Source organism: Melanostigma gelatinosum (genome assembly GCF_949748355.1).
Source record: "Melanostigma gelatinosum genome assembly, chromosome: 16".
Classification (NCBI taxonomy): Eukaryota; Metazoa; Chordata; class Actinopteri; order Perciformes; family Zoarcidae; genus Melanostigma; species Melanostigma gelatinosum.
Genome location: NC_136649.1, coordinates 15,917,872 through 15,987,540, shown reverse-complemented (window position 1 = coordinate 15,987,540; position 69,669 = coordinate 15,917,872). Strand labels below are relative to the sequence as shown.

The window sequence follows — 69,669 nt, the reverse complement described above, 5'->3', positions numbered from 1 at the left end:
TTTATAAAAACACAAACGTTCATTGAGATAAAAGTAAATGACGGCAGCCAGCCTACTTACCTATCAAAATGAAGATGTAGAGATAAGTATTGTAGTTTTTAATATTATCCATGGCTCCACAGAGGTCCACACAGAGTCCGAGTCCCGTGTAGTTTATTGCACCTTTACGTCCTCATGAATACGTTCACAAACAGGCTCGTGAAGCACACAATAAACGCACACACACACACACGCGCGCGCTCCTCCGGACAGTGTAGTTGTTTCTCCAAGTTGCGCACCGTTACTCACGTCGGTGATGCTGCTGCAGCTCCCAGTGACGACAAAAACCCCATCCCCCCCTCCCCGTTTCTCTCTCTCTCTCTCTCTCTCTCTCTCTCTCTCTCTCTCTCTCTCTCTCTCTCTCTCTCTCTCTCTCTCCCCCTCTCTCAATATTCCTGGTCCTAAAGACATTCATCTTCTCTCTCACTTTTTTCATCAGTTTCTGCTTCCAAAAAGAGTTTTATCTCTCTGTGCTCCGGCTGCCTATGTCATCCTTAAAGATAAAATCACGTTTTAACCATTACAGCAAAAAGCAGAGATCACAGAGAATTGCTTCAGTGGAAGTATTATCAACATAATTTAACCCAATCAAGTAAAAGTAGCATAGTCAGGATTATATATATATATATATATCGTTTCATGATGTCTATGATGTTTAAATCTAGATGTTGATGCAGATATATTTAATTATACCATGCCCTATAGCTCCTAATTATGTTGAATCATGTAATAAACGGCAGTGTTTGTACAATGCTGCCTTCTTGTTGTTTTACAAGCAAATGTGTGAATCAACATCAAGCAGAATTTCAGATGCTTTTTCATGCCTTTTTTAATTTTGTTTTTAAGAGCAAATACATTCAGTACTGAATCTTGACATGGTGTACATTCTGAATTTTTTTTAACTCAGACAAAATTGTCTATTCACAAAGGATATCAATTTGCCTCTTTGTCTCTTGTCGTTCTAAAGTAGAAAGGCAAATGTAAAGTATTAAAAAAGTAACCAGTGTGCAAAAACAAGTGGTAATTGTTCCACATCGCTCTAAACATCATATTTGAATATATTCTCTTTACTGCTGTACTACAATTAATGCCGATAGAACTTTCCAAGTGTTTGTCTTGTTTTTCTCTTAATACAATGCTGCTTTAAATAAACCTTTGTAACATCAATCATTCACGGCTTGAAGAGCCTCTGTGTCCATCCGTGAACCTGTCAATCAGTGACAGTTTGAGAAACATGTTTGTCACTCATCATTCAGATCGCTTCTCACTGCAGATTTGCAGAGCGACAGTAAAAGTGAGGGTGGCTGTGAAGGAGACTTAAGTGCTCCAACCAAGCTACTGCTTAATTTAACATGCAAACAAATAACAAAAATGCTGAGTTACAAGCAGAGCAACTGTCTGTTGTGGTGTGCACACGAACCACCAGCTTCCTGCTGCTGTCTTGAATTAACTCTGACATTTCTGTGAAGACATTTTCTTTATGAAATCCTCTTCTGTGATATTGTGAAGGGGAGACTCCTTTTTAAATTTTTGAAAGGCTGAGGTGAACCCAGGGGTGTTACACAATGCAACCCCCTTTTGCCTTCAGAATTGTCTTAATCTTTGGTGGCATTGATTCAGAAAAGGTGCTTTTTTTGTATATATTGACATGACAGCATCACTCAGTTGCTGCAGATTTATGGGTTGAACATAATGCATATCTCCCATTCCACAAACATCCCAAAGTTGCTCTAATGAATTGAGATCTGGTGACTGTGGAAGCCATGCGAGTACAGTGAACTCATTGACATGTTCAAGAAACCAGTTTGAGATGATCTAGGCATTATGACATGGCGCGGTATCCTGTCGGAAGTAGTTAAATGGGTACATTGTAGTCATAATGGGATGGGCATGGTCAGCTATAATACTCATAGAGCTCCATAAGAGCAAACCAATGATTGAGACGTCTGTCTGAAGTTCACCAGAGCAGAGCAGAGCTCTAAAGACAGGCTGCCAACACCTCAGCCAAATCTGACCAGTGAATCACCTCAAATTACCCCGCTGCTACATCTGAAGTTGTGAAGAAGGATTACCCAAGTTCGAATTACAAGACAACCTGTGTGCTTTCCTTTCAGCATGCAGTGTCTCCACATCATCATGTCAAGAATGTGAAAACTGTCCAAAACGATCAAACACGCAGCCATCTCTGCTCATCAATGTTTTACTGTCAGAATCACTTCACAAATCAATCACAAGATTTCTGAGGAGAATACAAGCAAATGGTGTCAGAAGAGGGCAAATGATGTTTGTACCTGTAGTTCTTTTCTCCACTTATGCCAAATAATGATAATTATTTTTGGAGAAGACGAAGACAAACTGCTGCCAGTGAAGTTGCAACCATTCGAAAGTTACACATGACGTGAATGAAAACGTTTTCAAGGAGAAAAAGAAAAGACAAAATAGATTTCAAATGATATCCACCACACGTTTTTCATGGCTCAATAGACCAGAAGGCAATGCAGCCACAAAGCGTCACACCTGTATGCTTCATGAGTTCCTCTGACACGGGAAATCACAAGCTGATATAGAAGTAATGCAAAGAGGGCATGAGGCAGACACCAAAAACAACACAGCTTCTGAATTCATTGGGGTTACTTATACGCCACCAAGTGACAGAGAGCAGCCGTTCATGATTTTCATCTTGGGCTCAAACATTTAAAGCAGCTATATGATCAATATTTTTTCATCATAATAATGGATCTGTAACTGTGGCTGCCACGGGACAGAAATCAGACAAAACCCCAAAGAGACAACAAATAAGGAGCAAATCCAAAATATTGAACCTTGAAATGAAGGGAAATGGGAAGCAGCTGAGCGGAGCAGGTCAGGTGGAGTTATTAGAGGGAAGGTGAGCCTGGCTGGAATACGATGGAAGACCAGATGGGAGTGAGGGAGTGAGGAGTGAGTGAGGAGGGATTCCTGACAGGATTGTTTCGAGTTATAAACTGGTGACAAATGATCTCCAACTGCAAGCTTTTCAGCATCTTTCAGCACATTGTTTTTGGTTTTATGGCGCACATCAGTGATGTTTTCCAATTTTCAGCCTCAGAGGGCAGATGTTACCAGCAAAAGAGCTTTGAAAACCCACTGTACCCTGAAGCATCTTACCAGACAAAGTTAGCAAAAAGCTGGTGATCAGAGGGTGCTTTTCCTTCTGCAAACCTGTCTCCTCGATTCCCTTCCTCGCCTCCTGTCCTTGAAGCAAGGAGAGACGAGTTGAGGCAACAGGCATTAAACCAATGAGACAGCCTCGTCTGGAAGACGTCATTTTAAAGCCAAGCCAGTTCAATACGGCGTGTGCACAGCTGCATCAGTTGTCCATTATTTTGTTATACCGCTGTATTCTATGATCTCGGTCATGTGACCATAAGTCCATGGCAACTTATATACATACTGACGTTGCGTCTAGCTGCTGACACGTTCACCATATCAACTTAAAGGTGGCGATATGTCAATGCTGTGATTCCGCTGCCCTTCAAGGGCCAGGGAAATGTGTTTTTAGAGCCTAACTTCAACATCCCAGAGGTTCTTTAAGGTTTCCTAAACTCCGTTGCCTTATGAACTAGACTCTTAATGAGTGCCTGGAACTTTTTACGCTTTTGGGTCTTCCACCTCCAGCATCCTCTAAGACACAGCTGTAAACTGTGAGGCCCATCTCGAGGTCTTCCGCTCAGGTCGCTGGATTTTGTTATTTTATGCTTCCATTGAGGGCGTTTCATCATTTCCTTCCTTGAACGTCATGCAGGCTGTCCAGGGTTTCTGTAGACAGTCGCCCAGCTGGAGTCGCCCAGAATGACGGTACTAGCTGTCGTCTCTCTCTCACCACGTTCCCCTGACCTTTGTTTGACTACGTCTAGGCTACCATCTCTCAGGATGATCTCAAATCTAATCATGTAATTAAATTATAAGAACCTCATTACTTTGAATCGCCTGCAGAAGTAAAGCTTTGTCTCAGGTCTCATTACATGACATTTCTTCTTCCGTCTGGTTTGTTGGATGATGGAGGACGAGAGCGAGGGGAAAGTAGAAAAGAGGGGGCGGTCTTCATTTTGAGAAATTAAGCCCCATAAATCCTTCTTCCATTAGAGGAGGATGGTCCATCCGACAGCTGCCGTTTCATAAAATAAAGAATTTCTAAAGTTAGAAATTCTTTATTAGCAAACAGACAGATGCAATGACAGTTGTCGTCATGCAGCGGCGAACATTATCTCCACAATCGGCAGGAAAAGACTTGCTCTTGGTGTGTAATCTAATAAATGTGAAACACGAAGCTGCATGGGAGTGTCGGGACGTGGTTGCTCCATCTTCAGTGTTCAGTTTTTTTCATTAATTGTGTTCCAGCGACAGTAAACAAGTCTCCCCATACATCACAGCGGCTATGGCGAAGTGCCAAATGAGATCAGGGACCAGGATCATTTCTTAGTTCTCTCTTCTCCACTTGTTTTCCTTCTCTCTTGATGTCTCATTCGTCAAAACTTTGGGACGACAGAATAGTTAATATGAGCAGATCAGGTTCCTTGTCTCTGTGGGTTTGCACAGGAACCACATCTAAGGCAGTAAAGATCACATTTCCCTGTTGATTTTGTGCATTTTATCTCAAGGCAACTTTATTTAAACTCCTCTGCACCATTGCCTCGGATGTCATGGGAGAAACTAAACTGCTGGATTCAGGATTCCACCTGATGGGCAAGCTTCCTGCAGCTGCTGTGGTCCAGGTGTCACAGAAATACAGTGCCCGTTTTAAAAGGATCGCTCGTAAATGAGGCCGCAAAATCTGTTGCAGACTTTTGGAATGTGTGAAAACAGATGTGTCAGATTCTTTTGACAAAGGATTGGAAATAAAGTGAGAGCTGTTTGGCACGTGTTTTTCTGCTGCAAAACCAGAATCAACATTTGCTAATAATGGTCAACAGTGGTGCTCCTGTCATGAGGCAGAAAAAGGGGACATGTTGGTTCGTGCTAAAAAGTATTACCAAACGACTACATAAAAATATTTCCTAAATAGTGGATATGTCCCAGCTGCAGAAAAGTAATAAATTCAAAAATAAAAACTTAGCAGTGGTGAGAGGTTTTGAAAGGAAATGAATGGCCCTGTTGTTAAGCCTTCACATAGCAAACAGATATTTTAAGCCCAATAAAACACACATGTTTTCCTTCAAATGAATTTCTCAAAAGCATCTTTTATTATTCAAATTTTTAACCTTTAGGTTGATGTCCGATCAGTGTTGTGAAGTCAATTGAAGCAATAAATAGAGGCAACGTTGGACAGAAGCTTGCACGCAATGCTTCCTGGTATACTTAGACTATGAATTCATTGAGCAGGGAAGGAGCATCGAGTACATAAACTTCAGGTTAAAATAACTTTTTTTTTTTTGTCCAGCCATTTTTTTTGTCTGGTTATATGGGTTTTTATATTCGATTGATTTGAGCTTTACAATCAAATCTAAATACGATCTGTGTGAGAATATCAAGGCATGCATGTGAAGCCTGCTGCGTACCCCGCCCAGATCCAGCAGCAAACGCTCAGCCGTCTTTGAGCAGGAAGGAGAAATAGCAACGTAGGCGTGTCCAAAAAAAGTTGATCCTTGATTTCAGCGAACAGTATGCCGACTGGATCTTCAACATAGCATCAGGCGTTACAGCCAGGTGTTGTGCTCAGTCTCGCATCATTGCAGGTGGACACCACGTATATCAACAAAGATAGGCCAAAGAGGCGATAAGTACACATTTTACCGCCTGTGTGTTTGCGTTCACTGTATGGTTTTGGATCAAACTTTTATCTAATAAAGATATTGGATCAGTTACAGTTTGGAGTTGAGTGGAGCTTGCCAAACAGCTCACTTCTCCTGGCACCATCTTGGAGTACGTGACTGAGTGACTTCTATATATAACGCTACATCCTATAGACTGTAAATAAGAAGTGAACCTTGACGTCAACCATTAATTTGTGGACTGCCGTTCTCAAGCCATGGGTTCGGCATTTTGGCCGTGGATATTAAGATTTCATACTGTCGCCATCTTGACATTTTGCAACCAGACGTGATACGGGAGCTGTGAAGTACTAATGCTAAAGAAGACATTGTTAGACGACCAAAGCAGCAGCAATTACTTCTGTATTGGCTTCACTTTTCAGACAAGGTGGTTGTCGCATGCAACATTCAGAGAAATACGTTTTCATTTAAAATCGTTTTTATCTCAACATTTCGATCCCTGCTGGAGTCAGGTGTGAAATGATGGCCTCACACTCTTCAGTTACAGGTGTCATAAAAGACAGAAAGTGACCTTTCCTTTCCTGACACTCACCAACAGCAGGAAGGAAAAACAAGGCTCAGAGTCAACAACCAATTGCTCAGACAGAGTTGGCAGGGGCCGAATAGACCGCAGCAACAGTCCAAACCAGGCTTCACTTCAAGCTCAATGTGGCCTACTTAACACCGTGTGCCTCAGATCAAGTGCACTGCAGGGGGATAATGAAGAAGCCGAAGAATAATGAGAGACAGAAACAGAGGGGACGCAGCCCGGATGACGAGTGCTCTGCTACTTGTGTTTTGTTAACACTCAACAACTCCTCTGTGATTTTTCTTCGATCATGCCCTGTAAAACACAAAAATAGAAATAGAGGTGTGAGACTGTGATTTACTGTTGTGTAAAACTGCAGTTACATCCTAACAGATTCAAATTGTAGTGATTTGCAGGTTAAGATGTCTCGACATTTGGCTGCAAAGTGCTCACCATATTTACCCTGATCGTATACAGCTTCTGTAAAATTATTTTAAAAAGCTTTAGTCAGCAGGCTTAGTTTAAACATTTTTGTTAAACAAATTTGTTTCCACGGCCAGCACACAGAAACATACAGATATGATGCAGTAGCAATATACTGTATATATACACGATATAAACAGCATACAAAATCTTCATATAAGACTGCATGTGCAGTGACATCATTATATATATTGTGTTGGCATTTTAATACCACAACTATCAAATGACCAGGTAAACAAACACGTGTTGTTGACGGTTCTGGTCATGGCTTGGATTTGTTTTGATCTTTAGCTGCTGCTTTAGCCTCTCCACAGACCTATTATCTCCTATGTACCAGACTCACAAACCGACAAAGACTGCTTCATGGTCAATAGGAAACTCCCTGTTTTTCCCAGCCAGCCTTTGACATAATGGTCTAAAAACAGGTCAAATAAGCTTACTGAACTATCATTAGAGCCTCTGCAATTTGCAACAAACAGCTCCATTAAAACATCAATGGAGCACCATGCAGGCACTTCACTGCTCCACTTAAGGTTATTCTAACCACACTAGTGCTTTGGCTGTGCAATTAAAGCCAAATTATTTTATTAAATGTTTTCTTTATATGGTGTTATGAAGCCAGGATTTGAATTTAAAATTAGTTAAATGTATCAGCGGCCACATTGCTCCGATTAATGCTTTTAGCATGCTAGCGGCACCATTTCCGCACTGAAATATCTCATCAAATATAGCCATGAATTTTGATACACCCTTGTTCCCCCCCCAGGAACTGAAGTACAGAACTGGAGTAACTTTGGTGATCCTCTAACTTTTTATCCAGCACCATCATCAGGTCAAGTTTTTATTTTCATCTGTGCAATACTTTGCTTTACAACTAAAAACTGGTCAAACTAATGACATTCCCATCACCCTCAGATGCACTTCTTATTTAGACAGCGTGGTTGTAGACTTGTTTCCTTGTGTAATTGTAAAAACTATAGAAGTAATGAAAATATTTCAGTGGCAATTACTCAACAACCCAAAAGGGAGAAATGTAAAGTGTGATTTAGGGTCTGACCGATCTGCTATAGTTGAAAGGACGTCCAATAAAGGTATCTTTTTTTACAGACTGTAGGAGGGCCGAAATAAAAATACAAAATAAATATGGATAGAGACAAGCTGCTGTATTTCATTTTGCAGACATACTCAAAATACTTTCACCCTTTCAAGAGAAACTATATAGGCCACCCCACCAATATCCCAACCAGTGCATCATAAAAACATCAGGAGTAAAGCTGTGCTGGGCATAAAGTTTCCTAACACGGGACACAGATGATTCATTGGAAGTAATAAAATGGTAGTCACTCAATGTGTTTAAACAGTAGATGAACTGCTGATAGAAAAAAGATGTTAACTATTAGGCTGCTATTGTTCAAACCAACACAGGGTTTAAAAAACATGTAGAGTCAAGCTGTAGAACGTTAGTGCAGGCTGTAATTCTGAAGTGACATGTTGACGGGTAACGAAACCCCAGAGATTTGGCTGACGTTCCTCTAACCTGGAAATTGAAAAATGACTATGGAATGTGAAAAAACCCACTGAAAAAGGCAGATTCTCTCTTTTCTGTATGTCTATATGGGTCCGATGGCATTTGTTTTGGGGCTGGGAAGTTGAAACTTCTACGGTTTGGCCAGTATGTCAAATTGGCTTCAAAGCCTGCAGCTCTTCAGGGAGGTTTTGGTAAAGACCCAACTGAAGGCAGTGCGACAGGAAGTTGAACCAAAACCACAATGGTTTCATTCCAAGCTCACCCAGCTATGATGTTTTCCTAAACCTAACCAATAACAAACAACTTTGCGTAACATGTCATATGAACTGTTGTTTGAGGATATATTGAGTTGCTTGCGTTGACACGTCCCCCAACAGCAGATTCGTTGGAAAAACATTGGAAGCAGGTGTTATTAAACATGTCATATCTTGCTGTTTCATACAAGTCAAGAAAGCAAATAAGCGTATTTCTCAACATGTCAAACTTGGTATATATATATATATATGTATATAATCTAAGAAAGCAGAATTTAAGTATCTACTTTCAGCAACAGGGAAGCCAAAAGACTGCATTGAAACTACTTCAGGAATGCTGACTGTCTGTTTTTGATCCATTAAAGGACGTGATGAGGTAATGGGAATGATAATGACAGCTCTGAATAAAGGCTGAGAGAGGGACCCGTTTGTCCTTCATCTCGCTGACCTCTCACTAGTCTCCAGGATTTGGCTTTTGAACGGAGCAGAAGCAGCAAAAATCTGATTTAAGTGATCAAAGATGCAGCTGGTGATTCTCCTGAGTCAACACAAACTTTACTGTGTGTGTGTGTGTGTGTGTGTGTGTGTGTGTGTGTGTGTGTGTGTGTGTGTGTGTGTGTGTGTGTGTGTGTGTGTGTGTGTGTGTGTGTGTGTGTGCCGCAGATAACAATGTTGTATACGATCGCATGAATTGTACTGGATCAATTAATCCATCCAAAACCAAACTAGTGACATGTTCTGTGACCTATAAACCACTTCATACTGGACGGCTGTGCTTTAATTGTTGGTTCAAACCCGGAAGGGGTTATTATAACTCTTGGTGGATATGTTTAGTCCTCTTTGGGGAATTGGCCTACCAAAGCATTTTGAGCCCAACCCACTGGGGGAACCACACATGACATCACAAACACGTACCTCAAAACACGTTGAACAGACTTTCACCCTTACTGGTGCACTTGGGGCAATTATTAAGCAACATCTGAAGAGTCATATTGACACATTGTGGCATGGCCTATTTAGCATTATATGCTACAGTATGTTATGCCTTTGCTCAATTTGCTTATGCTTCCCATGAGATATGATCCCAATCAGCATGAAGATGGTGCTGTCAATTGAAAACATTGAAAGGCCGAGAGATTGACTTAAAAATTTTAAAACATTGGCATCTCAGTTTGCTCTCCATTAAACCTCTTGGACAAGAAAGAACACATCTTTAACATAAGTGTGAAAAGATTGGTCTAAAAAACATGGCCGCCATCTATTAAAAAACTTTCCAAGGGGCGGGGCTTTGCAGGATGTTTTCCATAACTCAGGTTGACTTTGAGCAATCCAACTCAGTGAAGAAATCCTGCAATTAGTCCTGAACGTACATACCAAGTTCACATCTGGTAAAAGGGAGCAAAAGTTGGGAGTTTGAGTGTGTAGTTACTGAAATGCTGCATACGTTGTAATGATAAACGAATGAAGCGTTTGATTGGCCTCACTCCTAAAGACTAAACCCAGCTGAGGTGGCTTTGCTCGGCTTTGTGAAGCACTAAACCCTTTCACTGCTGCGTGCAGCCTTGATTCTGGCAAAGACAATGGGGACAGGCTTTCTGTTGGCACGACAACGGGTTAGAATACGTTTCGTTTTGGGTCAAGCTGTCAGCCAGGATACCAGGAATCTAACGTCAAAACTGGTTTAAATATTGTTTTTTATATTTTGTTGTACATTTTTGTGATTAATAAGCCAAAGTTCTAAGTTATATGACTTGCGGACGTGAGTAACTGTCACCTTGTAGCAAACTATCTAATGGTCAATCAGCTATTTAGTGAGTGCTGTCTTATTTTAAAACGATTGATATTTACAGGCTTTTTGCTCCAGTGCAAAGGTTGCTCCTCCATTGTTGATTTTCAGACTACCCACTCTCTTATTATCCATCAATTTCATCCGACAGCATCAAGAGACCTGAATACACTTGGTTTAATTTAATACCCACATGTCTGAGCATTTTTAAAGTCCAAATCAGTATTTACCCCAAACTGCAACTGTGTTATACAACTAACAAAGAACGTTTGATTAGAAATTGACAAAGCTGAAGAAATAACTGAGGAGAATAAATTGTTTTCCCATTTTTCTTTTGTGTACCCCCAGAGCCCTCTAAACAGCTTCGACTTGTTCCACGTGTTAATTTGAATTGATTTTAAACTGGTTGTTATTTAACAAGATGAATTAATTCTACAACAAATAAAGTCTCTGAGCCAGAGCCGAGAGGTGACTAGATCTCAGGGCTTCCTCTATATGTGCTGTATACATGCAGCAGATTTTAGGACTAACTTGAACAAGTTTTCACCGGCCTGAACTCCATTCCTTACAGATGTCTCCTCCCATGGACTCCACATTTTACAGTATTTACATCACCAAACAGAGGAGAGGAAAGAAATCCCTGGAAATGTATGTGTCTGCTGCTGCTGGTTAATCTGACAGGTCAAGCTATATCAGCATCCAGCATGGAGAAGCCATGCCTTGCTGTGTCAGCTTCACGTCAGGAGGTAGGTGGAGGAAAAAGAGGATTATAATCCAAAAGGGAACAAAGAATCCACCCAGCTCCTCTGGCATGCCGCTGCAATTGGAGGGATTCATTAAAATGATTTCTTTGACTGCATTATTTACGTGGGCCAGACAGTAATACAGCTGGTGTTATTAATGACTATGTAACTCTCTTTTATCAACATATCATTGTCCAACGTGTATTGGAGGATGATGGATGTATGGGGCTTAATAAGACCAGTGCTGTTCTTCGTCGGGTCCATCGCTCCACTCAGGATAGCGATCTCTTGCGCTGCGATAAATTATGATCGCTTTCTTTCTGGCAAAATGATCAGCAAAGACATTCCTGTTGAGAAGAACTCAAGCCAAACATTTTTGGAGTTGCATCTATCAGTATCTCAGGTGTTTTAATGTGCTTCAAGTGAAGTCAACTTTAGTTTTATAGCGCCAATTTTAAATCCGTGTGAGCTGTGGAGGCCAACATCAAGGCACCAGAGCTCTTTAATAAAAAGATGAGATGAAATGTCAAAATGTTCTGGTTTGTGGCTCTGTGAGGCTGTTTGTTTGTTTGAGCAGATAACGTGATCCTGCTAACATGCTAACAATCTCAAAGCTAATGTGCGTCAAAAACAAAAGAATCTGGAAAATGTTAATGTCAATCCAGCCAAAGTTATTGAGACGGTCACGGTTGGTTTAAGCAGGGCCCAAATGCAGAGAATGATACATTTTAGGGCTTTACTGAAAAAAACGGAAGAGGAAAAGAGCTTACAGAATCATAAATACGAGAAGGCAGTCCAAACAGGCAACCCAACCTGACGAGGGGAAGGCAGCGGAATGAACATCCAAAGGCAGAAGTTCAAACTGGGAATGCAGTCCATAAACAAATCCAAAAAGTGTGAGAGAAAGCCAAAGCGCACGACAAGAAAACTGGCAAGGAGCAGCCGCAGAGCTGACGAGGGAAAGTGGGACTGGGTGTGGGTGGCAGTCAGGTGATGGGGAAAGGAGGGATAGTCCGACGTCAGCTGGTGGACGGATGGAAAATAGCAATGGCTTGATTTGGGGAACTAGAAATGTGGCTGGAGAGACAAAGTGTGATCGAGATACTACAGTGGGACAAAACGACATTCAACAGGAAGACAGGAAGTTGTGACAGTTCAAGGAAATTGAAAATATGACAGAAATACTTCAATCAGGAGAAACAAGTTAATGAAGTAAAGACAGTTTTGTATTACAGCAATAAAGTCTTGACAAAAAACGTTTAGACTCAACAAGGAGATTTGTATTCGAGGAGCGTCTGCTTCATTATAATCAATCCAAGGCACATGTGCGACAGATTACACCTGAATCTGATCAAATAATTGTTTATTCTGACTGATGTGAAGAGCATTTCACTGAGAAAACATGTGGAGATTATGTGGAGAATGGAAATGACACGGACCTCACACAGCTAGGAACGTCATGGACGTCTACACATGTGGAATGACAACAAAGCTGCACACACACGTCACACACACACACCAGAGCTAATGTGGCTCGAGCTTCCAGCTAGATGTGAACGTTTGACGGAGAGAAAGCCAAAGCAGATCGCCTGTCCAAAAGATTTACATGTCTGGAATAGTTAATATCAATCTGAGCCTGAATGGTTTGAGAGCTTCCAAATTGACACCAAATTAAATTCTCATAAGGAATCACATCATATCCATGTGAGAGTTAAACAGCTGGATCAGGGGGGGAAGGAAGTTCCATTCCAGATTTCCCCGCAGCATGAGCTGCCTGCACCAGCTGAGCTGGTGAGCTGTGCACAGTAAAACGTGGACGTGATGTCTCTTTGTGTGTCTTGTCAAATGTCCATATGTGAACCAAATGTGCTCAAAAAGTCAGATGAAGAAAAACTCTCAGAGTGAGGAGGTGTTGGTTGGTATGCACGTTCGTACGGGGGCAATTTTAGATTAGGACTTTGTTTGAGAGTCAAATAAGGATTATTTAAAGGAATACCAATAAAATGACCATATGTCAATCACTCACCGCGTGTTACCTTGAATTCTTGAATAAAACTTTGAAAGGCGCACAGAAGGTCTTCACAAGTATCGTAACTTTTTAAAGGAGCACTCCGCTCACACATGGAATTCAGTTTGGTTGTGGCAAGGATCACTTCTCTGCCTGTGAAAACATCTGTAAAAAGCTTCTGTGGCTTTGCAAAGATTCAAAACAGATCCATAATGATGTCATCGGGGTTATCTCGACCTCCACGTTTTTAACAGAAAGCCTTCGTTACAAACTGGAGGTGTGGAGTTTGAATGAAGGATTGATTGGATAATAAACGAGTTTGCATTACAGATTCAGTGTTTTTGGAGCTTAACCGGTATATAAAGGTCTGGATAGCTCGGCCTACAGAGACAACTCTGTTCCAGTAATTATTGTAAAGCAATGGAACAAATACTTTTGTTGTTAGTTACATTGGGTTTGGGAGGTGAAAGAGAAAATAAAGCCACAGAAAACACAATCAGCAGGTGATTATTTTCTCTCACTCGTGTTTTGTTCTTGAAGACTTTTTAAAACATTTTAAAACTTTCCAATGCTGTGACTACCAAAAGACATTCCCGCCCATTGTTTCTTTTGTTTCATTTTGGGTGAACCAACCCGTTAAACATGCTTCATGTAGCAGGTCGGCTGCATACGTTGATAAAATGAACAAGCAAGAACCAAGTCCTCACTCAGTCAACTGTGTCCTCTGGATGTTTCCAAAAGTCTGCCTCCATGACCACACACACACACACACACACACACACACACACACACACACACACACACACACACACACACACACACGCACACACACACACACACACGCACACACACACACACACACACACACACACACACACACACACACACACACGCACACACACACACACACACACACACACACACGCACGCTCACACGCTAGGGCTTGGCTGGGTCGTTAACTGGGTCGACTTAATCCTAAAGTATGATCGTCCCGCACTTCCTGCTCACACACACACACACACACACACACACACACACACACACACACAATCAATATCTCTCTTTGTTTGAAAGTGCATGTGTGTGTGTGTATGTGTGTCACATCACACTGAGTGTTTAAGAGAAAATGATTAACACAAAGCTCCTGTTTAAAGTGATCTCTTCAACATTGACGGTTTTAATGGGTTTATAAGCACATACACACACACACACACAACGCTCTAATTAATTAGTTTGCACTGACTCTGAACTCCTGTTTTGTCGCAGCATTGCTGTCCTCGTTGTAGGTTAATGGCTGTAATGGAAAAGCTTCATTCCATTTACGTGGATGTTAATGTGTTTTTAATGCTCTCATGTAAACAGGGATTAGTTGTCTGTGGTGCCATCATTACAGGGTGAGGGGTCAGGATGTTTGACACATCACTTCGGCCTTGTTAACATGAGAAAAAGGATCTTTGATGACACGTTTTTTTCCACCTCAGAGGAAGAAACTGTATCAACTTGTTGTGGGCATTTTGTGTGTGTTGTTTGATCGTATGATCGCAATCTGTTTTATTCCCCTTTTTTAAATACATCAAAGTGTAGTGGCTTGCAACATCGCGCAACAAAAAAAACTAAACCACCCAAATGAAATAAAACAATGATTTGTTGAAAGGATGTTTTTGTTTGCTTTGGATATTGTTTGGATTTCATGATAAGAGTAAATATTTGAGATAAAACTGCATAAGGATGTAGTAAAACATTTTAAATATAAAAACCTCAGTAAAGGACCAATAACAGAATGTATATTTTTAAACTTTCAACATTAAGTATTCAGTTACATGGCTCCTTCAGCTTCACACATCTCAGGCCCTGATCGAGGGGCACGTATTCTGTGATTTGCAAAAAAAAGCATGGCCCCTCGTTAGCAAGGCATCAAATATTTAACATTCCCCCCAACTACAGCGAAAGATAAGAGACCAGAAAGAGAGAGAAGCGAGCAGCAAACGTGACATAAACACATAGCGACAGCGAGTCAGGGCTGCGCTTTGAACATGCAACCAGAAGTTTAAGGGTATAACACACTCACACTGTTGAACCAGCTCCTTAAAATTAAGATAAATGAATTCAGTGTGTTCTTTTTCTTTGACGCGTGATGATATTAAAAATGTTGTGGAATGTACTTTAACAAATGCAGTTAATTTACATACTACACATACATAGCCCCGCATTAGCACAGTCAAATGAATGCATGCTGAGCTTTTCATCGACACACATGATCCCATTCAAAAAAGTTTCACACCAGCTGCTCGGTGTTAAAGTGTGTGTGTTTGCTGGGGTCGGCCCCTGGAGGCAGCACCCTCTCTCTCTCTCTCTCTCTCTCTCTCTCTCTCTCTCTCTCTCTCTCTCTCTCTCTCTCTCCTTGTTTTTCAATCTGCCATCTGAGTCGTGGCCTGAAGGCAGGCTTTGTTAGCGGGACATCGTGAGAGCATCATGCCCCCCCCCCCCCCCCCCCTCTAATATAATCAATCTCAGTGAATTAAAAGAGCGCCCTAATGGCATTAGGACCTGGTGACACTCATTTAGTCCACTTAAGTCCCCGCATGTCTCCAACTTTGGAAAGTTGGAACTGAGAGAGTGCCAGCTGTCTAAACAGCATCTCTTCCTGGAGAGACAGCAGAATTACAGTGAGGATATTTCATGCTGAATGACGTCTAAAATCTCACTCCAAAGCTGTCAAATTCTTCAAAGAGGATCTCTTATCGCCACTCGAGGCACTATCTTAAAATACGATAATCTGTCTGAAGGGGACGTTCAAGGAGTTGAGCTCGATTTTGTCATATTAAATATAATCACCTCCTGTCATTTATTCATACCTGCGTTGAGCCTTTGCTGATAACGTACAGTGCTTGCTCTTAGCATGTTAAGCGCACTGTTCTTGGCCCCTCATGCCTTTGAAGATGCTCTGCATGTGATTCTGTGACTGATGAGAGTGAGCTACACCCAACATCAGTCATTAATCATCTTCAAAGCTCACTTCTTTTGCTGTCAAAAGCAAAAAGAATACAGTGGAGGCTTATTATTAACACACACACACACACACACAGACATATTATTCTACTCGTACAGCTGAGGCATTTAGTAACACAGTGGTCGTAATTAATAATTCACACCATCCCAACCTCTTCGATCAGAATAATATATTGTTTATAACCTTCTGCGGCTCAACAGTTCAAAGTGTGTGTGTGTTTTTTTATTATCAGAGACCTCGTTAGCCACTTCCTTGGACATGGTCCCCTGTTTTTTTCTAAAGGAATGAACTTCTGATGGGGTTTTTTATTGCAGTCACTTCAAACCATGTCTAACACTTTTAGATCTGGGTGGAATATTTGATGAACATGTCAAAAGAAGAGTGGGCAGTTTTCTTTGAATCAGCATGCTCATGGTCAAACTCATGTGGGAGCAGCTCTGGTGTATCCATTTAGTGTGACTTGACTTCTCTCATACTTTACAACTCACATTAAAGGACTTGATGAAAGACTGAGGCAATTAAAGACGATCATTTATGAACTGTTTTCTATTCTTCTGTCATTTTGAAAATATAATGACTGTATCATCTTTGTATTAATCTCATATTTGTACATAAAAGTGTTGAATTCCAAATTCAGAGCATATTTATGATTGAGAGATTGCTCACATGCACATACACAAACATGCACTAAAAGGCACGTCATATTAAATTCTACCTGCCACAAGAGATCCTTGAGCATGCAGTCATAACTGGTCACCCAACATATTATGCTGTCTGCTGCAGCAGAATGTGAGATGAACCATGTACAGACAGGGAGGCGCTCGGTCAGTCAGCTGATGTTCAGCACAACAGCCTTTCATTGTTACAGGAAATCTTCATACGTAGGAGTGCAACAAACAACTTATAAAACAATAACACAACATCAACTACGTCTACAGCATCAGATATAGGACCAGCAGCAGGCTCCTCGTGTGGTGCACCTCCTGGATGCTTGTATCTGGATTCTGTCAACATGTTTTCAGAAATTGACTGGATTAGTGGAAAAACAAACTTCTAAATGTCCGGTCCACTTATTGGCTCTGATTTACCCTGAAAATAATTGAAAGATACTTTTATTCTAGGAATAATTGCAGTGGGTGTTGGAACTGATATAAAAAATAAGCACCCACTTATTTGCCAATTATTCAACATCGTTATGTGAAGGTTTACTCTCAGAGGTATGGATCTAATTGCCTCCAGATTCCTGTGGCTGAATAAAAGAGAGTAGATCTGCGTCTCTCAATAATTGAAAGCAACATGTGCACAATCTGCCACATCGTGTTCCACATGTCAGAAAACAAAAACAATAAAACAAGCCAGGCTTCACACCATATTATTAAGCCTATTTACAAGAATGTTTACAGAAATGACGTGCGATTCATAAAAGCGTTGGCCTTGCAGCTTTCATAAGTCATTCTAAATAGTGTAATCATGTGCACTGTGCACTTACATGTGGAACATAATGTGACCGATTGAACACATGTTGCTGTCCATTATTGAGGCACTCCAGGAGAAGTGCACAGAGCGGGCGGAGCATTATGTATTGAAGATCAACTGTAGCCCCCAGTTCATTGAGGCTTGAAAAGCACAGACTGTTCAGTCAAACCTTTTTTCTATTTGTATCCAAATGAAGATGTTTGTTGAGAAATATCATGTGATCATCTTGGAAAAATGTCTGTTCATCTTTTAATAATAAATACATGACATACATATTTTGTCTTGTGGAAAGAAGAGGAATAGCAGACGCAGTATTGACAAAAGTACATTGGAGATTCTATGATCAAGCCTAATAGTAGTTTCCCTGTAAATTATTGACTTTAGAATCACATTGGGCAATTTTACGACTAAGTTAGGACTGTTTGCAGATTCTTCTCTCGTAGCGGAATGATTCTGCACATTTTCCCATGAATGGGAGCACATACAGAGCAGAGGTGGAGGGAACCATGTGACCAGTAGTTCCCTCAGATACACCATTGTCTTTCACCAGCGAATTACACGCAAAGGGATTTTACTGGGAAACAATCTAGCCAATAAATCAATTTAAACACATGGAGAAGAACTGTGGAGAAGGAGATGCAGAGCCTAAACCACTCATGGGGCACCATCCAGCGACTCGCCCAGGACAGACAGGAGTGGAAGACTTTTGTTGCTGCCCTACATGCCAAAATGCATGAAGGGAAATGATGATGATGAATAAATCAATCGACTTTTCGTCTAAAAAATAAAAACAAAATCAGGTCGGGGCAGTTTATCAGAGGCAGCCAAACAAAGGTATAAGCCAAACAAAGGAGGCAATAAATAACACCCGTTTTCCAGCTGTCTGTTTGTGTCCATGCTCCGACATGTTATGTGCATAGTGTGAACTCGTTAAATCCCTTTAACAAGCAGGAGTTTGGAGGCGAACCACAAAGCCTGCTGCTCATTTTGACAAAGATGGACTCCATTGTACCAGCACAATCTGTTTTGAAATGTCTGTGAGCCGTTTCTCTCTGAAATAGAGTGATCTCACTCCAAAAACATTTCTCAATTTGAAACCAGAAGAGTGGACAGAGTGGAGGAGATTTTTACAGCTGCAATACAATCATAGTGAGAAGATTAGGCATTCAACGGGCATTTGAACAGATGACGGTAATTGCCCAGAATCTATTTTAGTATTTATTGTTATCTTAGAAGCCGTGGTATAACTTTTAATGGGTGAAACAACTGAACTTTTGCCAGCAGCAACACAATTTGATTCTGCAATTTCTGCATTCTCCGGGTGGTTTTTAAGTGCATCCGGTCCCTCTGAGATGTGCTGCGAGCCATCATGAACATGAAAAGGATAGAAGAGAAAGGTTAGGTTGATGGAAATACTGCAAATCAAGTTTGTGGATTTTTGTTTGGAGCTTGTAAACAGAATGTTTATGCTTGTAAATTATTAAAATCACCAAAACCCTGATTTACAAGGTTTTCTGGTAAACACGTGTATTTTATTAATCAGATTATATATAATTTGTAAAAGTAAAACCGTATATATATCTCCTCAAGTTATATCTAAAAAATATCCAAATCCAAGTGGGATATCATATATATACTGTGTTACATAATTAGTTTTACTTCATCACCAGTATGTGAAGTTGCAGAACTTGTGAACTAACAAACTGATTCAACGCTGCGGCAACAGTTAGACGAGCTTTAATGGAAATCAAATAGCTTCTTTGTGTGTGTGAAGTACTTCAGAGTGTGATCGATCCGTGACACAGAGGGAACAATGCTCATCTCGATATTCACAAGTGACCCCGGCTGGATGTGGCTTTTCACCTCAACTTTAACGAGTTTAAAGCCACTAAAAACAACAATGTCTGCTGCATTTTTACAATCAAATCATCCGTGGTGTGTGGTTGTCTATAAAGAACAGCTCCTACAAACTCAGCTATATTTTATGGGATGTAATTAGGAGCATTGTGATTAAAGGAAAGAAATTGAGGTTAAACAAACTTGAAAAACTGTTTTATTCACACAAGAGACACTTTCAGGCATTTGTAAAGAAGAACATGTCTTTACTCCGAGATGCCAACAATTATCCTGAACCGTTTCAGATACACACCTGCTTACAAAGTGCTGGTGTTACAAGGAGAGTAGATTGTATTTAACTTTTGGGTTGACTTTACCGTTTGTGTTTTCAGTTCAGACAGGTTTAAGTAACCTGAAAACATCAAAACGTTATCAGACTTTCAGATCATTTCCACTACCAGTCTGTAAAATATGGTCTTAAATTAATAACAAACGTTACCTTTATTATGCCTGAAGCAGAGCGCTGGCCAAATCTATCACAGGTTGGGTTTCCTTTAAGAAAAAGATTTCTTATGACTGTGATGAGAAACTTTTAGAATTTGAAATGAATATCTCACTTTGTGTCCTTTCGTTTTCAGCATCTTCTTCTCTCAGTCCCATATTGTCTCTCCTCCAGAACTGCTGTTTTTGGTTCACTACTTTTCTTATTTTCCTGCTGCTTTCAGTCTACTTTGTCATCGCTGCTGTCCTGCCGTCTCAGGACCCTCTCCAGACGCTTTGCCCTAATTGGAGGCAGTTTCTCATACAAATCAAAGCCAAACTCTGAGCGCTGTTGTGGCAGACGGAAGAGCAGCAAGTGGTTCCTCAACACCTGGAAATGAAAAGAGGTGGTGAGAAGAGCAGCGGAGGTTGTGGTTACCAGGACGTGTGTGGACAAATTGTGAAGTAGTTCAACTAATTTGAAAAAAATGATATGATTAAAACATGGATATCGACATGTTGATTCAGCTGTAACACCAGAACACCATGTGTTTCAATTGAGAATAAAAACTAGTTAGCAAGTTAGCAGAGAGGTCTAAACAGACATTTTAGATTGTTTCCAGATATGAGATATTAATTCAATTAAATTTAAATATATTTTGTATTTCATTCTAAAGCAGTTCAGAGTGTTTTACGTTAAAATTTTAATTAAAACAAAAACCACATGAATATTGAAGAAAACCCTCAAGTAAAAGGAATGTCTGTAGTTTGGATTTAAAAGAACAGAGTCTTGGAGCAAGTCAAAGGAAAACTGTTTCATTCTTTCAGTGATGAAAGCCTGAAAACCATCTCAGAGGACTTACAAAGTGCTCAGGACACATGCAGGAGAGTTCCACCTTGTTACCAGATCCCAGGTACTCACAGACAAGCTGTCTTTAGCTTTAGCTCCCACGACCAAAATATCAGTTTTCTGACTGTTCAGCTGGAGGAAGTTTGCTGCCATCCAGTGGTTGATTTCTTCAGAGCAGCTGACTTGGTTGGGAATTGTCAGTGGATAGATGAGAAGCTGGGTGTCATCTGCATAATTATGGGAGCTAATGTTATGTTTGATTATGATGTAGCCAAGGGGAAGCATATGTTAAATAGAGGAGGACCAAGAATGGAGCCCTGTGGGACCCCACACACTAATGTGTGACTGTTTGAGTTGAAGTCCCCAAGTGTTACAATAAAACTTTGATTATGCAGGTAAGATACAAACCACCGGAACCTGAACCTGAACCGTGCCAAGCAGACCCACTCAGCTTCTTAACCTTTCCAGCAGGATCCCTCCTGACACAGCCAGTTAGGACACAGAGCCATGGAAATAATTCGAAAAAATAGATATTTGAATAGTTTGAGTCAATGTGTTTTTTTAAGAAAGAATATTCAAAAGTCATTAAAGGCCAATTTTGACAGGCTTAATACCTTATTTACCCTAAGAGATAAAAAATAAACTGTGGAAGATTTAAAACAGGTGAAAAAACGGTCATTAAAAATGTCCAGCAGCACAACAGTGACATGGATGGTGGTCAAGATGAGAAAAAGAATTTGGAGAGACTGTCGAGAAAACACCCTCAGAAAGTTACACGGGAGGCGAGCGGAACAGTTGGTACAATCAACAAACACCTCGCAGCGTATAAAGACCAGACAGTATACAGACCAGAGTGTGAAGGATGAAAAAGGCAGTTGATTGCAAAAAGTAGAGACGTACCTCATCGGTCAGGTAGTAAATCTTCCTCAGCATACTGTGTCGAGCTGCTTCAACCTCCTGGAGAAAGGACAAGACCATTAATGTATCATTGATGTATCCTGCAAAAGACACTCACGCAAATCCAACCTTCTATTCAGTGCAGCTGTAGCAGCTTCTGCATTCGCTAAATGACGACATATGTGGCAGTTTGCGCTATGTTTTAATGTGGCTGACATTGAAAAAGGCACAAAGCACAATCTTTAATTAATACATAATCAGAGAAATTCAGAGAGGGTTAGGGCAACAGACTTCACCAACAGTTGCTCGGATGCCATACAATGCCGTACCTGTGCTGCAGCGTCCTGAGAGAAGATGAAAGCATTGACGTGAGACAAGGTAACCATATACAAGACGGGACACCAGCGAGGCTTCAGGGTCCCCGTGACCAAAGAGCGGAAGTAGAGATGGAGGAGAGGGAGGGAGTCTTCAGGGGGGGAGGTGAACCGCTCGATAGGAATGGAGAGCTTCAAATGACAGAAAATAATAAATTAATCATAGAATATTCAGGCAAACAACTGTTAAATTACTCTAAAAGTAATCTTAACACATGAAAAGGCAACTAATGAGAATAAAAGCAGGAACAGCCTCATCATCACCTGTTCCACAGTGACTCCCAGTGACCTCAGCATTCCCACATGTTCTCCAAACACAGCCAGCTTCATGACGGCGCTGTACCTCCGCTGCAAGGGTAAGAGCACCCAGCAGCCAAACAGCCGGTCTCCAAAGGACACAGCTTCGTACTGGGTCAAAAGAGCCGAGTACAGGTCCTGGAAGGAAGCTAGACCGGGAGGAGGGACGTTCAGGTCCAAAGTGTCCAGCCGGGATCGCCTGAAGATGGAAGAGATTGGTTGAACACCATTCTCTGTGCAACAATTTAGCTTTTGTGCTGCAAGAATAAGGATATCAAAACATTTTAAGACCTGGTCAGGAGTCTGAACAGACCCCATGTCAGTTTCTGAACAGGTCTCTCCAGGAACAAGTCACTGGAACACAGGAACACACAGGACAGGCGGGCGAGTTTGGCTACAGGAAGGATCACCTACAACATGACAAAATGTTCTGGAGGTTAGTTACAATAACAAATACATATATAGAAATATAATCTCGTATTGCCTGACATGTGACGCTATCACTCGTTAAGTGTTGAAGTGTTAGTGTCGTGTTTATCTTTGTTAAAATACCATAATGCAAACATTCAGTCTTCATGAAAACGGTATAAGTGGGTTTTAAGCAGAATTTATTTTTTTTAAGGACATTTGGTGATTGTTATGAAGGAAACAATAAACATATATTTTCGATCTCTGCTAAATAAAAATTGAACGAGCCTGACTTGACTTGTTTGTGTACCTTTAGTGCCTCCTCCCTCCAGACCTCCAGCAGCAGCAGCCACTGCAGACAGTGGGTCACAGCCTGCAGAGCCCCCTGTGGGAGGTCTTCCACCTCCAACCCTCCACCGTCGGCCTGCCCCGTCCGCTCATACAGGCTGACGAGTGGGAGGAAAGGCCAATCGGATGGCACGGTGGGACCAGTGAGCTCCGGGAGGAGATGGGAGCTGATCCAGGGGTTGTGGCCGAGGAGACCGTCCCGGGACGTCAGTACGGACGGCTCTAGATGGGCCAGGTGAGTGAGGAAGCAGCCTCGTATGGACGGCAGCTGGATACAGGCTTCTCTCAGGAGAGCTCCAACCGTCTGCAGGGAGGGAGAGGTGTGGGGCGTTTCCTCTTGGAGTCTCAGCTCTCCCAGCTCTACAGCCTCAGGTCCACCGCTGTGGCCCTCTCTGGAAAGCAAACAAACATAAACTGAGTAATACTGTCACAAGGAAGAAGCAAAGATTGAGAAATATCACTTTTGGTGGAAATGGATCTGCTAAGTCGATCAAATTCCAAAGAAACGTTACATTGAATAGAATAAGATCTGTTAAAGTAGATGATATTCAGTTTCAAGCATTAAACGATTACAAAGAAGGAATGTATGGAATCAACAAAAGCAACAAAAGTCTATCAATGTTGATTGTGTTGGCACCTACTGGTAATCAATTCACAATGAAAGTGAGTGAAGTGGAGTGGACTTACGATATAAAGTCCTTGTTGAAGATGATTGTGGATAACAGTTCATGTCCCAGGTATTCACTGCCCGGTAACAACCATGGCAGCAGAACCAGCGCCACCTGGTGGTACAGAGAGGCATGCTTGGCTACTTCTGGCTCAATGGAAACCTGAGAAGAAACAAAGATTAGGACGTGTTGTTATTATGCATTACTAATGAGAGGTGGCTTCGGTTCGTAACAGAAGCGATCACAACCTGAAAGAACAGCAGAAGATGGTGCTGCTGACTGAAACAAAGACTTTAACTGCACGCTTTAGGTCGACACAATCATTTACGGGACTTTGATCAAAGTCGGAAGCCTACCAGTCTGTGTGCCAGCCGGAGCAGCAGGTAGAGGAGGTGGTGTTCATGACGGACCAGCCAGGCTCTGGAGTGAGACAGGGTGGGCTTGGCCTGACTGCAACTCCTCAGGTAACCAATCACAGGTTCTGACAGGAGGAGGGCGTTGAACTAGAGAGAGATGGGGGGGGGGGGGTGGTTGAGATAAAATACATTTGATTTTGGTCAACGCGTGCAGGACTGCCAAGAGGCCGCAACCAAAGGCTGAAAATGTGCTGAGCAGTGATACAATCTAATGAAAGAAAGGTTTGTGTTGCTCGGCTCATTATTGTCTGTCGCTGTGTTTACATGATAAAAAAAAAAACCTCCCTAAAGTTCTCCCAACCTCTCCCTAAAAATGTACCTTGAGGCTGAGGCCTTTGTGAATGCCTGTGATTGTTTGCAGGAGAAGCCCCAGGGCCGTGAGGAGAGGGAAGGGGGAGCTAGGAGCAACCGGACCCGGGCGGTCCCTCCATCCTGAGCAGGCCAGGCCAGGGAGGCTGGGAGTGGTTTCTGGGCCCAGATGACTAGCCCGGACATTACACACCACTGAGGAAGACCTGGTGTCAAAACAAGTCACAATCAAAGGACAAACTGTCAACAAATTGATGGTTTTCTTGCTGATAAAGGTCAAGAACAAAACAAAGGCAACTGATCTCAGGTCAGACATACTTTAGGTTCTTAATCAGGCCTTGAACAACATGGTGGGACAGCAGGGGGAGGAGCACCTCAGACGTCAGCCGCTCCAGTTCTTGAAGGGTCTCTACTGGCTTGAAACCGCTCTGAGGAAGAGAGTTGTGTCGTTCATGCATTCATAGGTTGGTAAAGCACACAGAGCTCAACCACGTGAGCTACTTGAGCCATAACAATACACTTGTTGTAGGAAGTATAACTTGATTTGTCCTCACGCAGCAGGAAGCGGTACCTGTCTGGAGAGCTGATGGTAGTAAGCTTCCAGGTAGACCAAGTAAGCTGGTATGACAACCAGGCTGATGTCTTTCTGAACGGGATTATCAAGGTTCTTCACAAAGCCCCTCAAATGTCCCAACAAGGACACCTGCAACCCTGTGACGTGACCCCAAGATACTGGAGGGGGAGGAGGGCACTCTTCTCCCTGAGAGCTGTGGCAAGACAGAGAGGGTCATGTGTACAGGGCTGCAACCAACAAGTATCTCCATTGGTGATTATTCTACTTATTAATCGATTAGTGGTTTGGTCTGTAAAATGTCAGAAAATGGTGAAAGAGGACAGTGTTTCCCAAAGCCGAGGTTGACGTCCTCAAATGTCTGGTGTTGTCCAAAACTCAAGATCAAATTTCAAAAATAATCTTAAAAATAAGACATCAGCGTTTAATAAGAAGCTTGTATGAGAGAATTTAACCTTTTTTAAATTTATTTAAAAATTACTCAAACAAATTACCGGTAATCTATTATCAAAACAGCTGCCAATTATGTGTGATGCTTTTTTTAAACTTCTGTACCTGACCATGCCGGCCTGTAGCTCCTGGTGGCAACCAGCTGTGTGTGTGACCTGTGTGAGCAGAGAGAGCAGAGCCAGGACCCGCTGGAGCTGCAGCGGCAACAGAGGACCCGAGAGGGCCAGGACTGTGTGAACCGACTGTAAGGTCTTCGCTAAGCCCGGATACAGGTCTCTGTGGAAACATAATGACATGCACTGTGAGAGCAGAGCCGAGGGCGAGAGTGCCGAGCTAATCAGTACAGAAATGATGAAGCGGTTCTACGGATTCACCGTCTCTAATCCGGCTACTTGACGCTCCTGGAGAGGACGTTCTCTGCCCCTGGTGGTCAGATTGAAATGTGTTCACTTGCATGTATAATTTGCAGGCCTGTCCGTAGCCGGCTGCCACGGCCCACAGCCTGTAGGCCTCGGTGGAGAGCCTGAGGGCCTCGGCCGGCTCCAGCAGCAGCTCACCGGGCTCAGCACTCAGCAGACAAGGCAGACGCTCCTTCACTCCAAGAGAGTTCAACTGAGGAGACAAAGAATAACGGAAACATTTAGATCGGAAAATTGGATAATGATTATGTGGTACTTTCATACAGGATGCATCAGTATGGACACAGTTCATCCAGTTATTAAACACCTCTCTCAAACACACGGCCATTCTAATACATTACAAAGCAATTCAACGCTGTTGCTTGCACTGGCCCTAACAGATCCCACAGCGGCACTTACCAGTCTGGCACAGGCGTGTCTGCCAGAGGTGGCCAACACTCTCAACAGCTTCATGGCGCTGGCCAGCGGGAGTCCGTAAACAGACTGAGGAATGGAAGAAGATGGCGCCGTCCAGGAAGCGGGAAGGAACTCTGACAACACCGTCTCCATCAAGCGAGGACAGTCAAGCACCTGTGAGTGAAATGCAATCTCACTGAATGTGGCAAGACGAAAATATAGACAACAATAACGAATTGTACGACAATCATGGTGGACAAAATCGTTGATTACGGTAAGTGACTGTTGCAGTTGTTACCTGGGTGGCAGATGAGGACGAGTGCCTCGCGATACGAGTCAGGATCTGCAGGACGTCCTGCACCACTCGAGGAGAAGGTCGGAACACCTCGAGGATGTAACGCAGCCTGGGGAGCAGTTTCATCTTTAACAGACCCTGAAACACAGACATTAAGCATTCCACCTTTATCCACAGAGCTTCTAAATGACTGTACCTTTACATTACAAAACCAAAACGGAAGTCTGTCTGTGTGGCTTTCGATTTTCTCCACAATCGTTCATCATATCGACTTCACGCTTGGCGGGTGTATTGCTGAGCACCAAAGGAAGTTCAGTTTGGAGTGCGAGTGAGCGTATATTTCCAGGCAGCCATGGTTTGAGCCGGCACTGCAGCACCGGTTATTAAAATCTGAAAAAGCAGAGGAAAACAAGTGAAAAGTAAACATGTTTACCTTGACAACATCCTGCCTGGCCACATCATGATCACTCTTCCTCTCCTCCTTCTCCTTCGCCGTCTCCTTCATGCATTCGGGCAGCCCTTCATCCTCCTCATCTTCCTCCTCCTGAGCAGACGGCAGCAGAGGGAAGGAGGCCAGGCCGCGAAACCACGAGAAGGTGCAGTCCAAACACTCCTGGGAGGACAAACAATGGATATTTGAACATGAGGGACAAGACATTGGGACGCTCTTGTAGAAAAACAGTAACAGAAAACTAAAGTGTATTATCTCTTCTACATTTTTGCTTCTGGGTTTCTGACATATTTTGTGATAACTTGTGCAGTTGCTTGTCAAACTTTAGTAGTATTTGCAGATAAAATGACACAATCCCATGTAAAAGACGGCATGTTTGAACGGATCGTCTTACTTCATCGTCGTCACACACAAGGAGGGCTTTCAGCGCATGCACGGCTGCAGACATTACTCCCTCCACACCGTCGTCCAATGCAAAGCGGAGCAGGAAGAGCAGGCCGGCGTCGAGCAGAGTGGACACCACGCTGCCTTTCAGAACAGACAGGTACTCCCCAGCACGCGCCTACAGGGTCAGAAGATCCACCACTTCAGTGACTACAGACATGTGTCTCTGCAGCTACAATGCGCGTCTGTTTGCGTACCTTTGAGAGGATGTTGGCCAGAGTGCCGAGGGCCAGACTCCTCTGCTGGATGAGCTGACTACGAGACAGCAGGAATAGTTCCTGCAAGGAGTAACCTGCCCGCTGCAGAGGAATCCTCAATGTTAGGAGCAAAATCATCTCAAAGCAAAAGACCTGGAGCCTGATGCTTCACCTTTTTTCATTAAATCATGAAGAGATCTGATGATGTTATAAACATTTGTTCTTTACAATAAACATGAGTATGAATAAAACGACTTGTTGTCCACTGACCTCGGGCTCCTCTCCATGGTGGTGTAAGCCTAAATGGGTGGGCAGATCCTCCGTGGGTGGAACCAAGGTCCCCGCGAAGTCAAACCGAGCCTGCATGGCCTATCAGTACGCAGAACCAACGCAGAAAAACTCAATGCGTTAAGTTGAAATTAATAAAAAATGTCATCTGCTGGCGTCATGAGAAATATCTCCTGACCTTTTTGGTTCCTTTCCTTCTGGGTGCCGGCAAGTCTCTCATCCACTCCAGCTTCTCTGGCTCCAGCTTATCCATGTGGACCCATTCCTTCTGAGGCTTCAGCAGCAGGTCTTTCTCTGAATTCACACACAGACACACAGAAGGGTAAAAAGCGAGACTCGGAGCTATGTATGATTTCTTGTAACAATTGGTACAACTGTTGTGTGTTGTAGGCAGCGCAGATAAAGTGACAACTCCGACACCGTGGCACCGCTGTGAACACAAACTATTCCTATTTGTTCTCAACCCCAAAAACAAGGGTTGTTTTCTCTAAAAAAAGGAGGTAGAGGAGGCAATAAATCAATGCAGATTTGATGACCGTGTTGCCTTCTACTCATCTAATAAATCATCTTTGGCCAGAATGACAGAAGCAGCTCAGGTTCATAACACATTTTGGAAAATGAATGGTCCATGATGTGCAAGCTCTGTTCTCCATACGCTCCATCAGCAATACTTTCATCGGGATTGGGAGCGTTCTGTGAATGATCTGCAGTAACTTCATTGCAGAGAGTGGCTACTTCTGGCTCAGTCTGGCCTTTCTGCTAATCACACAAAGTGAAGTCGGTGATCAGCATTATGTCAGGATTTTAGCCTTGCAGCAGAAGCGTCGCACATTAACTTGAATACTTGAGCAAATGTACTTTGTTGCATTCCACCACTGCAATTTAAACAAGTCTAAGGAGGCAAGAAGTAGTGTGAAATAACAGCATAGTCATCCTATAACTTTGATGCTGTTGATGTATTTATTTATCTCCAGCAGCAGCAGCAGCAGAGACCAGGTAGACCTGATAAAAAGGTTATTTTTAAATCCATCTTACCCGTCACAGCAGGTGGTGGTGGCAGATCCTCCTCCTCTCTTTCCATCTCTACTTCACGGGGTTTCTGAAACAGCACAGCAGCACCAGAGGAGGCCGACTGTCTGCTCACATCTTCAAGAGGAAAGTTGCCCTTGCTGCTTTTGCCCCGGGGCTGTTTGGACGCGGAGGCAGAGGACAGGACACTCTGGGCTTTGCGAGCTTTTATAAAGTCCACTAGTCTGGGATCTGGGAAGCAGAAATAATCGCGTTATATACGCAGTGGTACCAACAAAATGTACTTTACTAGTTATTATACAAGCGCAACACATATCGTGTCTTCATCTCAATGTATATTACATATGAATAACGCATCATGTGGACAACATGATTGCCTACCGAGCTGAGATAAGAGTTTCTTCTGCTCCTGTAGTATCTCCGACTGAGACATGGCCTGGAGCTTAGCCTGGTTCTCCCTGTGGATCCTTGTGGTTTCTCCTGAGCCATCTGGGCCCCCAAGACCCCGGCCAGACAGCAGACTGGGACCCGACACTGCAGTTGGCTCTGGAGAGGGGAGATAAAGACAAAGGGGAGACAAAAATAATGTGAAGAGGGGGTTCTGTGGAGAAAGACCAAATCCGAAATTGAATTATTTCCTCTCGATGATCTGCAGCACCACACTGACCTGTGTCCATGCTGGTCTCAGGCGGCAGCGTCTGCTCTCTGTGTTCAGCTTCAGGTGCACAATGAAAAGGTGTCTGTCCCTCCGTTAGCCTCTGAGCTGCTATATGACGAGCAAAGATACTCTTCTTTCCAAAAGCGGAAGACAGTGGCACCTGGTCGTACGGATGAATGCATTTTTTTTTTTTTTAAACAAGTTGAATGATTTATTGTGACGATACAATGCGAGTATGGACACACAGCTTGAATAGTAAATCTTCATAAGTTGAAAGTATTTTTTTTAGGTAATATGAGATTCTGCATGTAAAGAGAAGCTATTCATTGTAAATGGCTTTACACACTGTAAGAATCACACTCCTTATGAAGAATTGGCATTGACGCTTTCTTACCTGGCTGCTGGTTTCTGAACGGTGCGATACTTTAGGGAACGCCACGCCTGTAAATGCTGGTAGAGATATCGGAGTAGAGCTGGTGTCTCTCTCCTTAAACAAAGATGGATGTTACAGATCCATTGATGAAATCATAAATAAGAACACTGTCAATTATGTTGAGCTTAACATGATACCAGCAAACTTGGATAACTAAAATACTTGGAGAGGTCCAACAAGGGGGGAAAAGCTACTTTATTAAGCACACAGTTACTGGTTTATACTTGTCATTTGCATTCAACAACAGGTACGGTACTTACAACTATTCTGGAGAGAACAGCAGTGACGTGAATGTCATGTCTGTCCAGCCTCTCCTCAGCATCCTCATCCTCGAAAGTAACCTGACTGGCTTTGAACCGAGACTTCTTAGGAGGGGCTGGTGTCAGAGACGGGAGTTGGTCTGGAAGATCTAGAGGAAAACATAACAGTAATCTTACATACTAGTATATATGGTCCATTGTTAGCGATGGGTGTAACTTATGCTTGTTAGCAACTTAGCCTCATGTTGAGCATGAGAAAAACCCTGTAACTGTCGATGAGTATTTATTCTCAAAAAATAGACACATCTCTTGCCTTCTATGGTGACAACGTCCCTCTGTCTTCCTTCATCTTCCCTGTTACAGTCTCCTCCTCCAGCCTCGCCTCTCCTCTTGTCGGGTCTGCGGACCACATTGGCAGCAGGCGGAGCACCAGAGGTCAGAAACCTCTCCTGCTCCCTGAGGAGGTCCGCCTCAGAGTCGGATGGCTTGGGACGCCGCAACATCCCTCTAAAGAGGACACACAAGATCATGTTAAATACATTTACACTGTTGGATCTAATTCTGATTTCCCGTATCCATGTATGTCCGTCTATAACCCGCGTGAACCCAAACAAGTCAGCTCTCCAACACATCGCTAACCTTAATGCGAACTAGCGTTATCTGAGAGTAAGAAAGGACAGAAAGCAACACACTTTAACTAACAAACCAAATCAATTACACATATCTAACGTGCGCTAACTATCATTTGTTGATACTGCTTTTTTTTCGCGTGTAACGTTAGTTAAGTTCCGACACGCACAATTAACGTTAGCTATCGTTAGCTTGACGTTAGCTTGAAATGTCAAACCGTACTCAGCTGAAGGTACAATTATCCAACACAAAGCCAAACTGAGTCAATACAATATGGCAGTCTTTGTTGTTTTAAAATGTGTCACAACTGTGGTAGCTAACCTTCAGTTAACGCTCAGTGTTGGGTCCGTGTTACCAGCGTGAATACACAATTCCCGGTAGACCACACGGAAGATTTCTAATGTGACACCGTACTCCACCTTCACAATAAAAGCTCGGCCCGCATAAACAGAAAGGAATGCGCAGCGACTTCCCTTTCTCAACATCCCCTTGTTTTCCCCAACTATTATTAGGGTATTTAGAGGCTTGGAAGGCACACGCAATGTATCTGAAGTTGTTGGCAAATATGTTAACGCATCCTTGCTGATTTATCCCGTGTAACGCGCAGGGTTTACCACATACCTCAGCTCTATATCTCGCGGTATCCTCCTCCCTTCTCCAGGACACTGGGCAGCGCACCGACATCTGGATCATCTGGGTCAACATTGCGCAGTGACGTTTTCTATTATGTATGGGTTTTATGAGATCATTTAAAGTGGCCATTGACAACAAGCCTCGCTTACTGCATAATGGTCAACCTCTGCTGCCTTTTATGCGGTGAAATCCCTCAACCCCTCCCCCCTCTGTCCGGCCAGGCGGGACCACCGAGGGATCCCCGCTCGGTGCAGCAGCAGCAGCCTGCTGGCTCCGGCCCAGACGGTGTGGGGCTGAAGGGGACACAAAAAGGGGGAGCAACCCGGGGGAAACGGAGCAAGAAGGAGTGAGTTTATAATCTCTCCCTGACATGCGAAAAGTGCAGCATGCTCTCCTCCGATCCGGACTCTGCGGAGGACACGGCGGCCAGCGCTCCCAATGATGCTGAGGAAGAGGAGCCGGAGGAGGAGGAGGAGAACTCGCCAGCTGTGAGTGATGTTCTGGAGGAGGTAGGTGTAGTCATTCATTAGCTTGAATAAACATCAAACAATATTTTATTAAATGGTTGCAGTTCTTATGAATTGATCAGAAAAGTATAACAAATAACAGCAATGACGAACCAAAACATTATTATTGTGCAATACAAATAAGCCCACTCTTAAGTGCAAGTTCCTTACGCTTATTCTTATTATTGCCTTTCAATATATATACATAGCAAATTAAATATGAAAGACATTTGAGTTCTGTGATCACTGGAAAAATAAATACTATTGACATCCTCTCTGTGCCATCAGAGTGCAAATGCTTCCACCTGCAGCCAGACAGCCTCTCTGCTTGATGAAATGTCAGAATAGTCCATTTCACAGTGGCAGTAGAATCCATTGATGTGGAAATATACTCTCACCAACGCATGCATAATATTCCCAAAGGGAGTTGTTAAGCCAAACAAATATTTTTGCATATCCAGACCATGATTTTAAAGTTTTGATCAATTGTACACATGCATGTGTCTGTGTTTGCTCCACAATGCCCTCTGACTTTACTGTCACGGAATAATTACTGTGATTCCATCTGGGGGATTGGCTGTGTGCAGCCAGCCATGCACAGATAGTAAGAGAGCACGAGTTGTCTTACCTCAGAGACATTGTCCATGTAACTGCCAGGTCCTATTTAGCGGAGTAGATTAAAGTACAATTTAGTTACAAGCAACTCTTATTTTTTCCACAAGCATCCTATTTATCTTCAGCCAACATATTTAGTTTATTAGGGCTTACATTGTTTTGATCGGTAACCTTAAATTGACTCAACATTTTACCAAGAAGCACGATTTAAAGTGAGACTCTTGCACATCTAAACTGTATGTAGTGTGTAATGAATGCAGTCCAGAGGCCTGGACTACTGAATGCCATCCTCTCTAGTACACAAGACTTGCATCCCTGTTTGCTCCATAAATAACTGAGGTGGAACCCGCAAAGTGACATCCCTACCCCTGTGTCAGCGCAGTAATGGATGGGCTGGTTGTCAGCATAAGTTGTTTCACTCCATAAAACACCAGAGGTAGTCTACGAGAACACAGGATCTCGTGGGGATGATTGTCACCACAAAAAGCAAAAATATTAGAAAATACATTTAGAAGTTATGATAAATGTGACTGACAAGATGGGACCAAATTACTATGTGTGAAACTCCCAAACTAAGAGATGCACACATTAAATGTGTCGGCCCTGGTTTGCTCTTTTTGTGCACAAAGGGTTACACTCGAGCTTCTTTTAGTGTTAGTGTTACTGATGAAATAGCTTGAGGCCATTGTGTCTTTGCTGAATGTGCACTTTCTGTTTCTGTTTGTCTGCTCGGAGCTAATCACCCAGTACTCAGCAGATAAATGTAGATCAGAGGTGTGTGTGTGTGTGTGTGTGTGTGTGTGCGTGTGTGTGTGTGTGTGTGTGTGTGTGTGTGTGTGTGTGTGTGTGTGTGTGTGTGTGTGTGGTGTACTTAAGCAGTGGTGGGAGAAGTATTCAAATTTTTTTCTTGACTAAAAGAATCAAAAGCAGAATTTAAAAATACTACATTACATGCAAAGCATGTCACAAATGTAAGTGCAACAGAAGGGTCCTTGTAAGTGTTGTATTATTATGAAATTATAAATATCAGAAAGTAGTGAAAGTTCCCAGAGTCCAAGATGACGTCTTGAAATGTCTTGTTGATTTTTTACCAACAGTCCAAAAGTTAAAGGTATTTCATAAAAAAACATGAAACAGGGAAAAGCAATGAATCCTTACATTTGGAACCAGAAATATTTGGAGTTTTTCCTTGATGAATGAGGTAAATGTTTAACTTATTTTTCATTTTCTGTTATTTAATCCGAAGCTAGAGCATAATTTCTGTGCAAGGTGCTTATGAGGCTCTATTAAAAAAAGAAGCTTATAAGTAACAAGAAATTGAAACAGAACAATGTGTGTTGGTCGGTCAGGCTCCATTTCTACAATGGATTCTAATCTCCGATGTTTTTAGGAATGTTGTCGTGCTATTATAAGTGTGATATTAATGTGACAACTTTACCAGCTAGTACATTAGCCCATGTGCAATATAAATTTCAGAAAAAGATGTGTGAAAACATCTCAGCTAACGTTTATATATGTTATATATAAATATTATAAATATTCATATGTGCCTGCTTTGAGTCACAGCCTACCAGGGACACTGGTTTAATTGAATTCCTGTGAGCTCTCTTTAGTTTGATTTACTTTGTGCTTAGGTATGGGAAAGCTTGGCAGTCCAAAGTGGAGCCACGTTCATTTGCATTTCTACTGTATGTCACTGCCAGGTTTCAGAGCCTCATTGCTTTAAGTACCTTCTGCTCATTACTCTCTCTCTCTCTGCAGCAGCGTCCAGTGAAGCAGTCCGTGGGTGCTTGCATCTGCCGGGAGTCCCATTGGCGCTGCCTGCTGCTCTCTCTGCTCATGTACAGCTGTCTGGGCGCGGTGGCCTGGTGTCAGCTGACCCGGGTCACCAAAATCAGCTTCAACTCCGCCCTAACCTCCTCCTTCACGGCCTCCTTCGCCTCCTCCCTGCGGGGGGGCTCTGGGATGAGCGTTGGAGGACACTCAATGATCTACCACGACAGCCCCTGCTCTGACGGCTACATCTACATCCCTCTGGCCTTCCTGCTCATACTCTACGTCTTATACATGGTGGAGTGCTGGCACTGCAGAGCCAGGAGCGAGCTGCAGAGCAAAGCAGACGTGGACAGTGTGTATGAGCGCGTGCTGCGGATGAGGGAGGCCCAACCTTGCATATGGTGGAAGGCCATCAGCTACCACTTTGTGCGACGGACTCGGCAAGTCACCCGATACCGCAACGGGGACGCGTACACCACCATGCAGGTGTACCACGAGAGAGTGAACACTCACGTCGCCGAGGGCGAGTTTGACTACAGCCACTCTGGGATGAAAGATGTCTCGCATGACCTCAGAGGCTTGGAGGGACTTCCGGCAACTCGCCTGCGCTTCACCAAATGTTTCAGCTTCACAGAGGCCGGTCCAGAAAATGATTACCTCAACCAGAGAGCCAGGTTCTTCTCTGAAATTGAGGGTTTGGACGATTACATGGAGGCCAGGGAGGGGATGCAGCTGAAGAACGTGGACTTCAGAGAAAACCTAATAGCCTACGTAGACCCAGATAGGATGCCTTGGTACACTTCCCAGGTTGCCTTCTGGCTGGCAGCTCTGCTGATGTTATCCTGGCCTCTGAGAGTGCTGACAGAGTACCGCACTGCCTATGTGCACTACCGCATAGAGAAACTATTTGGGCTAGAGTACAGCCCCTCTCCTCTAGATGAAGACAGGCCTCTGGGGAATAGTACTGGTTGTGGTATTCCCAGAGTAGACACGCTGGACAGCACTGAGATGGAGTGGCACATACGCTGTAACCGTCAGGTGATTCCCAGCTACTCAGAGGCCATGCTGATAAACATGAGCACAGCAGACTCGAACTCATTACAAGACACCGAAGGCGCCTCGTCCTCAAACTGCTTCCTTCTGGACAGCAGCCAGACTGCTCAGAGTTACGGCGCTCTGCAAAGCCAGGAGGACTGCGAGCAATGCGAGGAGCCGAACGGACGAGGAGACGGAGGAGGCAGGAGGAGGACCATCGCCAGCTCCAGCTGCTCCTCCATCTTCTCCTGCCGGGGAGCGCTGCTCCACTCGCACCCCTCCTCGGACACGTCCCGATTCTCTCTCTGCCGCATGTACGGCTCCCATCGCACCGTGTCTTTGTGGAGGAGCCACAGCAGCAACCTGACTGACCCCTGCTGCGCCGACGAGCAGTGCTGCCGGTCCGACTCCAGCCGGCTGGCCCTCAGCGATAGTCCACCGACTTATAGGGACGCCCGGTTCTTCCCAGTGCTCATTGTGCATCGGTCTGAGGGCCGTGGCGGCGAGGACGGGAGGGATGTGAGGCGATATTACATACGCAGAGGGTCGTCCTGTGTGGAGACGGATCTGTGAGGGATATGGAGACACTTATTGATGAGTCAAGATAAGATTCAAAACAGTAATGATGGCCGATGTTGGTCACTGTTTGCTCCATAGACAGAATGACATTATTGAAGATGTATGGAGCTCTTTCAGAAAATTCCACTGTAAGTGAAGTAATAGTCACTTCTATTTTTTAACACAGTCCTCTGGTTGAATTACACATGCTGCAGTGTGTATGACAATAATAATCAGATTAAATGGTGCATCAATGCCACGGAGACATGAAAACTGCATGACATCAGCATCCTACTGTTTTCATCACTCACATTTCTCAAAAATCACAGGATTTAAAACTTCACCGGTTCTTACATTGACTTTGTATGTGTTATTATACGTGTGAGGATTGTGCCACTTAGAGGTGAGAATAATACAAGTAAAAAGAAAAGTTGCATGTCATTACCAAGCTTTTGTCTTTTTGTTGATTTATAGTGAAACCAAAGACATTTTTTCTGTTTTTTTTGTCTTTTATTCAACACCACAAAGCTTTTATTGATGAGTAGGAACATGAACTGAATGTCAAAATGTAAGCAGTAAAAGTAGTCCTGACAAATTATTTTTGTAAAGCAGTATTGTGACTTGTACCATGTCAGATTGAAGGGAATAACGTGGCGTTGTATTCACTCAAATGTGTTGATTATTAAATCATACATTGAATCATATCACTGTTGCAAATTTCTGTATTTTAATTTAAAGTCACAAACAAATGTAAACGGTCCCTGTTGTGTGTGCTGATGAATAAAAAGAAAAAGAAGAAGAGCGATAAGTTTGTCCTGTGATCATGTTGATCTGAGGTCACAGATACTCTCAGCTCACTGGTTCCTCAAGTACAACTAGAAGGAAAGAAGCACTGGAATGACTACACGGACATCCAATGACTCCAACCAATAAACATCCTTTGCGTTTGCCATCCTTTGTGTTTGTGGTTAGTACAAATATACCATTTATGCAAGCAAAAGTGTAAATGCAGAATGTTGTTGCCATCTAAGATAGAAGCAATACTATACTTTTACTATGATAAAAGCAACACTTCAAAAACACTCCATCACAAGTAAAAGTACATATTATCGGACCAAAATAATTCTAGACTGTTATATTACTACACAGTATATTACTTCTCGGGATTATTATCACCAATGTATGAATGAGTATGTAGCATTGTAATGCTGTTGTTGGAGAAGTTCAATAACAATGAATAAGATGACCGTGTGATTTATATTGAAAATCTGAATCTACAAAGTAACTGTCAAATACATACAGTGATATCTCTCTGGTCTTTTTCTGCTGAACACTAGATGCCACTGTTGCTAAGGACTGCATTGATTTATTTATATTAAAAATGTATATATTTCTTCATGGGTACATTCAACAGTACAACAGAAACAATTGAAGTCAGTTGATTTATGATGAGCAAAAACTGTGACTGCATTAGAGATTATTAAATAGTATTTTATACATGTTTATATTTTTGTCAAACAAACTACCACATAACCCAGTGGTGGAAGAAGTACTCAGACCTCAGAAATACTTTGAGTACAGCAGCTTATTTTATTAATTATTATTAATTATTAAGAATTATTATTATGTTATTCAGAACCGTACAGTCCTCGAATAAATGTACTTTCCACCAGTGGTGTCACGTTTTATTTATTGTTTATTAAAAAAGTACTTCGAGCAAAACGGTTGTCCGACTATGGAAGTAGGGTCTGCCCCTCTCCGCCTAAACGCGCGCCAAGGGCCCCGAGCGCTTCCATGACGTCACTTCCCACGCGCGCGCGATATCATGCTAACGACAGCTACCTCACCGAGAACAGAGAACTATCCGGGGCCTTTTACAATGTGTCCAGGTACCGTCAAACTCACCGCGGTTGCCCACTGAAGACTTGCTATACCGGCTGTGTGTGGTGTGTTCGACAGCCGGTCAGATGCCGCTGCGGCTCGGTGGAGACCACCGGTCCGCTTGTTGACATCCATGACGGGGACGGACGTGTGTGTTGTGCCCGGGAGCTCCAGGACGTTTTTCCGCGGAAGTTTATTTTTCTCTTCCTCTGATATGCATTTAAACCCTTAGTTTAACTCTGACTCGGCCTTAAGCCGGGACATCAAGAGTTTGTGTTTTTGTTTTGTATTCGGTTGTGATGAAGCTGCAGTGTGATGTCGAGGTGGTGAACCGGATGCTTCCCTCGTTTGGGATGAAAAGTCGAGGGAAGGGCACGAGAGCGGTGCTGTCCATCGGGAAGCATGCGGACAAGACGAATCAACGCAACACCATCTACATGATGATCTGCACCGCTAAAGACAGAGCAGGCTCAAAGTACAAGGTCAGTGTTGTTGTTGTTTGTACTGTACTGTCGCTGAAGCTGGACTTGCGTCCCTGGGTGTGTGCCCCTTCATGTTGATTAAAAGTAAATAAATAGGAATGGCTGAATTTGACAGTATGACCGTTTCTTTTTCTTATAAACAAGAATTGATGCACCTTGTTGTTGTTGTTGTCATCGTTTGGCTCCTTAAACTATCATTTGAAAAAAAATGTAATATCTGGATGCAAAAAGGCTCAATAAACATTCGTTAAATGTAATTTAACACGCACAACATGGTACGTCCAGCGTACAGGTCATGTTATAACAAAGCATGTACATGCTTTGTCAATAAGTATAGTTCAATAAGGCAGTAAATGATCTTCATGTCATATTGTTTGTCAGGTTTCTACAGTAACTTTTTGAAATAAACAGTATTAAACATTGCATTAGCAACACATTCCAGCAACTTTGACTGTGTTTTTGGTATTCAGTTCAACTCAAATGCATGCCACTTTTACTTTTATTCCTCTATTTTTTATTATTATTCATCATTGCCAGAAAGACCTAGACGATTTGAAACCCTCGACGTATAGTGTTCATGTTCGCTAATGCTGCCTTCAGGTGCTCCTCAGGAGCTTCTGATTTAAAAACGCCAAATATACACCTGCATGTTGAGGAAAGGGTTCAAAAGCTTTCGGTATTCCCGTCTACACTTGTTGAGAACGTGAATCGCTCCTGGTTGAATGGTAACGCCTGAACACCCTGTTGTGTCATGTATTTTTCCATCGCTGACATTTTGCCAACTTTCTCTTGCAGCTGAAAGACAACATAGAGAAGTTCTTCACCTGGTTTGTGGAGGAAGGCAAGGCCACCGTGAGATTAAAGGAACCTGCTGTTGACATTTGTTTGAGCAAGGTACGACTTCCAGCTGAACACAGTCTGAGTACTACAGTGTTTATAAGTGAGGACCGTGTCATAAGATTCTACCTACTCGTTTATCCAACTAGACGCATTCAGTTGTTTTGACTGCATCTACCTACAGGCCCACCATGTTTTAAATCCTAAATAAATTGACCACACATTTAGATGAACACCCTGATATGTCTTTGGGTCTTTTTTTGGTTGACGGTGTATTATTTTGGACTGCATTGGATTGTACAGGTATTCACCATCCATTAATCCACCTGTGTCTTCATCTATTCATTTGTTTGTAGGCTGATGCGAACAGCTTGAAGAACTTCCTCTCGGCGGCTCGTTTGGCCGACAGGGGAAGTGACGCGAGTAGCCTTCCTCTCTCCACGCTCACTCCTGTTCGCGCCAGAGACGTAGAGCAACCCAAGAAGAAGCTCACCATCGTCTCCAAGAAGGACTACCCCCTCACCTCCTGCTTCCCCTACTCTCTGGAGCAGCTGCAGGTCTCCTACTGCAAACTCTCCCGGGTGGACATGCGGATGCTGTCTCTCAAAGGTAGAATGAGTTTAACTTCATACAATACTTTGTGCAGTACTACATAGCTGGATTAAGTTGTGTTGTTTGTCTTTGGTTTTGTTTTTGCAGCTCTCCGCAAGCTAGACCTCAGCAACAACCACATCAAGAAGCTCCCTGCCACCATCGGGGACCTGGGCTGCCTCTCCGAGCTCGTCCTCCACAACAACCACCTGGAGGCCTTCAGCGAGGCCCTCTGCCTGTCCACCCTGCAGCGGACCCTCCAGCTCCTGGACCTCAGCCAGAATCGACTGCAGTCCCTCCCGGCTCAGTTCTGCCAGCTCAAAGAACTAGTGAACCTCAAGCTGGACGACAACAAGCTCGTCTGTTTGCCGTTCCACGTGGGCCGACTCTCCAAGCTGAGGTTCCTGTCGGCGGCGCACAACCAGCTCGCCATGTTGCCCTCTGACTTCCGTAAGCTCAGTCTGGAGAACCTGGACCTGTTTGGGAATCCGTTTGTCCAACCGAACCCTCTTGACCACACGATGAAACTCACGTTCCCACTTCCTCTTCAAGAGATGTCTTCCAGAGCCGTGGCCAACTTCAGGTTAGACTTAAACACGCCCGGTGTACCGTACTGTATCTTCACTGTGGTGCTTACAGCAGCCTCCCAATTGTATCCTCTCTGATTCACCTCGCAGGTTACCTTTCGGACCTCACCTCATCCCTGCCCACTTGTGTCGGGACCTCGAAGTAGCCAAGCTGTGCGACTGCGGCCGTGTCTGCATCAATTTCTACATCAAGACGGCGGTCAGCATGAACCTGCACCAAGTCTCTCACACGGTCGTCCTTGTGGACGACATGGGGGGCACGGACGCTCCGGTGCAGCAGCACTACTGCTCCCTCTCCTGCTACTCCGAGTTTTTAGACAACTCGCTCCAGAGAGGAATCAGATGAGGAAGAACAAAGTATTTTTGTTTGGCAGGAAACAGACTGACTGCTGGAAATTGCGGTGGATTTAGCAACAGAGATAAGAGTCGGATTTAGTCAAGAGATACTGTCGGAGGATACAGTTGCCTGGTAACGCCTTTAAATGAAAGGAGGATATTGACTCTATTAGGCTTTAAAAGTGCTTGAAGCAGCCTGTTTTACACTCTCACTCAGCTTATATTGCACTCCCTGACTTAACTGCTCCATCTGTGACTGAATAGCACTGACTTTATGGAATGATAGCGGGCAGCCACACGGACAGTTTGCCATTGCTGCCGGGGAACGTCACACATCGTCTTTCCTGCCTCAGAGCAGACTGCAGGCTACTGGCCCACTTCTACAAGGCAGGAATAAAGAAATGAGATTCATTTGAGTTTCTTCCTGAACACAGTGCCTCAGGGTCCGTGAGCGTTGGCTAAAGGGAGTTGTTTTTTACTGTGCTAATGACCCACAATTTTTATATTCATGTGAAAAATGCAATAAAATAAAAGTATTCACATTGTTGTCCGAAGTGGTTTATTCAGAGACATTTAAATGATTCATGTGTCGTGTGTTTTAATGAAGTGACCGGTTTTGAGAATATGAACATTTAACATTGTTGTATTTAACAACATGACTTGCATTCAAAGCTGCTGTAATGAAAGAAAGCCACTTCACAACCTCTGAACCCTCAGTCCAGCTCATACATCAGGGAGTTTTGGAAGATGAACCCAGCAGAGGTGGAATGGTCACTGATGATCTTTTCGTTTCCATCTTTATCAATCTCCCTTAAAACCACAGGTGGTGGCTTGGCGTCGTGCTCTGGTTTGTGGAGGATTTGCACCGTTGGCCGGTCATCTTGGTCGATATCCTCCCTCTGCTCCTGCTTTACTGAACCCACGGCCGGTTCCTCCCTGACCCCGTCTGAGAAGTCCTTTGTGTTGTGGCTGTGAGGTTCAGCAGATATGGAAGTTTGGGATTCCTCACTCGATCTGTGAGTTAGAAATGCAGCGCCTGTTTCCGCCTCCAAAGGAAAAACACAAACGGCTTAGCTTGACCGCACACGTTTACCTTCTCGTCTACACAATGCATTTATTTATTTAGGATATATCTCACCGTCTCCTCTTTGATGTCTGAAGTCTTAATTTTGGGTGGTGACTCCGAACGAGAGTTCAGATGGACTTCTCCCTCTTTTTCTTCGCAGCTTAAACGTTCAGCAGGGATTAAAACAAGCTGGTTATCTGTTTCAGGTGTGGCCACAAGCCTGTTATGATCAGGCAATGAAACACCGCCAGTCTCCCACTGAAAACTTAGACCAGAGTCCTCGTTGTCTTCAAGTTTCTGCCTTTTCTGTAAGTTAGACTTTCCAACCTCTGTTTCATTTTCCTGTTTCTGCTTTTTAAATATCTCAGCCACACCTGCTTGGCCTTTTCCATTCTGCTTTTGCCATTTTGCCTCCTCCCCCAAACCAATTTGCTCTTCTTCGTCACCATTTTCTCCTTCCCGTGTTTCCTTCTCACCCACTACACCTTCATTGTCTGCCCTCATCTGCTCCTCTCCTTTCTCATGACCAGTTTCACCCTCTTTTTCAACTTTCTCTACCCTTGTCTGCTGCCTAAAATCCTCCTCAACAGCTATTTGCTCCTCCTCACTTTTCTTGCTTTCCCTCTCCTCCTCCCGCTCCTCCTCTTCGTCCACCTCTCTTTTCTCCTCCTCTATCTCATCATCACTAACACCAGTCTGAGCAGACCCTCCGGATAAATCAAAAGCTTCATCAGAAGGAAGAACAGACAGTGTGACTGTAAGCTGTCCTCTCTGTTTGTTGAACTTGGCCTCTCCTTTGTCTTCATCCACAGGGTAGGCTAAGGGCAGCTCCAGTCTGTAGGCTGGTTTCTTGGAGGCCAGCAGCAGCTGTCTCTCTTTCACCTCGAGGCTGGCGTCTGAGGCCGCCTTCAGAAGTGGCACGGCGATGGTAACCACTATCTCTTTGGGCCTGGGGCTTTGGGCAGAGTCTCTGGAGCATCTGAAGTCCTGTAGATCCACAAAAGATCGATATTTGACTGTGTAGTTTGGCTTGGTAGGCTCTCTGACTTTCTCAGGCTGAATGCTGCAGCTTTTAGGTTCAGCATCCACGCTGTTTTGTGTTGCAGTCGATTCTGTGGACTTCATTTGCAGGGACGCGGTAGGTCTTTTTTCATCTGGGTATGGGAATGCAAGAGGGTCCGGCTCCTCTGAGGGCTCCTTGGATTTGTATCCAGGTATGGGTTTTCGGATGACACAAGGCTGAGGGGCACCCTTGTATTTAGTACTCATCTCCCTCACATTGTTTTTATCCAGAGTCACTTTGAAAGCATCCTGGATTCCCTGGATGGCTGTGCTGTCCACCGTGTCCATGAATCTCTTGTTTTTGCTTGCAATGTGGATGGTGTCAGGGTGGAAGATAACATCATAGATCATGATCTTGTTCCCTTTTGGGTCTGTGTCTTGTCTCCCTGGGTGAAGACTGTGAGGCAGGGACCAGCACTGTCCTCTGCGGCCATCCTCCGACACCCCGCATTTACATTCAGGCTTTCCAACCTTTCCACTGGCGCAGATATTGATGAAACACTTCTGCTTGCCGTTCACACTCGTCCTGAGAGACCGAAACGGTTCCGGGTGGATAAACTCAATCGTGTTTCCTCTCTCCTTCTCCAAAAGTTTGATCTCCTCTTCGTACCTTTTCTTATTCTCAGGGTCCGATAATTCTTGTGCGTAGTTGCGCAGCATTTCCCCGAATTTCTCTTCTTTAAGCGCTTTTGTCAGTCTGTCAATTTCATCTCCTGTCATGTTTAGTTCTTTCAGCTTATCTCCAACCTCCATACTGATGATTACGAGAAGAAATAAAGTTACTGAGGCGGATGAAGTTGGCGGAAACACAACTTTCGTGAGCTAGCTAAACGTCCAAGAAAAAAGTCCAGAAGTGAGCTAATTAATATTAATAACAATAATAAAAAGTGGTACGAGCTGACCGGGGGGTAAAATGCGGATTTTGTTGTAGTTTTAAGTCGATATCCGTGTGTTTACCTAGTTTTAGACCTCCAGCAAACGGTCCTAGTTGTGTTGATGTAACCATAGCAACAACTTTGGTGCAACAAGGAAACACTTCCGGGTGAATCTATTTTTTTGCCTAGCTTAGATCCGACAGATTTGATCAATTTATGAAAAAAGTATAACTGAATAAATATAATCATAAGAATTTGAAAAATAATATAATTTAGTTCAAAACAAAAGGTGAATCCTGTAAAAAAAAAAGAAATTCTCTAACCATTTCTTACTAGGATGCTCTTGTGTAGATAGTGAAATAACATGATTTCGCCACCAGATGTCGCTGTAGATCACTGCTCAAGTGGAAGAGAGCCAGTGCGTAAATCGGTCAGTAAGGCAAAGGGGCGGATATGCAGGAAAGAGAAGTGATTGGTCGCACCCCCAACAGTTCATATTTCTCACTGTCTGATTGGAAGGGCTGTGCTGTAACTGGGTGCAGGACCATTGATAATAAATGTGTAGGAGAGAGAGAGAGGGGATGGATGCAGCACACTGAACCACTCTGTGGTCCCGCAGCATCTTAATGGGTTTCTTTTTATTGTTTACTAAACAAATGTTCCACTTTCCCAATTTCTCCAGCTGAAAACGTCTTCTTTGGTAATAATTTATATGACCATGGATAATCTCTAGGCTTTATGAACAAACACATCTTTCTCCTATAATTTGTTTATTTCGTATAGTATATACATTTACTATATTACTGCACAACCTGTTTGCATTACAATCCATACATTAAACTATGACTGTACACCTGTCTACCACAGTGTTATGTATAATAGTTATAGTCCTACATTCTAACTGCTGCACTAATCTGTGCCTTTATAATCTATAATAAGATTTTACTTACAAATATGTATAAAAAATTAATTTGTATCAGCCTGTTGTTGGAGGGAACCTGTGAACTAAGAATGAGTGCTTCACTGTAATTGTTGTGCATATGCCATTACTAAGAACTTGGACTTGTAACCACAAAGCACACAAACAAGAGATGCTTGCCAAACGATACCACACTGGTAAGAGATTTTTCACTGACTAAAACGAAGTGGTTTATTCTGCAAGAGTCCCACAGCCCCAGCACCTCCTTGTCCTCATGTGACAGTGCTGGATGGGGTCAAGTGATCAGTTAATAAACTTCTCAAACAAGGCAAACAAACGTGTGTTGTCTGCTGACTCATCAACAATCTGGCTCTGCGCTAATGAACGGGACACAATGTCCCTAAATGGTCTCGCCAAAGAGCTTTTATAACACCGAATTTCAGTCAGCCAGTAGACCAGAAGAGGACGGTGGAGGGGGGAGTCACAGTGTGACGCACACAGGATGTGGGCAGGCACCACTGGGAAAGATTGCCGACTATACCGAGATCCCACACTTAGTTTTTCCGGATAAGACATCAAAAAAGTAAAAAAATAAAACACAAAGAAATGACTCACTTACTCTTTTTTTTATTACAAATACGTATTAAATAATATGAAAAGTTAGACAGGGAGATATAATCAAGGTATAATCATAGTACTGATGGTTAATATTCATATCATCTTTGCATGTTTCCCAAAAATGACAAATAAATGCATTTCATAGTACAACAAACAATACATTCCTAGACATATATATTATATATATATATATATATCTCAGTATCAACACAAACAAAGAGAAAGTGTTGGAGGAGGGGTGGAGGGTGAAATGTAAAAAGACAAACTTCATACAAAGGCTTTGGCAAGAGTGCATTGATATTATCAAATATATCAAAGTAAACAAAAGAATCCTTTAAAGAAAAATACATGTACAAATGAGCAGTAGAGAGGAATAAAAGAGTCCAGTGCATGTTTTTCTGTCATTCCCATGAGTAAAATAGCAGCAGCCATGTGTGCTTGGCTGATCCCTGTGTCCCTGTGGTATCTTGGGTAAAATGGCAGTGTTCATTGTCTACTTTGAGCCGGCAGGTACCAGCATGCTTAGTGTAGCCAGGCCGGGTTTTGAGGGAGGTGCTTTGCCAGCGGCCATTTTGTTCAGGCTCCGGACATCGGCCTGCCAGGAGGGCATTTTCTTCGTGGTCATGTGGCGGCGGGCGTGTTTGGTGAGGTGATCACTGCGCATGAATCGCCGGTCGCACACGGGACACACAAACTTTTTCTCACCCGTATGCGTCCGCCGGTGACGGGAGAGCTCGTCGGAGCGGGCGAACCTCTTTTCACAGCCGTCCCAGCTGCAGCTGAAAGGCTTCTCACCTAAGGGAGGGAAACGGGGAGAGCAGGGAGTCAGCAAGTGAGTCAGATTGCAGACATAAGAGATATAACAATGAGCTCATCGAGAATAACAAGGCCAAGAAAGGAATGTTTTACAAACAGGATGCAACACTCATCCGTGGTCCCAATTCTTTTCCACATCCTCACGAGTATCAACCAAACCAAACACTTGTGTATGCAGTTAACCCTCACCTGTGTGTGTTCTCAAGTGAGCCTTGAGGTGTGAGCTCTTAAAATACGTCTTCCTGCAGCCCGGGAAGGTGCAGACATAGTTTCTCCTGCGGGAAAAGTCCATCTTTGTTGCCGTTATACTGCAGCTGGGCCCCGCTGGCACATAAACAGGGGCCGGGGCCAGAGGTAGCAGCTTGGTGTTGCCCAGAGTCATGACCGTCTGAGGGCAGTGAGGGGCCTGAGAGATAGAGGATTGAGGGAGAACCAGCATCACCGTGCCCTGGGGCATCGCTGAGCCCATGATGAGGGACTGCTGGACGGGGACGGCGTTAGCCAAGGCGGGCTGGGGGAGGATGGGTGTGGCGGCGGTCCGCATCCCAGTATTGCAAGTCTGAACCGCACCGGGGATGAAGGCGGAGATTATACCCGATTGGCTGCTGACGGGGAACATCTGGCAGATGATTTGAGGGCTGGGGGCTGAGGGCGGGGACAGGGCTGCGAGAGCAGAGGCAGTCGGAGGGCTGCTTTGCAGTCGCATATTGACAGAAGTGGGGGTGGAGACACTGTTCAAATAGATGTTTGAGAGACTGGCGTGCTGGTCTGTTCTTGAGGCGAACAATGCAGGTGTGAGAGGAGTAGATGGAGGTGTGATTATCTCAGTTTTTGTAATACGCTGCTGCTGCAGGCAGACCGTTGCAGCCGTTACTGTTTCTCCGGTTTTCTTTGGATTGGGGGCCACTGGAATGCGGTGTTGGCAGTGGGTGCCGTCTGCGGTGTGGCGGATGACGCTGGTCGCCATGGCTCTGCAGGGCTGTGGCAGAGGAGGGAGGGAGGCCGTCTTTTCAGCAATGGGTGCCAGGACAGGTTGATGGAGCCCGGACACAGCCAGGCCAGAGCTTGACTGGAGCGCTGTGCCGGATGCCTCAACGAAGCTGGGGCTATGAGGGGGAGTCATACACTGGAAAAGAGAAGGGAGGGGAGAACATTAGAAGGTTTAACCAGTGTACCCTGATGACATGGTAATAAGATGTACAGGGGAAAGTGTTTGCAAAGACAAACAGGTACACACCAGACTAATGATCACTCAGAGTTATAAAGAGCTATAAACTGTGATTTTTATGACTCTGAGAGGAGACACTCTGTCTGAAGGTCAGAGCACCTTACAGTGTCATGACGTTTCCTGCTACAGCACCTCTCACCTGCCCGGGTCTCACATAATAAACCATGATCCCACACGTATCTTTCCACATTCACATCAAGGGAACCTTGTCAGTGTCTGCTGTTATTAAGGGGGGGGCGTATTATTCAATAGTTTGACACCCGTGCAGCATGAGAAGTCACTCACCAGGGAGGAGAGGGACACAAAGTCCTTCGGGGGCTCTGGAAGTTCTGACGGCATGAGGGAGTCACAGGAGTCCGAAGCCGGGGTGAGGGGCCTGGGCTTGCAGGGGCTCGGCCGGCTGCCGAGGAAGTGGCCCCGGCCCCAAGAGCTCATGCACATCAGCGCTTCAGCGGCCTCCAGGTCGGTGTACTCCAGGCCACAGGTTCCACTAGGGACAGACTGTTCGCTGTCATGCCTCCTTCTCTTTGCATAGGACCCGCAATGATCCATATACTCAGCCTGAAAAGGAACAATAAATGAACTTAGTGATGGTGGCACACATGCAAACAAGAGGTGAGCTTTCTATTCTATTGAGCGGAATGGAGGAAAAACATCTATTTCCAGTCATCATCTGATCTGTCACTGTTCCTCAATCTAAAGTTCCCAATCAAACTGCACGATGCTGCCAAAAAGACAGGGGGGGGGGGGGGGGGTTGTTGGTGACTACACCCCAGCCCAGCATGGACTGCCTCTGGCTCACAGCCAGGACACCTCCCATCGCCAAATATAGACCAAACAGTGACGTGCTGCAGAGACGAGTGATGTGAAATCCCCATATAAAGCGGGTTTGCATCAGGAAGTAACCTCGGCTAATTACGTTATAACTTGAATACACACATATTACTGATCCTCCACAAACACACAAACCAGATTTGATCATTTGTCAACAATGACATGCTACTTGTTTAAATTAAGAGATGACCATAAATACGTGTAGGTAATTAGCTATCTTTTAAATTATTACAAAGGGTTCAGATTTAAATGTAACATGGTTGATTTGGCTCCGCTGCGACCCTGACTAATATTAATGATATTGTTTCACGCTAAATATGTTGAATTAGCTTACGATATAGCTTTAATAATGAAATATAAAATCTGTAAACAAGTGAGTTACTGGACGGGCCAAATAAATGTCGCGCCCAAATTGAAGTAACGTTAACGTAAACAGTTTTAAAAATAAAAAAATCTTACCTCGTTTGAGTCCATTTCTGTATAATTTCGCGATGGCATTGAGGAATACAATGTCTAAATATCACTTTGTGGGTGTCAGAGCCCGAACAGAACAAAGAGACGGTGGTTGCCAGAGCTGCTGCCTGTACCGGGGTAGGGTTGAGGTCGCTTTTTTTCTCTGACTGACTCCCTTTTCTCTCAGCTGTGTGTGTAAAACACGGGGGGGGGGAGACAAAAAAAAGGAAAACAAAACTCACAACACGCACCGGCGGGTGGCAACACTGAGCCAATCACAATTGAGTGTGTGCGGAGCTTCAGCCAATGGGAGAGCAGGGAGCGCGTGAACAGTGCGTGCTCGCCGGACGGTTGGAGGAAATAGGGTGGGCGTGTCTGTGAGAGTCAGCAGTGTCAGTGTAAACCCGATGAACTGCCATCCACTAAATAGGCGAAAGGTCGATCCAGTCTATGCTGCATTCAGGGGGTGTAGGAATAACATCTTTAAAATCACCAAGGAAAGAAAATTGTTTCGTTAACGGAGATAATCGCTGAGCATAATTGTTATTGATATGTTTTGATAAAGAGAAATTGCAAATATAGCTAAAGTGCCAGGACTACAGGGCAGTTAAGTAAAAAATAATTGACACCGAATCTTTTTCTATGTTAATAAGGCTAGGTTGACTATAACACTTTATAAACACAGGATTATATTTTAGAGTATTAGAAATTTACATATTCTGCTTGTCTTGATTGCATATAACTTTAAACATTAAACTTGCCAGCGGAAAAAAATGTCAAGCTTTGCTGTCCACTTGAAAGCAAGGGGGTAAGGCGAGAGTTATTTGTCCTACGTTTCCCACAATACATGAATGCAACACCAGTTGAAGCGTGAGTTTCTGTCTTGTTTTTCTGAGCTGTTTGTGCAGCTTTCTCACAGGAAAAGCAGAGAAACAAGTGCTTGAATGAACATATTGCACAAACACATACTCACTAAGCTTAATAGTGAGTTAATTTATTTCTTTTATCCATGTTATCACTGTAGCCCATAACCATGTTATCAGTGTAATAATGTATTAATGTCATAAAAAGTACATGTATCAATGTGATTTTGCAGCAAATCAGGTCAGCCAGGAGAGACCACTAATTATAAATCATACATTTGGCAAATATCTAACTTCTATACCCTATTCATGGCATGATTTCACATGATTTTCACAGTTGTTTTGTCTGTGGGTGTAGCCACTCTTTAAGGGATTCTGGGGTGGAGCCAACCTCATTGACCCCTTATATAAGTGTGGACTATATTGTATTTTTGATTTATATTATTACTATTACATTTGCAGACAAATTAATTGTCATGGGACTTCACGTGTACAGATGCACTACACTAAAAAAGGATATTGTGCTTTTTTCTCCTGTTAGTAAATATATTCTTTACACTTTATGTAAAGGTGATGTATGTTGGGCTGTGGCCTATTGTCTGACAATTTTTATGAGATCATTCCCACAAGCACATGTCAAACTCAAATTGGCCTTGACCGACATGCTGTTATGTCACCAACTGCAATTTGACAAAGAGAAACTGTGTCAGAAGTCCTAATGAATTTCTGGAAGCCCTGATGTAAAAAAGGCTCCACAAGAATGTGTAAATATTACCAATTGGTAAAAACAATATAAATTTACCTTTGGTAAAAAGAATAGTAGACCCAGTGTCATTTTTATGAGCATCAGACTCATATTCTGTTTCTGATATTCCCTGCTTCTACATATAAACACAACTAATATGACCTCACTTTCACACCTGGCATACAATTGGTAAATTGGTGTTTGTTTGCAACTTGCTTGCAGCAGAAGGTAGTATAGCAGGTGTGTTAGCCTGGCCCTGGCAGCGCCTGGCTGCTAACAGAGGCCTTGCCTCAGTATGACTCACATAAGCATGACCTAAGGGAGCAATGAGGGCTTGGCACTGTGGCAGTGTAGCTGCAGTGCCAGCAGTTAGTGAGAAGAGAGTGGGAGAGGGAGGAGTTACGAGGAAAACGTGTTAGCATGCCGGCATGACAGGCAGCGCGGGCCTAAGCACAGCAGCCTGTTTGTGATATAAGTGGGGCAGGCCGCTTCAACTCAGTTATGGAATCTGGAGGAAAGGTTACGCTGGCCCTATCTGGGCCTCCACACGCACACCTCCCCTGTCCGGCCAACTCCCCCTACTCAGGAACTCCCAGAGCAGACTCAAAGAGGGGGAAGTTGCCCCAGCAGGATTAGATATATCACCAAAGGGCTATATTTCACTAAAGGCCCCAGAGCTCTGACAGGCAGCCATAGGCCGTGTCATCTAGTCAAGAGTGTTATGTCCAAACGAAGTACATCCACTCTAAATGTAAAATGTTGTCATATTAGGTCGGCTGCCATTACAAGTTTGAGCACAATCAACACAAAACTTAATTTAAAAAAAATATCTTGAGTTCCTAAATTTAGATTTACATTGTTTTACATTCATGTAAGAGCACACACTTCATTGCGTTGTCAATGGGTTTACATTTTTGTTGTGATGGAATGCTGAGTCAAACTGGATTTTTCAGATTATTGTTGATTATTGTTGTCGAGTAGCACTTGGCTCTTATGCCTCTGAAATATATTTTTTCACGATAACTTTATGAGGTGTAGTGATGATATCTTTTTCACAGAAGCTGATGCCAATGTTATACAAATACCCAGTTGTCCGCTCCTCCGCGCTACCACTACAAGCTGGCATCTGGGGGAAAGGGCAGAGCAAGCAAAGCGTTCCCAGGTAGTGTGACAACCTCTAAAGACAGATCCTTCATCCTTCCCTACTTCCTTCCTTCCTTCCTTCCTTCCTTCCTTCCTTCCTTCCTTCCTTCCTCTTTTTGTAGCCTTCTTTGATTGCTTTTTTTATTTCAGATTAATGTAAATACTGGACACAGGCAGAAAAGACGATAGGAAAACTCTTCTGCTTTGTGTATAAGTGTGAAAAATGTGATGGAGAAGCACATAAAAAAGTAAAACTGTTGTTCAGACAGACCATGTTACACAAAAAATAATGACAAGCGTCGACAAGAGTTGATATGTGCAAGTGCTCTTCCTGAAATAATGACATGGTGTTTTTTTCTGATTTCTGTATCTCAGAATGCTGTTTTGGCATTCAATCTATTATTTATGCATGGGGAAAGAGTCCCTGCCACATGTATTGTGTTTGTTAGTGCAGTAACTGTACGAGTAAAGTGCATCGTATAGCATTTTAAAGGAAAAGTTCAGCTTCAAATGGAAATTACATTTGATTTACTCACTTTAATGTTTAAACCCAAGTCAGCCTTTGCTTCAGCTCCTTCTAAAGATACAGAATGGCCATCAAATGTAGCACAAGTTCCTATCCATTACCTTATATCCTACAACTTATATTAAAGTCATGTGCGCATACGACAAACTAGCACAAATAAGAAATTAAATAAGAGATAGTGGACTAAATATTGGATTAGACTCACAGTAAACCACAATTCAATAACATGGCAAAAAAACATTCGGATAATGCTGCAAAAGCTATGTGGGAAGATTAAAAGGCCAGGTGGTCTTCATCAATCAGTGGAGGTTGAGGCTTTCAACCAGGGTGGATAATAGTCATTTTATTTTTGCAGAGAGCAATCTCTTGTATACTCACGTGGTTTATAGCCTCGGATTCTTAAACATGGACAATCTTTGGTGTGGTTTCTGTCACACTGAAAGTAGCATGTTTATGTGAATCCCATTGAATGTACAGAAATAAAACTTTGAAACACAACAAGAGCTCACAATGTCAATGTTTAAAATGCTGTCTATGGTACAAAAGCACAACCACTCTGTCTGGCAGGGGGGTGAGAAAAGCTTTAATTTCCTAACACAGAGATTTTTGATAACATGTTGTGTACATATTGCCTTACAACAAACCGCAGATGGCCTGTTGTTGGAGCCATCTCTTACAGTCAACACTACACTGAAGGATGCTTTGTGTACCACACATACACACGTGGCCCCACCCTCTCGTCTCCTACATGTTTGAATGGAGGGACAACAGGGATTCCTCTACATGCACCAGGCTCCTGATTGGTCGGAATGGGATTCTCATCTGTTGCTATGAGACTCTGGCTGCGGTGGAATAGTCCTTTTTGGTTAGGAAGGGTCCTAACTGAGTGATAAGAGCTGTTCAAATTCTCTAAATGCAAAGGAAAGGTGCTCCAATGCTTCCTTTATTAGCTCATTTAGCAGAGGAAACACTGCACCTTCCTTTATAAAAGATCAGTGAATAATTAGGCCCCACAATACCGTGTATTAACATTGATAAAATTTATATAATTTCATAAAGTAATGGGATTCATGTTGATGAATATGAATAGACACTAACAATCCTTACGTTTCATTTCATATGTATTTATTTACTTCGAACATGTAGCAAATAAGTAAAATAAACAAATCAAGCTATGGATTATTAAACTGATAAAAAAACACAATATAACTGATTGCACAAATGAAATGTTGATATTAAATAGTGACTAGTTGAGTGAATTGTCTCCACTGAAGCAGTGTCGATTGTTACGTGTGACAGCAGCAGGAAGGAAGGAGCTCCGGTTTCTCTCCTTCATACACCACGAGACTTTTCTATTCAGATGGAAAGGAGCATTAATGGCTTGGACAGGTTTGGTGTTTGAATAAAGGGACACGGCCTTCTCATTCACTGAGACAAAGGAGCGTTTATTTTAGAGATAGGTCACACATTGTGCACACACACACAACCATTGCTGGTGTGCACACACGGAGCACTTTAATACTTCACTCATCTGTCCATGTGCTGCTGCAAATGGACTTCAAGTACAGAACTGTCATTGTGAGTGTGTGTGTGTGTCTGTGTGTGTGTGTGTGTGTGTGTGTGTACGATAAAAGAAGAGAAATTACGTTATTTTCTGAACCTCAACCTATTTTCAGCTTCCTTATTAATTATCTCTTTTTAACAAGTATTTGCTCAATTCAATTGGTTCGGCAGACACTGTTGGGAAATGTAGTTTGGATGAATTCAATGATAAATGTGTGATTGACTGTAGAAGGTGGTCTCTCCGCTCCACAATATATTCAGGTAACTTTTCATATTATTAGCAGTGTTTCAAAGTTCTAGTGTCCTGGGAGAACATTAACAGGTCATGGTTTAACTGCGTGGGTACAGTGGGTGTGTATATATTTCCAGAGCTAGATTGAAATGGACATATTTTCAGTGGGCAAAATTAAAAAATACACTTCCTGTTATGTCATCAAGTGCACACTTGGCAAGTAAATAACTTCACAGCAGAAGGGATTTTTTACTTTGAAGAGTGGTTCTATAAAAAAGGAAATATATGAATCATACAAACACTCGGTGGAACAAACTGACTCAAACAGTGAGGACAATGCAGCTTTCTTAAAGAAATCTCTGTTTAATAATATTAGAACTCCTTGTTGCTGGAATTGCAAAAAAAAACATACAGAGATTTTTGATGAGAAGATGATTGTTAAGAAATGTAATTTAATACTTTCCAAATTAGATCTCATCACTTTGTTGTTTATTTCTTAACTGAGTACTCTTGTACCATAACCCAGTCTTTCAGTATGAAGACATTACCATATTTATCTGGATTACAGTCTGATACCAGTTATGGTACAAGACAAAATCGGTGTCAACTTGAGAAGGATTGCAGTATTGAAGGAGGAATTTGTTTAGTTTTCTCAAAGTGTGAAACTAGAGCTAGACCTGCACTTGGAATGTTTGAACAGCATCAAAGTAGGTCACTTGTGGTCTGGTCTGCCAAGGGTACACAATATCATAAGAGTGTGCAATTTAAGAGGGCAGAACCCAAAATGGTTCTGAACTTAACCTCAGAAAAGTCAGTTTTGGCTGAATATACTCAGTTACCATGTGAGAGAAGTAGCAATGAAACTGCATGTCATGCAACACCATGAAGACTACAGAGGCAGTGTAAAAACACATCTTGACACCAACTGTTGGGTTGAAACAAGGACATCTCAAGAGAGAACGAGAGAGACCGTAAAAGAGAGACACACCAGATGGCTTTGCACCAACGGACAACAGGGCAGCATGACAATGTTGCCGTGACCAGTTGGTTGAATTGTAACCAAATGAGTCTTTCGGCCTTTCCTTACCACATCTGAGACTTTAGAGAGTGTCATGTGCTTAGGTGGTGGCATCATGAGTCCAACATCTGACAGTCATAATAAACAGAGGAAATATAGCCTACGCATGCCTGTCATACTGTAACCATCACTTCTAAAAGACCCCAACTGTCTGTATCGACATTTAATGTCAATCCATTTAATAGATGATCAGATATTTCCGTCTGGACCAAAGTGGTGGTCCGGCTGATTGACATTACACCGTGCCAGTAATGTGACTAAAATATTAAATAATGGCCGATTTATTTCCGAGGTGTCCGACAGAGCAGCACCTCTGAGCCAGGCTGTCCTGGCATGCCTGTTTCCTGTTTATGGTTCCTATTATGGTTGATACCCTGACATCTGTTCCTGTGGACACACATATTTCCTACTCATAGGGTACAGGTCTGTTGTAAAATGGACAGTTTGAGCTATATGTGGGCTGTGTTTGAAAAGGAATGAAATATGTGAAACAGTATGAGAGATCACAAGGAAGAAAATGTCTCAGACAACCAAAACAGAAGCTGCTGGAGAGCTTTTATTGGTCACTTTGTGCATCAAATCCTTTACAAAAAAAACACATTAATAACTTTTTATCCCTTGACATGTAAGGTGAGAATAACTTCATATAAAAAGGAAAAAAACATTATATTAATAGGAATAATAGAAATTTGGATATATATAGTAAATTAAAAAAACAATGACCCACATCCATCTCTTAATAAATATATACACATAAGTACTGAAATACAAAAGGAGGGATCAGATAGATCCATTTTTTTCAGTGGATATATACAACGATATTTCCTTAAAAAACAATTCGTTTTATCAGATTCTATGTATTATATACCATAGTTATGGCAATAGAGGAGATGTTATTTTTCCGAATGTCTGAACCTAAATGTCATATTGCACTTCCAGAACAGCGTGACTGTACTAGACATTCATTGACCTATTTCATCGACATTCAGAAAACTACTCTACAGGGGAACGGTAGCTGTGTTTTAGCATCGTTATCGAGATATATATATATTTAATGACTATTTAATACTTACAAAAAGGCCATTTTTATATTGATCTGACAAAAGACACATTTTAAGTAATTTCGTTCATAGACAACATGTATCCTATGCTAAAAAAGTACAACAAACATTTACATTATTCTACCCTAATTGTATGATGGTTGAAGAGTTTTGCACACTAAATACTGCCATGTTGTTTAGTATTAATACACTGAACCACTGGGGCTCCATCAACGATTTGCTGTCTTCATTTTGGGCACAGAATCCCCAACTTTACAGATTGTAATCATCAGTGCTATGGCTTCAGGAAGCAAAAGACGAGCCGTTTCCCCTTATAAAAAGAAACACTGCTGCTTGCATAGCATGAGGTATAGCAGCACCACAAATGCTCTTCACACAAATTTACAAAAGTAGGCATTATTATCTGAGGTGCAACTTACTGGATACAAAATAAAGATGTCTTCACGATGAAAACATGTCCTCACTTGTTGATTCCTATGCACAAAAAAGGTTTTCAAACGAATCAAAATGTCTAACTTCCATATCTAATCAACATTGTGATCTATTAAGAGCTATGGCTTTTTTTAAATACCTCTTGTGGGACTTTTAAAATTAGTTTGACGTTTATACAGCACAAAGTCAACATGATTTAAGTTTTAAATCAAGTCCATAATCGCTGCATAACTAGACGTGTAAACCACGACTCCTGACGGTTTCATTTCATTCATCCTCCATCCCTCTGGTCTGGGTGATGTCACCTCCTCCCATCCAATCAGATCTCAGTGAGGGTGAGTTTGTACATGCCGCCCATCTCCTCCATGGTGATCTGGAACGTGTCTTCATTGGAGTAGTGTTTGATGATGTTGTCGTCCATGTGCACTAGGATCCTATTATATATCAGATATGGGGGTTAGTGACCTGTTCATTTCATCCTCATCCCAAAAGAACTAAAGACTAATGTCCCCAGTTACACAACCTACAATCTACTGTATGCATGTATAGCTGTAAAATAATTGTACAATAATCTACTTATCAAGCAATACTCTTGTACACTTTATTGAAAATGTTGCTACAGCCAGCAGTAGAATAGAGACAAGCTAGCTATTTCCCCCTGTTTCCAGTCTTTGTGCTAAGCTAAGCTAACCAGCTACAGCCACATGTTTGCTGATCAAATATATATCAGCAGTGGTATCAATCTTCTCTTCTAACTTTAGTCAAGAAATAAGCATATTTCCCAAATTGTCAAACATTCCTTTAAGATGTGTTGCACCACAGCAAGATTTAGCTCAAGAGCATGGTTCTACCTTAAATATGCAAATGCAATCATTGCACAATTTAATTTACCTTCAACATCCCAATTATGGGATGATGTCAATCAAGCCTGTGTGGTCTCTGTTCCCACAGCTCATGATTGGCTGATAAGCATCACAGCAGCAGCTAGTCTGATTGCTAATGTTCAATTCACTCACAAACTACCAAATAAATACCCATTATGAATATGTTTGGAAGTTGAATCAGGCAAGTAAGTGTAAAGGTAAAAATAAATAAACTTGAGAGAGTCCCTGAGGAAAATCCTGCTGTGGGAAGAATATTTGGTTTTTAATGTTAGGTCCTTCACAAAGGTCCTACACATAATGTAGTACAGTGTTAATAAATCAAACTCACCCTTTCTTGCACTTCTTATAGACTTTTCCAACCTTCTCCAAAGGTAATTCATACTTCTCTGAAATCTGGTTGAAAAAAACCCCACAAATCAATGTTAGATTATTGAAACGCTTTAACAAAGACAATTATAATCCTGACTGGTTCATCTGTTATAACTCATCAATTCCACTGTTGGTTCTCCATAGACCTCTGTAGCCCAAAGCAGCCTCACACCTGCCTCTTTTCATGCTTCTATTTATTTTTGCATTTTACACACCCTTGTCCCACATTCTCCTCTTCCGCTTTCTCCATTTGCTCTTTTCCACAACTTGTTTTTCCCACCCCTCCCCTCCACTACTGCATCGCCTGTGTCCCTGACTCTCTCTCTCTCATTTCCCCGATCCACTCCTTGTATTCTAGAGTCGGTGTCCTCTCACATATTATTTAACCTGCCATTGTTTCTTGGACACACAGCGAGAACTGGGTCTCAAGTGCATTGGACCGAGACCTCCAATATGAAACAAAAACATGAAGCGCAATACCAGCCACTACCAGCACGATGATCTGAAGTCTACTTACAGCTTCCACCAGGCCTTTCAGCGTGGGATTCTTCAGCATGAGGGCATCAAACACCTCCTCCGTCTCCCTGCGCACGTACAGCAGGACTGTGTGGTGAAAAAGACAAAGAGGAGACGGGAATTCGTCAAAGCCAATCGTGTATGTTCATGGGTTGGACACAAAAGCAAGCCCCAAATCTGGCCTCAGACAAAAGTCACTGGCAGGCGTGAAGCGTGCATTAGCGTCAGTCTGAACAGCTTTGACTGCTGGTTTGGTTCATTTGTGTGGGTTTAAAGATTCGTGGTTTTACTGCATCCCTGTCTCCATTTTGAAGCAGTGAAGCACATGCACCCATATGTTTAATCCATTAGTTAAAGATGTACTGTTGTAAACTAAATACAACCCTGCCAGACTTTACAGGCACGCATCCAGGCTCAAAGAAGTGGCACTTGGCCCAGACAAAGCACACCTAGAACGCACACTCAGCATACATGGACAGACCCCCGTCTGATTCACAACACTCAGTCTTCTTAAAATAGACCATGCCCTAAATAGCTTTTCTGGTGTTGTTTTCCAACCTGTTGTGGCCTCTAAATACAACAAATATTTAAAGACGTAACTATGTGTATGGGAGTTTTTTCACCAGTTTGAGCTTCAGAATGGAGCGAAACCAAATCAGAAAGAAGTGAAACAGTACGATAAGTGACTCTATGGTGGTGTTCCCTAATGCTACAGCATATATAGGCCACAGTTCATTGTGGTCTGGAGCTGCCAAGAGACGGACATAACGTCATGGAAGCTGTTCAGCACATTGGCAGTTCTTTCACTCGAACGTCAACATGATTCCTTCCAAACTATCGCAGCGCTGACAATTATTTACCGGTAACTGGAAAAACACGACAGCTGTCCTGGAAAGTCCTGGAACTTCACCTCAACCTTTAACACAATTTAGTTTGATTTAAGGTAAATTTCAGGCGACAAATTGGTCCTGCTTTCTGCTGAATACATGTGATCTCCTTTAATGTCTTACACTGTTTCTTTAATTGTTTTTAAATCTCCTTTTCTTTTGCCTTATGTTTTGATGCTTTTAATGGTTTTATGTGAAGCACTTTGAATTACCTTGTTGTTGAAATGTGCTATACAAATAAACTTGCCTTGCCTTGAATCATGCTTCATTTGAGGCTTATTTTATGGCTGTATAGTCATACACGAGTTATGAGCAGTTTTAGCTTCTGAGATTGTTCAGTTGATGGCCTTTTAGAGACCTGATGAGGTATGCAGTATTTCACAAAAAGAAAATCTGCAATGTACACGTTATTTTGTGCAACATCAGAATCTGATGACCCTGTGGTTCACTGCTTGGTTTGGTATACATGTGATCAGGTCTATTGGTTCTCTGTAGATGGCTTCCACATTACAATCCTGCACCACAAACCCATCTTGGAAGATTTAGTCTGGCTTTGTGACTCTATTGGCTGTAAGCATTCAGGTGTATTCATGTGGAATCTGTGTGAAACAGATTTTAAATGATCAAGTTGAAGCCCATAACTTTCCCCTTCTAACACATCTTTAAGCATATAGTTACACATTTCAGTATTGAAACAATGTTTGCTGCTTGCCTATGAATAGTATGTAGGGGAAAGGGCATAGACTTGTTTGCATGAGTGCGTGCACGTAGTTATCAGTGGTATTTTGTTGGGTCAGTGGAGGCTTTGGACACGTGTATGTGTTTTGAAAGACCTGAAATAATCACATGGCTCAGAGAGAGAGAAAGAGAGAGGGGGGGGAGAGAGAGAGAGGGGGGGGGGAGAGAGAGAGAGAGAGAGAGAGAGAGAGAGAGAGTGTGTGTGTTGCCTCCAGCGGCCGACCACAGCAAACACACACACTTTAACACAGATTTTTCCCCTGAGAAGAGCACAACTCACCTGATGAGCATGTGAACAGTCAAAGCATTACACTACAGCAACACACACACACACACACACAAACACACCCACACACAGTACCTTTCTTTGGTTCCCCTCCTCTCGCCATCTTGTTTGGGGGTGAACCGAACTCCTCATCACTGAAGGGTAATCTCTTCATGCCCGAGCTGCAGTGGACACACACGCAAATCACTACTGAAATGCCCTTAACAACCAGCTAACAGGCTGTAAAACTGACAGGTATGCACACAATGCCAACGCTCATTTCCTAGCAACAAGCTATGTATCTCTGTATTCCTTTTACTGGGAAGGAGCCAAAGGTTGTCTCGGTTCAAAACGACTTCAAAAGCAAGTGTAAAATCAGTGCCTCAGTGAACTCACTTGTCCTCTCCGTCTTCTGTCGGGAAAGGCTGCAGAGGAAACAGAAACAGAAAAATGAACTCAGATGGAAGTTAAGAGTTTTTAAAGTAAACTACCAACTATATATAGATTCAGAGATGCCTTTAATAGTATCAGCTGTAGATGTCTGAGTGTTGGGTACCCAATATAAATTAAATCATTTTAATATATATCCTGCAATGCATGTTTAAACATGTACAACTCTGTCACTGCTGCAGAACTAATTCTGCATACCGGCAGCAAATCCAGTCAGCCAGGTCAAAGTTACACTGCAGCAACACGTTGTAGTATATGTGCTGGCTGTGTTCAGTTGTACAGTAAATTACAGAGTGCATGGAACTCCTTCAACCAATTCACTGTCTCAAATAATGTAAAATCAATGAAAAATATTTAGTTGTCTTTTTTTTTAATTCTCAGAAAGCTGCTGTTCTCGTGGAGCCTTTTTTTCTCTGCAACTGTACCGATTGCAGGCGTTGCTGTTAGTAGAATTATATCCTGAGAGGAAACCCTGTAAACCCAGAGTTTATCAGAAACTGATAGCAGTTCAGTCAGGTTCAATGTCTTCGGTAACACCAAAAATAACCTCCTGTCCCTCCCTCGGCCTCATCGGTGCAAGGTAGACTTTAGTTCTTCAGCTGCGACAGCTCATAATGTGGCCAGAAGGGGGCACTCAAAGGCCATACGTAGTCCAATTATTTATTCCTCCAGAGACATTTACTACAAATAAAGCAGCTCACCTTACATGTCAAAGAAAACATGAAAAGCGCCTGAAATGATGTGTCCAGGCCAGGCCTACACACACACACACACACACACACACACACACACACACACACACACACACACACACACCCTTGTATCCTTGCAGTACAGGTAGTATCTTCTGAACCCCCCGGTTCTTTTTGAGTCACTGGTAAATGATTCATCCTGTGAGCAAGCAGTCTGAAACACAGCTATTGGTTTCTAGGACTCAGAGCTCCAAACCAGAACTCAATGTTCCTGCCAACTAGCGAGCAATCATGTCACCTCGACCCAGCTGGCTGATGAGTGGGTGGAGGCAGAAATAAAACTGTTCATGGACCATCTAAGATGCAACAAATGTTACATAAATGTAGCAAAAGAAAATGTTTATGGTCAGAAACGACAGGCAAGACGTGTTGATCCATGCTGGAGCTGTATGTCTGTGACTGGCACTCACATGGCGCTGGAAGGTAGAGAAGTGGATGTCAGGAATGAAGAGGACGGGCTGGGTCTCGTGGTCGGTCATCATCTTGAAGATGGTCACATCGTTGCGTTTCTGGAGAATGGGAACTTTGGCATCCACAACTGGAAGGAAAGGACGCGACAGGGAGCAGTTTAGTTTTTTATTCGGTGTCCATTCAGTGTCTTTAAAGTCGGCATTAATGTATTGTTATGGCTATGCCATTGACATAGAATCCCCGTATAACGTTGTTACAGCAAACGTGTTCGAGAAAAGTTGGTAGTTTACACATCCAGCAAACACAGAGCAACATAAGCATTTAGAGTTGTGTGTCTGAGCATATTTAAGGCCAATGTGAGTCTTAAGGTCTGACTTTGTCTGTCTGCTGTTTGGGTGCTTTTCATCAGACAAGGTGGATATTGACAAGAGTGGTGTGAGTGCGTTCATCACTGCCAGTGTCCACGATCTGTTATGACTAACACACTTAAACTCTGGGATTAGGTGGGAAAATAATCTAGATCAAATAATAGCAGCTTCAGTCCCCTGCTCGTGCATGTTATACAAGGTGAAGTACTCGAGAGTGACTCACAGGCCAGGCCAGGGTTGAGCTCAGCGACTTTCCCTTTCCTGCGGGACTGCTTCCTCTCCTCGTCTCGGATCTTCCTCTCGGCTCCCTTGTCACAGAAGACTTTGATCTGGCAGAAGGCGCGGTGGATGGGCTTGTTGCTGCGGTTGTTGTAGCTGTAGGTGTCAATCTGCAGGTTCAGAGGAAGACCCTTCACCCCCTTCTGGGAGGAGAAGTCGGTGCTCAGACAGTTGACGGAGATGAAGATCTGTGGAGGGAGGAACAGTTGTGTTTAAAGCACAGAGAACATGGCGATCTTCACCCGTACAAAGTTGGAGAAACAAAACATATACAATAAAAACATCCACAAGCTTTGTCAATTCAAGTCAACTGCAACTTACATTTCTTTAATAGCTGCTTCTAAATCATGAAGGTTTTCATTCATTAGTCAATCATTCACGTCAGCGTCACTGAAGGCCTTTCTGCTGCTCAGTCCTACATTCAGTGTTCCGTGTTGCCCTCCATTGGTCGACTACAGTAATCACAGGCTCATATTTGTTTCTCTCGTGGAGATGCTCCCTCGTCCTCCTGGTGCTTGTGTTGAAAACAGGTTGTCATTGTGTCAACAAAACACACGATCATAACATTTTGAAAGCACCTAATAGAGAGGAACCAAGGGGTGAGCAGCAGCTATCACAGATCATATAGATAGTGTTAATAGGCCCTTTACATGTAAATACACTGTATTATAGTTGTATTGGTGTATCATATTTTCTGCAACCTTGAATTGTTCTATGATAATATTTGGGGTGAAGATCTGTAAGTTTTTCGATGTGCCTACGTTTTGTTTCTTGTATTTGGGGTTTCTGGCTGCTTTGTACTTCATTAAAAGCATTAAAGAAATAATTGTCATCCTTTTTGATAACATCAGTTAACTGCCCCAGAGCAGGTAAACATAAGGGAGGGGCTGCCTATCGCAAATATGCCACAATACATATTATGCTGCAAAGCAATCACCCCTGGGGGAAAGCCAGACACCTGCTCACACACACAGAGAAAATGATAAAGAGAGGTAAATACAGACACACACACACTTTTTCCATCTAATTGATGAGATGCTCAAACAAGGCAGCAGGGTGGTGCTTCAAAAAATACACACAAGGATGAACATCCTATTTGACACAGGCCTCGAGTCATGAGACAGTTAGACTCACATCCTGGTGTGTGTGTGTGTGTGCGTGAGAGACGTTTGTGACTGTTTAAGCTGTAGCTCACAGAGACCAAGACGCTGGAGATGATCCGTGGCGCCATGTTGTCTCTTCGTCTGTTTAGCTTGTCAGTCGTCTTCCATCTCGGACTGACAGTGGACTGGTGCCAGGGAGCGCCGACATGAGGGTCAACAACAAATGAAAAATGGAAGTGGGAGAGAGGACAGGAGCTCCTCTTTTCGGTCATCTCTCCTACCCGTTGAACAGGATTTTATTTGTTAACTGTGTGATCCAGTCTTCGTCCACACCCCCCCGCTGAGTTTCCTCATTCTTGCACTCTTTGTTGCACCTGTTTGGTGTGCAGAAATACCTTAACACACAGCATCACAATAGGGGAGACAGGCAGGTTGGGCGAGTCAAGAAACACCACACACCTCAATGTCTCCACGCAACAAGACTAAACACACAAGAGGAGGGGAGGAACGGCGTGACAGCACTCTTCTATTTAGGCCCCGATCTTCTTCAACGACTGTTTTGGAGGATCACAATGAACAAAGCTGCTGATGGTCACCGACAAAGGGGTGTTAACACCTGAAACCTAAATTCTGGTCTTTGGCAAAACACACAAGACCTTAAAAAAAAGGAGGAGTAGTTGATTTTTGGCTTAAGAGTTCAAGACAAGGAAGTATATGAAAACCCTGTGGACCAAACACATTCTTGTGCTTACATAAATGATGTCAGAAGCAGCTTTGTGATTTGAATATGGTGTCAATCAGATGTATATCCGTGAATCTGTGAGTGTCTCTTTGACTGTCTTACTTTGGCCTCATCATTGGTGTCCCAGGTGAAGGAAATGGCGTTATAGGAAATCTCCTCGATGTTACCGATGGTGTTGAAGCTCTCCTTGTAGTCAGCTGTCACAATAAGACAACAGTTGAGTGAATTTAACAGCATGCTGAGGTTTTAAAGGCTGCAGAATGAAGCTACTAATTTGACACTTTATTGCAGCACTCTTGTTCTGCTAAATAGTGCATATCTTTCATGTGATTGACAGTTTAAATAAAAGTAGTGGTTCTTACCAATGTCCAGACACCTCTGTTTGGCAGTGTGCTGTCTGGAGTGCCAGTACTTCCAGTGCTTCAGCTGATCATCTCTGCACTTCTCCTCTCCAAACACCACCATCACTACACTCTGGCAACGGATGAGCAAAGGTTAAAATGATAATTTAGCATTTGATTTAAGTGATTAATCCTAGTTTGTTGTCTTGTTTTAGATTTATTTCTTATTCTTACCCTGACTTTGGTGATGGGTTGGTGCATTACTTTGTTGTCAATCTCCCTGAGGGTGATCGGGTAAAACTGGCCCTTGTTGAGGTACGTCATCGTCCCGTCACCTGTCTTCTGACGCAGAGACTTGGACGCGTCAAGAGTGTACTCAAAGTTGTTCCTAAAATACGGTAAAAAAAAAAAAGCAGCAGAATGAAGCCAACATCAAGATTAAAACATGTAGAAAAGGCTTTTATTTTCTGTAAAACTGGATGACAATGCAACAATAGCATTCAAAAACCAAAGCATAATGGGGCACGCTTCATTAACAAGTGCAGCTAAAACGCGAGTGTGCGGGGCCAGATGACGCCCGTGTGTGCCGATTCTTGTCTTTCACACGGAGGGTAGTCTGGTGTCTCCCTTGTGACTGCCATGAATGAGGCCGTTCTGCGCTGTTGTGTTAAAAAGCTGAACGCCGGTGGAAGTTGGACGCTGGGCAGTCGGCAGTGCGAACTTACCCCGACACGGTGTTAAACTGAGTGTAGTCCTCAGGCGCCATGGACGCCATACGTAACTGGATATCCCCAGGGAAGGAAAAGACCTGCAGCGCACAAAGAAAACAGAAAAAGAGTGAAGTGAGGCCCAGCAAGAAGAGGATATGAAACAGCTACTTTGCTTTGATTTTCAATTCTTTCTTTTCATTTTTATAGCCTTCCTTCAATTCGACCTCACTTTTTCCTGGACAGACGTTTCGTTGGGTTACTCTATTCTAAGGTAATTCGCCGGCAGGTAAAATAGAAAAAGAGGAGAGAGAAAGGGCTTTGGCTATTGAAGGAGAAGAGTACAGCACTTTATTGTGTTTGTGAGACAATGGCATAATAACACACTGGCCGCTATTTTGGCATGTTCAAATAAAACCAGGGAAGGCTAAGCCCACCGCTGGCTCCATGGGATCAGGTGAATATCCTATTGTGTGATGGGAGAGATCTGAGAGCGGAGAGGAGAGGAAGGGGGGGGGGGGGGGGTTTGTAGGGAGAGCATTAGCGGGGTTTAGAAAGAGGGGGATCGAAACACACACCTCCTGGGAACCATCCTTGTAACTCTCGGAGAAGGTGGAGTCAGGGGGCGTGCGGGACTGGGTGCTGGGGCTGAACTGCATGGCGTTGTGGGTGAGCTGGCGGTCAAAGACGCCCACGTGGCCGTCGGTTTCGGCGCAGTTGTTTGGCACGGTCACTGAGAAGCCATGGGTGGGCCCCTCTGTCTTGACGGGCGGGTAGTTTGGCACGGTGGCAATGGAAACGGTGACGGTTGTGTCTGAATGGACAAAATCAGCAAACTGACGATCAGATTTTCTGTTTTTAAGCTGCTCGTCTCTGTTTATGCTGTTGAATGTGAACAGACCTGGCGAGGGGAACTGGGCCCTCTTGTCATGGGCCATCTGAAGAACATTGAAGGGCCCCTTGAGGACCTGGATCCTGCTCTCCATACCGCTTTCCTGATGTGGAGCTATGGAGTGTCCGGCCTGTATCTGGTGTCTGCAACAAACAAAAACAAGATCGCCTGATGAATAAAGTTTATATTATTATTTAACTTTAAATCGAGTGAATTAGACTCCACAATTGTGTTCATGCTAAAAACGAGGTTGGTTTTTTTTGTCCTGAAGAGATGTTTTGGAGAAACAAGGTGCTCCTCCACGAATGAATATGTGCGCAGTTTTAAATGAATTCGTGAGCAGTTAAGGCTGCACTCTGCACTGCTCACTTATATGAGAATGTGAAAGGGCTTGAATCCCTCTGTTGCCTCATTGCCGTGGTTCCCCTCTGCTTTTCGTGCTGTTGCTTACCTTTTGTTGGGCTCCACATCACAGACCAGGGCTTCTGGCTTGTTTTGGGTTATTGTTCTCTTTTCCCTGGGCACCTGTATGGGAGGGTAAACACAGCCGCTCAGCGTCTGACCACATCACATCCAACAAGCCGGGTCATCCTGCTGTCTATAGATCAGTTACATGGCATGAGCTCTGCCTCACAGATGCTGCTTAATGGTCGGATGTCAGTATGGAAAAAGATCACAGAAAGCCTGTAAGGATTTGGTAACTAACTCCCGATACAAGATTTTACACTTTTGATTGCTTCCAGATCCACTGCTAAGGTTTTCCTGTTACCTTATAGTAGTCGTACAGAAGGCCGAGAGCTGCGGCGCTGTCCTCATCCCCGTTTATGCTCATCATGGCCTTGGTGGCAGCCGTCAGCGGGTTCTCCAAAAAGGATTTCCAGGCTTCGTCTTCTGTGGTGAAGGAGCGACGCTGGCCGCCATAGCCCGGCTCGTTCTGGAGAACCAGGACCGCACGCTTACTGTGAGAAGATAGAGTGTCATAAGTGGCGGATACAAATTCATTTTTAAGCCGTTAAAGCTTTTTAACAGTGCATATCAAAGTTTTTATCACGTTATTTTTCAGTTGTCAACAGTTTAAGGTTTATACAGTATGGACACTATACATGTTTTTAAAAAAAGCACACAGACTCTGGGATTAATATCTCCTTTAAAGAGCTTCTTCTCAAGCATTCCACAGATTGATTTGTCTCACTGACTTAAAGTCGAGTTCACAAAGCCTAGACCTACAATCACAACCTCGTTCAGAACAGACAAACAGGTTATAAGAGCCAGAGATCAACCAACGAGATGTTCTTTATACGTAAGACCTGTTGTTCAAGCTTTTCAATGGTTGTGCAACAAATCTCAGCCATCAAACCACCGAGGTGTCTCGAGTGAGAGATGCTCTACAGGCTCGTCCGGTGTGACGACTCGGGAACTTCTCATTGGCTGAGAAGCTGACCGCAAGTGACGCAACTAACCCTGCCACATTCCAGCGCAATGCTAGTGTTTTCGTAAGAGAACCATGAGTTTTTATTCAAAGTCACCGGCTGCGTCTTTCTCCTCCTCTTCCTCTTCCATCTTGTGAGGCCTTTAGAGTCTTTGCTTTGTAAACAGGACTGAGTTGGACCAATAAGAACATATACCAGCTTGTGTTTTCGATGTGTCTCATCTGCTGGTAATGGTCATAACGTGTTCATTTAAGCTCATTGAACTCAGGTCTTAAATCTAAAAAAAGAAATGAATACGCAGTATCAACAAGTGAGAAACGTTGATCATTTCAACACTGAACTCTGAGTAAATTTGAACGTTTGGTCAGCTTATATTTACTTATAATGTGTTAAACCAACAAAAGTAAAGTCATTAGTCCAGCTCTTGTTATTGAAGTTTCATCTATCATTAGCTTTCCTTGTCTAACTCTGGAAACTACACTTACAATACGCCTTCAATCATCCGGCCACTAAATCCAACTGCCTGATTTTCTGCCACTAGTGATTATGACAAAGTGTAAGCTGACTGGCTCAGTTTCCATGTTCAGTATCTACAACAAATACAGCTTTTTTTTCCCACTCAATTGTTAAAGCTAAGTGATAATTAGTAATCCTATATCTAATTGTGCTATTCATAAAAGGCAACCTGATAATATCCATTATTTACTGGTAATAAAACTCGAAGGACTTGTAATCCATTTCTAAAACAAAAAAAGAGTTTGATTGTTTTTTTAGACAGCGATTGAAATTAGATTTCACTTGTAGTCAGTAACGCAGCATGATTTCTCTTTTTTAATGTACAAGAATATGAAAATATATATATATATATAATATTTAGACAACTGTGAAATGCCTTTAGTGTCACATTTCTGACACGTAAAACATTTGAGTGATGTAGAGTAAAATCCACTAACCTCATATGGCCCCGTGCTTGCTTAGACTTCTGTCTGTGTTGGTAAAGTCGAGCCAACGCCTAGCAGGTGTACAATTTCACTCCCCTCAAAACTTCCCTCGTTATTGCCCTCAAAAACCATACGGAATTTAGGCTAAGCATTTTTACCAACATGCTTTTTACTTTTACTTTTTAAGTGAAGCTGTTGATCAAAACTCCGTCATGAATATACAACCATCTACAGAGACAGTTTATTTAGCGGACAGCTCGCTGCTGAGGTTGATGTTTATTCCTAAACAAACATCATCGAGACTATATCCACATAACTGTTCGAGCTTAAAGCGAAATCAAACAATAAACCGCCCATCTCTATCACCGGACAGTTTTCATTCTAACAGGCGCCTCTGCTCGCACGACAGGTGGAGATACACCTGTACAGGCTTGAACATGACAGGTGAAATCAGCGGAGTTACACCATGGGAAACTACGAGATATATAATCGCTTTCCAGCTTGGCAGCCAAGTCTTAGAGTAAACTCACCCTAAAAAAAAAAAGGCTATGATAAATAATCCTAAAAATAACACTTAAACATCAGAACACATTTTAAAATATCAGACAGCAGCTGCAGGTCACAGGTGGACCACGGCGTGTAAAGGGTTTTAGTAATCCGTCAGTGCCATGAACTCACAAAAACAGTGTAAAAAAAATTCCCACAATATTAAGAGTAAGTATTTCAAGCCTATAATGTCTCGTGCTCATTATGCATGCTGTAAATGCAGAGTCAGGACACTTACTTGTCATGCTCCTGTGACATTTCGGTCGGTCGAACTGGACTTTCTAGTTGGTACTGAAAATCCGATCCGTCTTCTTTGCCGAAGGAAAACTCCGCCGCTAACGCTGGATGAGGGCTGCGGCAACAAACAATGTGTCCCCTTCTGAGAGAACGGGTTTTGTCAGCTTTTCTCGCTTTTTTTTGGGCAATGCTGAGAAATTAAGGCCGGTATTACCTGTGACAGGCGCGCGGATTGGATTACAGGTGGACGGGAGGGCGGGGCCATACTGTCAATTGCCCTCTCTGAGGTTGTGATTGGCTCACCTGGTGGCCTACCTGTAGAGGGACTCGGGGTGAGCCAGAGGAGGAGCAGGGTTCCACAGCTGGGACTTTAATAACTTTAATAACTGGGTTATTAATTGGGAAAGAAA

The 69,669-nt window shown here is 43.0% G+C and overlaps 7 protein-coding genes across 9 annotated transcripts in view; 2 read left to right on the top strand and 5 right to left on the bottom strand.

Moving 5' to 3' along the window:
• The window catches only part of ltk (leukocyte receptor tyrosine kinase), a gene marked incomplete at both ends in the record, with an annotated part of 32,855 nt that extends 32,743 nt beyond the window's left edge, over positions 1-112 (bottom strand). Inside the window, one exon of the mRNA XM_079286277.1 lies at positions 61-112. Within this exon, the coding sequence (XP_079142403.1) occupies positions 61-112 (52 nt within the window). The remainder of the gene's footprint in view (positions 1-60) is intronic.
• A 19,525-nt stretch (positions 113-19,637) lies between these two features.
• Positions 19,638-31,428, bottom strand: rpap1 (RNA polymerase II associated protein 1). 2 transcript variants are annotated; one of them, XM_079287235.1, is made up of 27 exons: positions 31,372-31,428; positions 30,734-30,927; positions 30,421-30,569; positions 30,122-30,214; positions 29,737-29,887; positions 29,451-29,615; positions 29,076-29,300; positions 28,219-28,334; positions 28,023-28,121; positions 27,753-27,854; positions 27,506-27,673; positions 27,094-27,273; positions 26,664-26,798; positions 26,369-26,539; positions 26,005-26,162; positions 25,656-25,826; positions 25,101-25,296; positions 24,848-24,957; positions 24,540-24,735; positions 24,161-24,307; positions 23,824-23,966; positions 23,099-23,528; positions 22,672-22,790; positions 22,348-22,579; positions 22,039-22,215; positions 21,713-21,769; positions 19,638-20,353 (listed from the first exon to the last, which is right to left on the bottom strand). In XM_079287235.1, the coding sequence occupies exons 2-27, from the start codon at positions 30,921-30,923 to the stop codon at positions 20,204-20,206; spliced, it is 4,230 nt and encodes a 1,409-aa protein (XP_079143361.1). In that variant the 5' UTR covers positions 30,924-30,927; positions 31,372-31,428; the 3' UTR covers positions 19,638-20,203. The 2 variants fall into 2 exon arrangements, with proteins under 2 accessions (XP_079143361.1, XP_079143362.1); XM_079287236.1 differs by lacking the exon at positions 31,372-31,428 and adding an exon at positions 31,060-31,185.
• Positions 31,429-32,068: 640 nt separating this feature from the next.
• On the top strand, positions 32,069-36,188 carry LOC306790240 (transmembrane protein 151B; the record flags this gene model as incomplete). Its single annotated transcript, XM_079286401.1, has 2 exons — positions 32,069-32,192; positions 34,566-36,188. The coding sequence occupies exons 1-2, from the start codon at positions 32,070-32,072 to the stop codon at positions 36,186-36,188; spliced, it is 1,746 nt and encodes a 581-aa protein (XP_079142527.1). The 5' UTR covers position 32,069.
• A 1,821-nt stretch (positions 36,189-38,009) lies between these two features.
• Positions 38,010-41,373, top strand: lrr1 (leucine rich repeat protein 1). Its single transcript, XM_079286433.1, has 5 exons — positions 38,010-38,536; positions 39,332-39,430; positions 39,730-39,982; positions 40,073-40,547; positions 40,642-41,373. The coding sequence occupies exons 1-5, from the start codon at positions 38,354-38,356 to the stop codon at positions 40,895-40,897; spliced, it is 1,266 nt and encodes a 421-aa protein (XP_079142559.1). The 5' UTR covers positions 38,010-38,353; the 3' UTR covers positions 40,898-41,373.
• A 227-nt stretch (positions 41,374-41,600) lies between these two features.
• Positions 41,601-43,768, bottom strand: dnaaf2 (dynein axonemal assembly factor 2; the record flags this gene model as incomplete). Its single annotated transcript, XM_079286141.1, has 2 exons — positions 41,601-41,933; positions 42,026-43,768. The coding sequence occupies 2 exons, from the start codon at positions 43,766-43,768 to the stop codon at positions 41,601-41,603; spliced, it is 2,076 nt and encodes a 691-aa protein (XP_079142267.1).
• A 1,706-nt stretch (positions 43,769-45,474) lies between these two features.
• On the bottom strand, positions 45,475-48,933 carry klf11b (Kruppel like factor 11b). The gene is made up of 4 exons (XM_079287262.1): positions 48,765-48,933; positions 47,757-48,032; positions 46,433-47,369; positions 45,475-46,222 (listed from the first exon to the last, which is right to left on the bottom strand). Exons 1-4 carry the CDS (start codon positions 48,801-48,803, stop codon positions 45,921-45,923), a joined length of 1,554 nt encoding a protein of 517 aa, XP_079143388.1. The 5' UTR covers positions 48,804-48,933; the 3' UTR covers positions 45,475-45,920.
• A 6,511-nt stretch (positions 48,934-55,444) lies between these two features.
• On the bottom strand, positions 55,445-69,414 carry grhl1 (grainyhead-like transcription factor 1). 2 transcript variants are annotated; one of them, XM_079286252.1, is made up of 16 exons: positions 69,261-69,414; positions 66,875-67,064; positions 66,557-66,630; positions 66,115-66,248; positions 65,792-66,027; positions 65,232-65,314; positions 64,741-64,894; positions 64,528-64,639; positions 64,268-64,362; positions 62,265-62,508; positions 61,673-61,800; positions 60,457-60,485; positions 60,157-60,242; positions 58,172-58,257; positions 57,614-57,678; positions 55,445-56,835 (listed from the first exon to the last, which is right to left on the bottom strand). In XM_079286252.1, exons 1-16 carry the CDS (start codon positions 69,278-69,280, stop codon positions 56,721-56,723), a joined length of 1,851 nt encoding a protein of 616 aa, XP_079142378.1. In that variant the 5' UTR covers positions 69,281-69,414; the 3' UTR covers positions 55,445-56,720. The 2 variants fall into 2 exon arrangements, with proteins under 2 accessions (XP_079142378.1, XP_079142377.1); XM_079286251.1 differs by lacking the exon at positions 69,261-69,414 and adding an exon at positions 68,489-68,628.
• Between the last annotated feature and the right edge of the window lie 255 nt (positions 69,415-69,669).

What these genes read in the sequence shown, in the direction of transcription:
- grhl1 (XM_079286252.1), bottom strand. Translation starts at nt 69,280, where the DNA reads ATGTCACAGGAGCATGACAA. An exon ending in ACAAGGATGGTTCCCAGGAG is followed by an intron (nt 65,315 to 65,791) that starts GTGTGTGTTTCG and finishes TGTGCGCTGCAG; the next exon opens with GTCTTTTCCTTCCCTGGGGA. An exon ending in AGGAGGGGAACCAAAGAAAG is followed by an intron (nt 58,258 to 60,156) that starts GTACTGTGTGTG and finishes TTCACCACACAG; the next exon opens with TCCTGCTGTACGTGCGCAGG.
- klf11b (XM_079287262.1), bottom strand. Translation starts at nt 48,803, where the DNA reads ATGCCATCGCGAAATTATACAGAAATGGACTCAAACGAG. An exon ending in TTGTGTCCCTCTCCTCCCTG is followed by an intron (nt 47,370 to 47,756) that starts GTGAGTGACTTC and finishes TCTCTTTTCCAG; the next exon opens with TGTATGACTCCCCCTCATAG. An exon ending in TCACTTGAGAACACACACAG is followed by an intron (nt 46,223 to 46,432) that starts GTGAGGGTTAAC and finishes TCCCTCCCTTAG; the next exon opens with GTGAGAAGCCTTTCAGCTGC.
- lrr1 (XM_079286433.1), top strand. Translation starts at nt 38,354, where the DNA reads ATGAAGCTGCAGTGTGATGTCGAGGTGGTGAACCGGATGCTTCCCTCG. An exon ending in TTGACATTTGTTTGAGCAAG is followed by an intron (nt 39,431 to 39,729) that starts GTACGACTTCCA and finishes ATTTGTTTGTAG; the next exon opens with GCTGATGCGAACAGCTTGAA. An exon ending in GCGGATGCTGTCTCTCAAAG is followed by an intron (nt 39,983 to 40,072) that starts GTAGAATGAGTT and finishes TTGTTTTTGCAG; the next exon opens with CTCTCCGCAAGCTAGACCTC.
- rpap1 (XM_079287235.1), bottom strand. Translation starts at nt 30,923, where the DNA reads ATGTTGCGGCGTCCCAAGCCATCCGACTCTGAGGCGGACCTCCTCAGG. An exon ending in TTGTGTGTGACGACGATGAA is followed by an intron (nt 27,274 to 27,505) that starts GTAAGACGATCC and finishes TTGTCCTCCCAG; the next exon opens with GAGTGTTTGGACTGCACCTT. An exon ending in ACCATCAGCTCTCCAGACAG is followed by an intron (nt 24,958 to 25,100) that starts GTACCGCTTCCT and finishes TCTCTTCCTCAG; the next exon opens with AGCGGTTTCAAGCCAGTAGA.